The sequence below is a fragment of the Nicotiana tabacum genome, chromosome 24 (assembly GCF_000715075.1).
Source record: "Nicotiana tabacum cultivar K326 chromosome 24, ASM71507v2, whole genome shotgun sequence".
Classification (NCBI taxonomy): Eukaryota; Viridiplantae; Streptophyta; class Magnoliopsida; order Solanales; family Solanaceae; genus Nicotiana; species Nicotiana tabacum.
This window is the reverse complement of record NC_134103.1, coordinates 104,498,406-104,559,353: the sequence shown is the minus strand read 5'-3', so window position 1 is coordinate 104,559,353 and position 60,948 is coordinate 104,498,406. Positions and strand designations below refer to the sequence as shown.

Genomic DNA, 60,948 nt, shown 5'->3' with positions numbered 1-60,948 from the left:
TAGCGGTCAAATTTCGTAGGCTTGTAATTCTTGGAGAGCTAATACAAATCGAGCACTATTTCATTTTAGTGAAAGTCCTAATACTTCCCAAATTACTATTGTAGTATACGTACAACAACAACTCAGTATAATCTCACTAGTGAAGTCTGGGGAGGGTACGCAGACCTTACCCCTACCCTAGGGTAGGGAGACTATTTCCAATAAACCCTCGGCTTCCTCCCTCCAAGAACTCCCCACCTTACTCTTGGGGTGACTCGAACTCACAACCTTTTTGTTGGAAGTGGAAGGTGCTCACCACTAGAGCAATTCTAGTATACGTAGTAGTTCCTAATTTCTCCGTACAAAAAGTTTTCAATGGCAAACATATAGGAGTAACTATCAAAAATTAAATGCTATCAGACGGTTCCTTCTTTGCTATTGTGCTGATATGTTCTTCGAGGAAGTAGCTTACTGATAACATTTTGTTTTGATTTTCAAGGTCAAGTTGAATCACTTTGAAGATCAATAACATGTAGATTATTAGTCTCTTGCTTTGTTGAATGTTGATAAAGAGTGTAAAGGTAGCTCTTTCAGAAACTAAATATACCAATTTTCAAATAAAATGTAAAAAATGAGTTCGCCAAAGTTTATTAGCACCTACAAGGCTACAACTTTTAGTAGAAGAAATATAACACTACTGGTATACTTAGTAGGCGTTTGGACATGAATTCCAAAAATAAAATTCAAATTTGGAATTTCACTAAAATTTGAAATGAAGATGAAGTTGTGTTTGGTTATAATTTTTGCAACATATTTGGATTTTTTTTTCTACATATTTTGCAACTAAACACTAGCAACCTTCCCATTTTCAATTGAGATTGGAAAAATTGTAAGATTTTGATAACCAAACATTATTTTCAAAAAAAGAAAATTTAAAAAAAAGAAAATTTTTCTTATGTCCAAACGAGCTCTTACTCAATAAGACCAGATGAAGAAATGTCAAAGAAAATCAAAAATATAATCCATTACATAGAAAAAAGAAGAAGAAAAAAACTAAACAAAGTGACAATGATTCTTTAATTGAGTTTCATCCCCATCGGTATCTAAAAGAAAGACGGAGCAAAAGAACCGATATAAAAAGAATCTTTATGCAAATATCTATTTTTTTTTAAAACTTTTTTTAGCCCATATAGTTAGAATATATACTTATTATACACATATTCTATATTTACCGATTATTTTTAATTTAAACAATTAGGTAAGTGACTTTTAGATTAATTCTTCTTATAAAAAAACTGGCTTGAGCTAATTGAATAACATACTTACCCTAATGGGTCAATTGGTGATCATGAAGCTATATGGCTTAGTAAGCTATCATGAAGGCCCATGGCTTAGATGGGTGATCTCTATCACATTTTGGAGGGGTGTCCAACTAAGATGGCCAAGTTGTTGAGCATACGTCATAATTTATGATAGTAGAGGCTTGCGTCCGGCACCTACCTAATTCTAAGGTAAAACTTTTTCGGGGCGACCATTTAGTTGTTCCTATTTAACTATATCCATTTTTTAAAGAAAAAGTTTAACTGATACCTAATATTTAGGTAACTTCAAATATCGCTTTCTTCTATGCTGCTCATTCTTCTTCTTTTAAAATTGAAATTCAAATTTGAAGTGGTAATTGTAGATTGTAGTGGAGAAATCAAAACCACCATTATTGAACCTAGAGAAAGCTTGCTCGATGGTGACCTGCTGAGATCGATGAAATAGGCTTGTTGAGAGGTAGAAAAACTTTAGATTCGATTCTTAAATTGCATTGAAGAGACAGAAAAATTTCAGATTCAATTTTGAAGTTATATTGAAGAGATAGAAGAACTTCATGTCCCGATTCTGAAGTTGAATTGAGGAGAAGTGGCACTGAGGAGATATAAAAGAACTTTATATTTGATTCTGAAAACCTATATTTGCAACTTCATATGCAAATTTTGAAGTGCGTTTCGAAGTGGGTAAATTTTATACATTTTTGTGCAATGCGGATATGACTTCAATAGTAGCCCCAAAATCGGGTATATCTGCACTTACCCGATTTTAACTCTAAGATTTTAGCGGCCCAATAAGTAAAATTATCGCTGGAGAAAAATAAAAAATCGCCTGATTTACAACCGGTAATTGAAAAATAGCCACGGTTTTAAAGTAATCGAAATTTAGCCACTTTTTCATGTAAAGATAAAATTCAAATAGGAACACCCTTAAAAAACCAAAAAAAATCCAACATAATATGCTGCCGTTCGAATTTCATACATATGAGATTCCAACATAATGTGCTAAAATTTCATAATGTACTGGAGTTCCAACATCATGTGCTGAAAGTTTATATGCATGAGCTCCATAATCCAACATATTATGTTGGAATTTTTCGTGTTTCAACTAGTGTATTTTTGTCTAAATTTTATCTCTGCATAAATAGTGGCTATTTTTTAGTAAATTTGCAAATGTTGGCTATTTTCGATTATAACTACAACATTTATTGGCCCAATGAGTAATGTTATTGTTTGGGATGAAAAGTAGGCCTATTCAAAATTTTCATATATCAACTGAATTTAATTTGAGAAAACGGTGCTTTATGGCCCAATTTAAATGACATACTTTGATGTTCGTAAACAAATTTCTAAGTATCACGATATTATTAGTATGAAAATTAATTTCAAAAGAAGCAGTGAGCAAGAAGGAAGGTCGAGCCTGAACTATATTTCGGTTGAATGGATGAAATAATCACAAAAGGAAAATAAAAATATAGTTAGTTAGTTAGTTAGTTAGGTTGAATGGATGAAATAATCACAAAAGGAAAATAAAAATAAAATATAAATTAGTTATGTTTTGCCAAAGATTATATGACATGTACTGCCAAATGGTAGTGCCAGCAAAAGGAATAAGTTATTCCTTATCTTTATTGGTTACAAAATTTATAAAATAAAATAATACTTTGGAGATGTTGGAGATTGAATGTGATTTATTAATTGTAGTATTTGATCATTGAGTCGGTAATAAGGATTGGAGCTTACGTTGTTGCTTGAAAGAAGAAATTGAAGCGAGTTGATATAACCCTTTACTAAAGTGGTTTAACTTACAAAAGCACACATACAAGGTGTTTGATAAATTGCTTGAAAGGGTTAATATATACTTAATTGGAGCGAGTGAGTACATATTAACTTAGAATTGTTCTAGCTAAAGTTTAGATGAATTATTCATAATATATGTGTGTGTATTTTTAGATTTTTGTGTTACATTTATATGTCTTTTCCATGTTGAAAGTTGAAGAAAGAATCTTGAAAAATATTTTTGAATATTTATTTCCTACTTATGCCATGCTTAATACTTAAAGATACCATTATGAGTAGATACAGATTATTCCAGAAAAGATTTAGACTTGAATGGTCAAGAAAGTTGAGAAGTTAATTTAGACCCTAAAGAGGTCACACAAAAAAGTTTATTACTTTAAGGGATTATCCTCTATGAAAATGGGTCATCATCCATGCCGAGAGTCCTAACCAAGGCATTGACCTGAAACCTCTTGTGCCAAAATAGGAAGCATTCGAGCCGAGGGTCTCGTTGTTGAGAATCTGCCTAACTAGGCTAAGATATAATACATGAGCGTTGAGAACCATGAAGCGAGTGGCACCTCGCGGATTGGACCTATTCGATCAGGTTGGAATCGAACTCATACCGATCACACAATGATTAAGACAAAAATAAATCAGGATAGCTGGAACACCCTAAGCATAGGGTAAAGTATTTGTCAGATAATAAAGAAAGAAATAAAATTATTTTAGAATATTCTTAACCTATTTATCTGCAATTATTTTAGAATTGTTCATAGAAGCTTTATGCCCTCTATGCTTTTAAAATATTTTCTTGCATGCATATTTTAGAAACTATAGTTCCCTGCTTTAGTGGGGGGTCGTGGAGACTCCTTGAGTACAGTGGATAGTATTGACGTTCTCTTTTGGGAACCTGCGTTGACCTGCAGTAAAACGTAAGAATCGATTTTGCAGGCGAGCAAACTACATGTTAGGACTTCCCTCACTTTCAGTGTTATTGGTAATCTCCGCTTTTGTTCGTGGAGTATTCCTTTGTATCATCCTTACTTAGCTATTTCCTTTTTTACTTGGAGAATTAGCTAGAAAATCTCATGTCCAGAGCAGTGTGCCAGTTTATCAGTAGAGGCTTCATCGACATAGTCAGTGGGTTAAGATTCAGACATTTTGCATAATTAAAATTTTAGCATTCATCAGTTATTACGAATAAAGTTTTGGAGTTGACTTATTTTAGACATACAGATTATTAAAAAGTATTTGATTAAGGTATTGTCTTGTTGTATATAATGTTTGAAGTATAATAGTATTGATAAGCGCAGATGGTTCGCTCGGTCAATTTTAGAGATCGGGTGCCGGTCACGACCTATTTAGAAAATGGGTTGTGACACATACTTTTTTTATTAGTGTGTTCCAAAAAGAATGACACAATTCTATATTCGGAAATAATTTAACTTTAAATCTTTTATTTTACCAATTTTATCCTTAATGAGAAGCTTTTATAGACATATAAATGTCATGGCCCGCCCCACACAATGTTTGCCCCTTAAACTTTTAGGACCATATGTTCCAATAGTCTTTTTTTTTTCTTAAACTTTGTGCTAAGTGGAACTACATCATCTAAATTGAAACGGAGAAAGTAATAAATTTCGTTTCAATATGGCATTCTCTTCATTTTTGTCATATACTGCGCGCAAAGTATAAGCTAATATCCATATTTACGGAGGACACTAAAATGCGTCACCTATAAATGATTTTTGACACACTAGAAGAGAACTACTCTAAAACTTAGGCATAGAAAAAGAGCAAAATCTACTTTACCCGCTTAACCTTTAAGTGTTGAGAAACTATACCCTCTTTACATTTTGAACGGGATTCCTTTAAGAGTAAAAAATATTATACTTCACCTTTGAAAGGATAGAGAGAGAAAAAACATTATTTTAAAAAAGAATGCTCACCAAAAAAATATTGCACAAGGGGATTCCTTTTCCCGTTAAAAATGTAAAGGGGGTATAGTTTCCCAACACTTAAAGGTTAAGGGGGTAAAGTAGATTTTATTCTTTTTCTACGCCTAAGTTTTAGAGTAGTTCTCTTCTAGTGTGTCAAAAATCATTTATAGGTGACGAATTTTAGTGTCCTCCGTAAATATGGATATTAACTTATACTCTGCGCGCAGTATATGACAAAAATGAAGAGAATGCCATATTGAAACGAAATTTATTACTTCCTCCGTTTCAATTTAGATGATGTAGTTCCACTTGGCACAAAGTTTAAGGGAAAAAAAGATTATTGGAACATATGGTCCTAAAAGTTTAGGGGGCAAACATTGTGTGGGGCGGGCCATGACATTTATATGTCTATAAAAGTTTCTCATTAAGGATAAATTGGTAAAATAAAAGATTTAAAGTTAAATTGTTTTCGAATATAGAAATATGTCATTCTTTTTAGAACAGACTAATAAGAAAAGTATGTGTCACAACCCATTTTCTAAATAGGTCGTGACCGGCACCCGATCACTAAAGAAGAATGGCCTTTCTGAACCTTTTAATCTTTCTCTATATCTGCACCCTTGGTAATTGAAAACTTGAAAGATACTATTAATTCCATAATATCATGTGGACATATAATATGTATGGAGCAATTAGAATATCGACATTCAGGAACTAATACCCTTCTCTATGTTCTTGTAGGGAGAGATGTAGTACCTTAAAAGATTAGCGATTGCGGAGCATGCTGCAAAGGCAACTCGAGACGTCTACCAATCTTATTTCTTTCACTTTGTCTGAAGGTCGAAGAAGCACGGGCACTCTAAATGTACGTCTCTAGTGAATCACCAAAGGCAATGAACAAAATGGCAGGACAAAAGCTTTAACAAACTAAAATGATTATCAGTCTACTCTTTGATAATCATGTGACGAGGATGTATAGGCTGCTGGTTGAAACCATTTTGCAACTCGTGCTACTATTTATATATTGGCTTCTCTTTTCCATAATCAAATGCATTATCTGCTCAACTAGGTGATTTTAGTATCATATAGATCAAATCTAATTTTGGTTATCAATTTGGGTGTCTGTTAAGTAATTTTAGTTTATTGTTAGATATTGTCTGCAATGCCATGTCAATTCTCATCGTTCAAAAATCGTAAAATCTTGAGGATCATATATTAGCTCTTTATTTCTATGTCTATATTTCATATATTATGGTTTTATTCAGTTTAAGCATAAAATTGCATAATTAAACAATTACTCTTCAAAATAAAGCACTTTTATTATAATAATAATTATTATTATTGTTTTTGTATTAAAAAGAAATATAGTCTAATTTTTAATTTCAAAAGAAAGCCAAAAGAATGGCAGCTTCATTGTGAGTGATTGCTCCCACATCGGCAGTTTGAAGGCAAAGGGGAGCGAAAGGCTTATTATAAGAAATGGGCTGAGATCACAGAGAAACATACTTACCTGGACGGGGTCAATGGGCGATCAACAAGACTCATGGCCTAGGTTGGTGACCTCCATTGCACTTTAGGAGGGGTGCCCGCCTAAGGTCGGCCCAAGTGGTCGAGCCTACGTCATAATTTGTGGTAGTGGGGGCCTGCGTTTGCGCGGCCCCTACCCAATTCTAGCCCAATATTTTTCGGCCCATTATGTAGTAAAGCTTGTAACTTCATAAATATTATAATTATTTCGTAACTCTTCATGTTTCTGTAAATTGAGATAAGAATGCTTCATCTGCCGAGCGATTTTGACAAATAATGATTTATATCAGCTATCAATCCATCACTTCGAGCTGATAATACAAATTTTAAGAGAATTGAGGTATTATTCCGTTATATAGAGCACATACTTTTATAGTAGAAAAATGAATGAAAATTATTTTAGATATTGAATAGTAAGTAGTTTCCTCTTGGGAGTAAGGAGTACTTAATTTGACAAGCACCTTACCACACTTGAGACGTGTAGGGATTATGAGCAAACAAGTAAATACAACTCAGTAATTTGATAAAATTCTTAAATTGCAAGAAGCATGTTGAGACAGTAAAATACCTAACATCTGTCTCAAATTATTTGTCATATATTATTTTACATGTAACTTAAGAAAATATAATAATTAAGAGGTATATTTGACGATTTTACCCTTATTTATGTCTTATTGGTATTTAAATCATCATTATATTACCCTTATATTTGACTATTTTACCCTTATAAGTGTTTGTAGTTTTCAAGAATAATTACTACTAAGGATATAGGAAAAGACAATTAAGTTTGTCTTGAGCTTCTAAAATGACAAATAATTTGAAATAACTATTTTTTTAGAAATTATGACAGATAATTTGAGAAAGAGGAGAGTATATAATTAACAATAACTGGGTAGTTAGCACTTTTCTTAATTTTTTTTAAGACTTTGGCATTAATTTAATGCGGAAGAAAGTTGAACATATGAGCAGTGGTGGAACCGAAACTTAAAGGGGAATAAAAAAAATACTACATGAATTTAAACTTGTGATCTAAACCGAATTTTGAATCATCATTGTCATTTTATTAAAATCTTTCCTTATGTTAAAGAATTTTAATCATCTATATATAACCAAAAACCAATTTTGTCATATTTGTATATTATACAACAACAATAATATACCCAGTATTATCCCACACCGTGGGGTCTAGGAAGGGTAGTGTATATGCAGACCTTACCTCTATTTTGTGAGGATATAGAGACTGTTTCCAATAAACCATCGACTCTCCTATTTGTATATTATAATTTTCTGAAATAAGATTCAATTGAATCCTTGGCTCTACATAACTATGCGCCGGCATATAACGAGTTGCATTTGTTAAGTTGATGGTTGTGCGACCATAAAAATGGAATGACGAAAATATTACAGAATAAACAAGTATCTTGATTTGAAATCTAACTTAAGAAATAGAAATTACATTACAATTTATCACATGTTTTTGTAGCTTGATTTTCACACCAAGTCAAATCTCCGTATAATATCATTATTTTGTTACGATTTTTTAAGATTTTATAGTAAATGACTGTTATACACTTATAACAACATTTGACATTTAAATATTTTCTGGCCGTTATGGACGAAATAATCAAAATTTCTTTCTTTTTCCTTTTTTAATGTTACATATAAAAGATAGAAATTATTCAAATTAAAAATCTCAAAAGATATGTATATTTTATTAGTTAAATATTAAAGAAAGCTAATACATTATTAATAAATTCATAACTAAATATATAAATATTGAAACTCTAATGCACATATTCTAAAGCTACAAGAAAATTAAATTCATTTAAAATTAATGAACGAGCCATGGAAAAGATATGTACAAATCTCGAATCTTAAGCATTATACAAGATGAAAACTTTGTTTAATGGAAAAGATTATATGTGTGGATCTTCAAATATTATACATTATGCTAGATAGAATCTTTTGTGCAATGAAATAAAAATATACAAACATATCTATTAATTGAATTAAATGAAGCCTTTAATTATAATAGTATGCACTAACATAATATTTTTTGTTGCAAGTGACGCACTAAGGGCTTGTTAGTGCGAGGTATAAGGGATAATTTATCCCGAAATTAAATTTAAAATGAATTTATATCACGTTTGATTCGAATAAAATTACGGTATAACTAATCTCGGGATTAATTGTCTCGAAATTGTAGTATTATTTTTATTCCTATGTGAGAGTGGGATAACAATCCCGAGATAATAATCATGTGATAACTTGTTTCCGAATCAAACGACCTTTAAAATTTCAAAAATTTGATCAAATTAAGATCTTTAAGCTTATTTTATCGGTAATTTTTGGAATTCTATTGCTAGAAAGATATCTGTTGCTGTTACAAAATAAAAAATTAATTAAAAAAATATAGTTTTTCTAGTGAATGATTGTTTTATAAAAATAGTGTTATAGAAGGTCTCATTGTATTATTTGCATTTATATTGTTTTGTTAAAAAGGTAAAGGACGGTGGGGAAAAACAAGGATTTAAACAACTTTAAAACACCGTATTAGTCCCCTCTAAACATCTAGTTTGGGAAAGGGATTAGGAAAACAGTTTGGTTTTTAAATAGAGACCAATTGTTTTCCAACAAACTTGTTTGTTTCTGACTTGCGAAAAATTGATCTCGCTGAGGAACAGAGAAGTCAGAAGAGGCAGGACTTAGCCAAAGTGGTAAAATAGTAAAGGGAAAAAACTCGTTGTAATCGCTGCAAAAATGAACGTTGGCCCATCTGGTTTCAGTACGTCTTTATCCCTCATCAATTTCTATCTATATACACTTTATTTTGATGCATGAATTATAGGAATTGATTTCTAATTCTAATTTTCACTTTGATGTTGTAATTTTGACAATAGACAATGCGCCAGTGACAAGGGCATTAGTAATTGCGTGTACCCTCTTCACCATCATATTTGGTACCCAAGGCCGTGCAAATCAGCTGGGTTGGTCTTATCAGGTACTTTTTGCTTTCTGGGTTTCTCTTAATTTCGATCCTTTTTCGTTTTGATATTTTTTCTAGTACTGTGAATTAGGTCTTGTTTTTTTTTCTGTGTAATTTTACTGAATGGGGCTAAGTATTGAGTTGAATTAAGTTTTAGGGTTTCTAGAACTGTGAAAGAAGAATATAAAGATCGGATCTTTAGTGCATATTGACCCAAAGGTATGGCCTAGTGATCAATGAAGATTCAAATCTCAATGGAGATATAAAACACTAGGTGATTTCTTCGCAACTGTCTGAGCCTTGATGAATAAAATTACCCGCTACCTGTATTGGTGGGAGATAGCAGGCACCTCATCGAATTAGTCTAGGTGCGCGCAAACTGACCCGGACACCACCGTCATAAAAAAAACTCTCAAAAACCAGATGGAAATGAACACATCTATAGTGTACACCCAATATGTTTTACTTTGTTTTAGTGCATAACTGCAATTGGTCTTGGAGATCTCATAAATTTGTGTTTGAAATGAGAACCACGTCTGATTTGATCTTGTGTTCATGAAAGGAGTTTTCTAGGTTTGACCTTTGTCCAATTATAAGCCTAGTGGATGCTGCTGATTAGTTGTTTAAGGTGTACACATACTTTCTTTTTTTTGAGAGGGGGAGAGGGAAGGGAGGTTGAGTAATTTTGTGGTTGTTGCCGACTTTTAATGTCTAAGAGCATACAAGTGCACCCTGTTTGCTCATCAGGTCATGAATGCTTATGTTAACAACATTTCTGGTCATTTTCCATTCACCAATATTTACGTGTGAGGCCATGATGAAATAGGTTATATTCTATATTTCTCGAACTTGAGATGGGTTTGTCACTACATGAAGCTACTACGGTTTAGTCCCTGGATAAGATAAATGGCTTGTTTATGAACATATAACAATACAAACTCCTTCGCCCAACTTGATAGTAGAGGGTAGACCTTGACTAAGTACAATTAGCAGATACAACTTGCTAATTTTGAGTCCACATGTATTAGACTACGTCAATTGATCAAGCTTGAGTACAGGTTTGTCTGTGGATCTAACAAGATCACATTCAATTTTTAGTAGCCTTTTAATGTCTTTCGAGGGGTCCTTATAAAGTGGTCATACCAATGTCTTATCCACTTGAAAAGAATACATGTAACATTGATATCAAGTGGTTTTATTTGTACCATGTAAGGTGGTGTTAATGCAACCACAATTTGTTTGTGATTATGACACCGACAAGCTATGTTATCCAATAGTAATGCAGATTTTATATGGTTTCCTGATAGGGTTGCTAATCGCCTAATACTCTTTACCAATCATGCGATAGCAATACTAGATCGTATATGGTCGTATCCTATGTTACTCCAAACATACGAATCTGAAGGTATACGAGCTCTCCCAATTTCACGTAAAGACATACGTATAACTTTTTTGTAGCAGCAAAGGATATCCCACACAACAACTAATGGTTTTAGAAGCACCCAACCATCTCTGAGTTCCGGAAACTTAAGGGAAAAAGATTCTAGTATATATTTTCATTTTATAGCTCATTTCTTATGAGTTTTGGAGCTTAAGAAATATAGGATTCTCTTTTAACGAAGTACTTATTTCATCTCAGCTCATCCATTCCGAGTTTTGAAACTTTGCAGAATATAGGATTCTCTTTTCTCCTAGTTTACATTTTTGTATTATACTCCTCCCTTTTCAGTTTATGTGTCTTAGTTTGACTGGGCACATAGTTTAAGAAAGTAAGGACGGCTTTTAAATCTTATGCTCTTAAACTAAAGATGTATGTAATGTACCAAAAATGTTCTTGAATCTTGTGGTCTTAAATATGCCATGTGGAAAGTTGGAGTAAAAGAGTTACTGTCTAAGTTGCTCGGACACAGGTGCGGATCTAGAGGTCGGACCTTCGAGATGTAAATTCTAAGATTTGGTAACAAGGATCCTAGTATGGATACGGGTGCGGGGATCCGGCTAAAAATAATTCAAAAATATAAAAATATATCTAAATTATGAAAAATTTTGTGGAATACTTATGTATAGCTTGTAAAGTGTGGATTTCTTTTTTATTCTCAACTTGAAGCATTGATTTCTTAGATAGGTATGCTATTTTCTTCAAATTTACCCTAGTTTTGGTTTTGATTTCGAGAATCAAATTGTATCTCATCTCGAATTTTCCCGTCCGTCGCGGTCAAAGTACCAAAAATTGCTTGACCAAATCCGCTACGGATCCCATACCCACACCCATACTAGTGTCGTGTCGACACGGGTACGTCACCTAAACTGCCGTGTCGGAGCAACTTAGGTTACTGTATATACAAAGAGGGTTTCTTTTTATGACACTAAAACGGAAAGTAAGAGACATAAATTGAAACGGAGGGAGTAGCAGATTTGTTCTCTCTTACTGTCTTATTAGGTATAATCTCATTGTTTCAGTAGGATTTTGGGCATGCTCTTAGTGGATACCTTAAAGATTATATTAGATATGCTAATTGATGCATTTTTTTTGCTTGTGCCAGGATATTTTCCAGAAGCTTCAAATCTGGAAGCTGATCATATCTGTTTTTACCTTTTCATCTACTCCTGAACTATTATTTGGATTATATCTGCTATACTACTTCCGTGTCTTTGAGAGGCAAATCGGTTCGAACAAATATTCTGTAAGTGCTTATTGGGGTAGTAGTTTTTTTTTTTTTTTTTTGGATAAGTTATTGGGACAGTACTATCTTCAACTTCCTAAATTAGCTAATGGAAAAATAATAAAAGCTGCAGGTGTTGAATCAACTACTAGGCAAATAATAAAAGCCACAGTAGATACTGTTTTCATTGTCTTTTCTACCTGTTTTTTCTTTTTCTCTTTTACATTGTGTAGTTTATGTTTTTACCTCTTGTTCTGCAGGTTTTCCTGCTGTTCTCTTTTGTACTCTCTTTATTGCTTGCAGTTCTTGCTCTACAACTTATTAAAGGTATTGGTCATTTCTAATCATCAGATATGAATAGATAGAAAGTGTTTAGAGTTTCTTACTGGGTTATTCATCCTGATGCTTATCTAATAAACCTTCAATCATTTAAAAGAACTAATAATTGAAAGCAGTTTCAGAACAATGAGGCTAGATCATTCAAAAAGAAAAAGGTTAGGCTCCTAAACTGGTGGAAGTGGGGGATGAGATGTGGCTAATATGGGAGATAAGAAATAGTGATGTTTTGAGATTGTACAGATATGAGAAAGTACAGTAACTAAGAACATTCTTCATCCTAATTTTTTCAAATACTTATAAGGATACATCTGCACAACCAAGTAGGACGACAGCTTGGAGGGAAGGCTCTCCAGAAGCCCGTTCGCAGATTCTTCTGAGCAATTTGTTAGCCGTCTTTTGCTGCCAAAGACTCTTGACTTGCTGTCCAAGTCTCCTAATGCGTCTGCAAGGCTCTTAGCTTGTTACACTTGGCTTGCTGCCCAAATTTTCAAAGATACCGCAAATTGGAGATATCCAGAAGACAGAAAGACATAAAACACCTTTAAACATCTTTTCAAAAAATACAAAAATATTAAAAATACGCCTTTTAAACATAAAATGATGAAATACCCTTATAACACAGACGTAAATAGATAAATAGCTAAACCGAGAAAGGAACTACACTTAACAATTACAAGTGTAGAAACATTCCAAAAGCAACACGAAGTCTAAATTCAGATTCCCCTTTGTCCTTATAATATTCCCCAAACTTTCTGGCCATAATATCTGCATTAGTGAAGGGGATGTTTAGTTTGGGTATCATGATTCAGTCCCCTGAATTATCTGATTGAATTTTTCCATGTTTAGTTTTATGGTTTTCATTGTAATCATCATTTCTAGTCTGTACAACATAAGTTGCATAGTGAGCACTTGTTGCTTTTGACTATTTTTTCCTACTCTGGACTGATATATAGAAATGACAGCCTGAAGGGGTCTATATTCTTCATTCTCCTTATAGTTGTAGCTTGTGATTGCAACTCCTTCAAACAGTTATACCTGTTTTACAGTAACCATGCAGCATATTATGTAAAGATGGTAAAAAAATATGTAACAACTGTGATTATCTTCTTTTTCCTTATTTTTGCTTTTGATAAATATTCACTCTTCCCTATATTTTTCCTCTGACTGTGCTTTGAATTTCTGTAACTACATACTGCTTTGGGTAAAATATTGCTCATGGATTGGGTATCCTCTTTGAGGTAGGATGGACATGATCAATTGATCATACATATCGCATAAGATGGATGTTGCTCGACGTTATGGGCCTGACACAAAAATAATGAGATCAATCAGATGCTTGGGTGATATTATGCAGATATGTGGATAATTTTTTTTTTTTTTTTTTTTTTTTAATAATGTGGCTAAAAGTATCTTGAGATATCAAATGAGCTTGATCAAGTTGTATTAGTGACTTGATATTCATAGAGAAGCACCAGCGTAGAGTGATAGCAGAAGTTCCAAAAGTAAAAAGTATTACTGCACAAACAGGGTTAAAAAAAAAAGCTTTTGGTTATTTATAAACTGCTGAATCCCCTTGACATAAATTATAATTCTAGTGTAGTGATAAAGGGGGTTCAAAAGTTGCTTTAAGTCACAACTTTGAACTCTGACCATGCATTTACAGTATTTTTCTGAATTCTGTTGGCTTCATCATTGATTAGAGATAGTGATGAGAAGTCATATGACTCCATATGAAGAGCTGTTAACAAATCAACAAATTAATTTACAAACAAATAAAATAAGTTGGAATATTGAGCGAATATTCAATTTATGATTTGTGAGTGCTTCCTGTATTATTACTCTAGCGAGAAAGTCAGATCTGTTATTTGCTTTGTCGTATCTTATGTTGATTACTCAAATGAAAGTCAAATCAATAATGGGTAAGAGAAGCCGCTGCTAAGGGCTAACTCCAACTGTTCTTTAGTATAAAATTGGTCATCTTTTGGAAAGTGCTCATTTTGGTCAACCCTCCATCATCTCTGACTTATAATGCCACATAATATCCTACGAGGAAAAGGAATTGTGAAGCTGATATAATTAGAGTTTGGAAGCCTTGATAAAAAATTAGAGTTTGGAAGCAATCAGTATGTTTCTATTCGAAAGGTTTAGAGGCTTTGAACGATACTAGTGCTCCTTTAGATTATGTGGTTTGAGTTATCTTGTTATTAATATGGTTGATATCTGTAAAAGAACCTCCTTTTGATAATTATGTAAAAGAACCTTCTTGGAGATATCTTGCGACAAAGCACGACATTTGCTAGTACCTAGTACTTCACTAGGGAAATGTCAGATCCTTGTATACGAGGTGTTTTGAATCAAATATAGACTTATTTGGTGCAATTTTATAAGTCATGCAGCAGGCTAGTTATAGTGTGTCATCAGAACCTGCTCCAAATTTAGAGAGCTGGCTACAAATTTGGTCTTTTGAGAAGTATGATGTGCATAATAGAGAGCAACATGAAGGAGTAGAAATCGACAATAACTGCTGGAAATTGGAAATCTTAATTTTCTAGGTACCAAATCTTTGTTAAGCATTTGATTTTTAAGGGATCCTTTACCTCAAATTTGCATGAAAGAGGTGCTTGAGATGATACAACAACAACAACCCAGTATAATCCCACTAGTGGGGTCTGGGGAGGGTAATGTGTGCGCAAACCTTATACCTACCCTGGGGTAGAAAGGCTGTTTCCGATAGACCCTCGGCTCCCTCCCTCCAAGAACTCCCCACCTTGCTCTTGGGGTGACTCGAACTCACAACCTCTTGGTTGGAAGTGGAGGGTGCTCACCACGAGCAACCCCCTCTTGTCTAAACCATAATAATGTTCATTATACCTGGAAAAGATCTATTATACCTGGGCTCTGTGGAATAATTGCAGGTTGCTTGTATCGTTTGAACATTCCGAAGTGCTTGAGATGATACTATACCATAATAATCTACTTTGATATTTTTCACACCCTCTGGTGTACATCATTCCGGTCTCACTCGTAGTTTCCATTAGTATAGGTTTTTTTATGCAGTTTGCATTCTACCCTTCTTATTGCTATTCTTGAATTGGAGAAATAGGTTGTTAGCCATTGATATATTTTAATTTTTCTCTGTCAGATCCTTCCTTGAGTACACTGTCTGGGCCCTACGGACTAATATTTTCATCCTTTGTGCCATTTTATCTCGACATTCCGGTTTCTACCCGGTTCCGCATACTCAGTCTCCATTTCTCTGACAAGGCTTTCATTTATTTAGCTGGTCTCCAGGTATTTTATATTTTTATCATGACTCCTAATTACATTTTGTCCCTAGATTGAGTTTTTTTCCATCAATATCCGTTTGATATTTTGTCTTGCAGCTTCTTTTCTCATCCTGGAAAAGATCTATTATACCTGGGCTCTGTGGAATAATTGCAGGTTGCTTGTATCGTTTGAACATTTTCCGTATTAGGAGAGTGAAGGTTTGTGCTGTTCTTGTTCTTCAGAATACTCCCCCCCCCTCTCTGTCAAAGTTCCGTTTCTATTAAGAAAGCATTCTTTGTAATAGTCTTCATAGTTACATGGTATTAAGTATTTTTGTGCTTTGCATCTTTCATCTAGATTTCATGGTGTTCCTATTTTTCTTATGACTGTTGTGGTGATACTAATATTTACTAATATTGTCTCCCTTTGCTTTGCATCTTTCTTCTGGATTTCATGGTGTTCCTATTTATCCTATGATTGTTGTTGTGATACTAATATTGTCTCCCTTTTTGTCCTTTTATCTTTTTTGTTTTTTGAGCCGAGGGTCTTTCGGAAACAGCCTCTCTACTCCTTCGGAGTAGGGGTAAGGTCTGCGTACACACTATCCTCCCCAGACCCCATTAGTGGGATTTTACTGGGTTGTTGTTGTTGTTGTTGTTTAATCACTTCACTGTTGTTATATGGCTAGAGAATTTGACTTAGTCTTGCATGCACAAATATAGAATATTTAGCTAGTCAATACTATTGGCTTTTGGGGTCTTCTGTACTTAAATTCCATGCACTTGGACATTCTCCTTCTAAGTTGCTAGGAATAACCCATATTCTGACTTCTGAATGACTACAAGAAATAGGGCACTAGGCACCATATCTCACCAATTGCTCAGAGATGGATGTGTCTTATAGGCTGAATGCTATTGCTGGAAGCAAAGTTAGTCCTTCCACTTTACTTTTTGTATATGGTGGTTGAAGGTAATTGTTAGCCCAGATATCGGCATATCATAATGCAATGCAGGAAACAAGTAGATAAGCTTCATAGAAGTAAAGAACTCTGAGCACCACTGTAGAGTTGCAAAGTGATTTTATGGTTTTGAAATGACGTTCTCCTTATAATTTCTTGCTTGAGGTGCTTATGTTGGACCTTTTATTAGACATGACTTGCCGTGATTTCTTATTAAGAAGCTGACGTCCATTAATTTATTTTCTTTTAGTTCCCAGAATTTATTACATCCTTCTTCGCTCGACTTTCTTGGCCATCGATGGGTAACATGCCACCACCTTCAGCACCAGCAAGGAACTCTCCAGGAAATGTACCATCCTTTGCAGGTCGCCAGATGGAGGCAAGTATTGTTTTTGATGCCTTGGTCACATGCTTTAGTTAGTTAATAGAAAGCTGCACCTGTCTCAATATCAGGTTAGTCAAAAGAAGTTCGATTTCAGTTACTGCCTCGAAGAGCAAAAGAGCTCCTGCTTGTGAGACTGTGTCGGTCCTATAAAACGCATAATCCTCCTTGGGTTGGCTGGCTTGAAAGTAAACCAGTATTACTCCAGCTTGATGAAATATAAAGCACTTAACATCCCAAAAAAGATATCTCTTCATGGTTGTTAGAGATCGAGGTGTCCATGAGTACCAAATCCTGAAGAAAATAAGTACTATAATTTCCCAATCAATATCTCACGACCTCTCCGTGGCCATCTTTAATCTATAACATGTATCTTCTCTTCATTGCCTGCCATCAAACATAATTGAGAATACTGGAGCTTTCTGTAACATTGTCTTCAAGTGAAAGAACTTGTGTAAAGAACACCTTTTGCTTCTCCTAGTGCAGCAGCTAAAACCATGTTGTCCATAACTCTCCTTCACTTCCTATATTTTTTTTGCAGTCCTACATTAGTAAGCTTCCTCGTAACTACTATTGTGCATGTGATATGTGATATGTGTTGTTATTGTCCCTCTGGGTATCTCCCTCCCTATGTCCTAGCCATGTATGATATTAGTAGGCTTGCCTCATATTGGCATATCACAATAACAAATGTGACGATTAGCTGCTTTTCACAGAAAGAGCGCCTTAATCCCACATAATTAGCAAATGCTAATCAGATAACAAGGCATCAGGAACTAGATTGAGCTAATATCTCTCTGAAACTGGTGTAGCAACCTAATGCCCTTATTTTAGGTTTTAGGCCTAGGATATACATCTAGACCTCTTTTGACTTAATTCTCATGTTCTATGTTGACTAAGGTATGCATAGCCCTTTGCATCGTTGTAGAAGAACCAATCAGATTCTGTGGTTTGGGTATCCTGTCTGATATATGGTTGTAACTCCACATGGGTATGCTCAGTAAAATTTGTGTTTTATTAGTGACGTGTGGTAACTTTAGTCTTACACAGAGACAGCTGAACCTCCATCTCCTCAGTTCTAGGGTTCTATCTTTACTATTCTAGGTTAAAGCTTTTGACATTCTAGCAGAACTTGGCTTTGGTGAAGAGGTACTGTTTGTCTTTGCAGTTTCATTTTCGAGACATCATTTCTTTTTTGTTATAGCTATACAAAGAGGCAACCCATGACATCATATTTTTTTTTTGTGTGTGTGGATAAAACAACCTGTGACATTAAAATTTCTCTTATAAAGATTCCAATTAAGTGATAGTTCCATGTTTGATGCTTTCATTTTGAGTATCACGTAAGCAAGAAACAAGTAGTGATTAGCGAAATACAAACAAATCCCAGGGGTAATCTCCTGTTATAGCTATACAAAGAGGCAACCCGTCACATCAATTTTTTTTTTTTTTGTGTGTGTGTGGATAAAACAACCTGCGACATTAAATTTCTCATATAAAGATTCCGATTAAGTGATAGTTCCCTGTTTGATGCTTTCATTAACCACCTCATCTAGCTCCCTTTTATTCATCTGGATGATGCAAGTTTCTTTCCTGTTATAGCTTATGGACAACACATGGAAAAGCAAATTCAGAACAAATGAGTTTCTTACTCTTCAAAACAAACAAAAAAAGAAAAGAAAAAGAGAATTAATGAGTTTATTATTGCATAGTTATTCAATCCATCAAATGATGAGAGCACAATTATTGCGTAGAGTTTACTGTAAATTTACATTCTTTTGTTGTTCAAATTAGAGTATGGTGGGAGCCTAGGTGGTCAGTGAAATAGTCAATGCATGCAAATGATTTAACATTTCTTGTCAAAATTCTGAGCCTTAAAGTGTTTTGAGTGTGCATTCAGCCAAATTGTCCAGATAGCTACTGCAAGTGATTGAACTAAATGAACTGATATTTGCACTCTGGAAGCATGTTATTATGCAAATGATTTAACATTTCTTGTCAAAATTCTGAGCCTTCAAGTGTTTTGAGTGTACATTCAGCCAAAATGTCCAGATAGCTACTGCAAGTGATTGAACTAAATGAACTGATATTTGCACTCTGGAAGCATGTTATTATGTTAGAGTTTTATCAGTTAAATTTGGCTTTCACTTTTTCCACTTATGTCATTGAATTTCACATTTAATCTAGACCAGTGGAATTGAGAGGTCACCTTGTTTAAAAGATGAGTGAATTGATGGGCCATATTCATCACCAATGAGTTGATTCTTGGTGTGTTCCAATGGGAACCAACTCCAGTGACAACTTAAACTTCTTAGATCCTTTTTGAAAGATTATGCCCACGCTAATATGAATGTACTGCTTTCTCCTGCATATTTCAGAGAAATTATACTGCTCCAGTCTCGTCCACCGTAGAGCCACCAGAAGACACTATCGCGACGCTGATGTCAATGGGCTTTGATAGGAACGCGGCAAGGCAGGCACTCATCCATGCTGGAAATGATGTTAATACAGCCACAAACATCCTTCTTGAGTCGCAATCGCACTGAAATATAAATCAGATCTTCTTATAGGGGGAAAGAAGCTCCAGGTGTTAGGTTTACACCAGTTTCTAGAGGGTGTTAAAACAAAATTTGGTATTTTCTGGAAAAGTTGGATTACACTCGTCCTACGAATCTTTCAAACTGCTCTTAGTTTTGTAGTCTCCTCTGTTTCTTTAGCACTTCATGCACTTGTCTCATTCCAAAACCACCGTAGGTGATTATAATCCCAAAATCAGCATATACAGGGTTCAAATCATTTTGAGAGATTAGGTCATGTATATTTGCAGTGGACCGAGGTTTTACTGGTATTCTGGTGATTGTAAATCTGACCAAATTAGGTTGACAATAGTTTCTTGATTTTTTCAAATCCTGAAATCTCTTCCTTTTTCCTTATATATTCATCAGCTTGGTAATGGCTTATGTTTAGTCTAAAATTGATGGCAAACTCTTTACTGTTGGGCACCAATCTTTCTTAAAGGATTCCTAATTTTCCTGAATTAGGAAGTTTAATGAATTATATTTCTGTTGTAGATGTTCAAAAGTCGAATGTGTCCTGTTAATCCTTATGCCAAATGTAAATATATAATATAGTTAAACAAATCTGTTCCCCATGCTAAGATTGTCAAAAGATATTGGAATAAAAAGGGCAGCTCAGCTCTGGGATCCGGGGAAGGGACGGATTATAAGAGTGTTGTACGCAATCTTACTTTGCATTTCTGAAAGAGGTTGTTTTAACGGTTCGAACCCGTGGCCTCCTGACCATATGCCAGCAACTTTACCCGTTACGTCAAGGCAACTAACATTAGGCGGCAGATTCATCCGAAGTCCTTACTAAAAATGGTCATAATAAAAGAGGTACTTCCTTGTATTTATTGGAACAGGATGGTGACAAATACATTGATCCAATTTGTCGGATAAGAAAGAATCCCACGTGATACTGGTCCTATGTCTCTGATCAACTCCTTACAGAATTGTCCTAGTATGATTGTTTCACTTATCTAATCAATCAAAGACTAAAGATGATACATTGTAATAAATCAGTTTACATGATTTGTTTGTGAAGTTAAAACAATAACTAAACTCATACTCGAGCTGAAATTAGTTTACATGATTGGTATGCAAATACTGAAATTAGTAGCTGCAAATACTAGTTTGTTCTTCTCTCTTCTCATAAGCTGGATTGCCTTCTTAAATCTTTTGCTCCCAGATAACTTTTATTAACTCTTTCATTTTAAGTACTTTTCTCTTCAACTTCAGTTCAAAAATTTACAGAAGTTGAACATTTTGGAAGAACTAGAAGTGCAGTAAAATAATAAACATAATGAACCTTCCTTCCCTGTTAGAGATTTCCCACAAGGAGAGAAATGAGAGGACATGAATGGCACCAATATCTAACTCATTCTTTAGGACTGATATGCATAACTCCCTGCCAAATTCCCACATCTTTATTTTCCCAGCCAAATGACATTGACACTTGTGCTTGCCAATACTCATGTAGGGCTCCAACATAGCAATTGGAAACAGGGACAGAGTTAGAATATTAGGTATGGGTTCTGACAAACTTAGAAGCTTTTGCTTAGATCTTGTATTTGTATTAAAATATTTATTAGTGTAATTTAATTGTAAACCAAAAACTAGAACAAGCTATGAGTTCGGTGGTAATTTCATAATCCATACAAATCCTAGCACCGCCTCTGGTTGGAAAATGACTAACTCAATTATGAGGCCATGCATGTCTTGCTTTTAATTCCTTATGTAATTTGTCTTTTATGTATATAGTACAATCATTAATTAATGGCTATTTGAAGTAACACATTGTTTTGTTATTTCTAGTTAACTCAATGCCTAATAGTAGTTCCCCTTTTTTTTTTTTTTTTTTTTGTGGTTTATGTTTGTAATGGAAGATGTACGTAAAAGGTGCATTCTTAATTAAGTTGGCCGATTGCAACCTCTTTGAAACTAATAAAAAGCTTACGATAAAGTTACCATCTCAGTCTTTTATTACTTCTAATCTAATAATTAAATCACAACTATTCCTTATAAAACTTAAAGTTCTTCCCCTTCAGAAACAAAGAAATACTCCTTACTTAAACGAGTTGAGTCTCTTACTAGATTCAGTCTCTCTGAGTCTCATGTTCCATGTGTAGATTCTGAAAAACCTCATATAGTGTCTTACAAAATACTAACTGAACAAAAGCTAGTTTGAAAAAGAAACTCCAACCCAATGTATGTCCTTGAATTTTCTCTTTCTCTCTTGATAATCCTCTCCTTCACTTATTTTACATGGTGGAAACTTATAAATTGATGGTGGAAAAGCTCAGTGCCAACAAATTGGCCTCTCTTTGGAATGTTACCTGGCCTTATTCGAAATGCTTACCGTATCCATGAATTTATAACTGCTTTTCTTGGAGAAACTGGGGCACTTTCGAGTTCCGTGGTTCTGTGTTTACCAATCAAAACATGTTAATCACTAGTGATCCTTCAAATATCAACCATATCCTTAGTAGAAATTTCTCTAACTATCCAAAAGGTCTTGAGTTCCGTAAAATTTTCGATATATTAGGAAATGGGATCTAGATTCTGAACTATGGGAGATTCATAGGAAGACCACCATGTCCTTAATGAGTCATACCAAGTTCAAAATTTTGTTAGAAAGGAAGACGTGGGACACTATTGAAAAAGGGCTTCGACCAATTCTTGATGCTTTTGCAAAACAAGGCACACCATTTGATTTGCAAGACATTTTTCAGAGATTCACTTTTGATGCTATTACCAAGTTGTTACTTGATCATGATCCGACAAGTTTGTCCATAGGTTTACCTCATGTGCCATGCGAAAAGGCTTTCAACAACATTGTGGATGCAGTTTTGTACAGATATATCTTACCAGAAAGTTGTTGGAAATTGTAAAATTGGCCTCACATTGGTAAAGAAAAGAAGCTTGTTCAAGCATGGAAAGCTATTGATCAATTTCTATATCCTTGCATTTCAAGTGAGCAAGAGGAGTTGATGATCAAAACAGTCAAAGACGGACTTTAACTTGCTAAGTGTATATGTTAAAGCATACAATCAATGGAAGACTGTAATTTCAGGCAATGTACAAGAATGTTTGAGGGACACTTTTGTAAATTTGATGCTTGCTGGGAGAGACACTACAAGTGCAGCTATCACTTGGTTTTTTTGGCTCTTAGCTGAAAATCCCTTGGTCTAGACAAGGATTAGTGAAGAGACTCAACAACAATTGCATCTAAAAGAAGATGAAAACCTCGAGTTTTTCAACATAGAAGAAACACGAAAACTGATCTATCTAGATGGTGCTTTGTGTGAAACCCTTAGGCTATTTCCATCAGTTTCTTTGGAGCATAAAGTTCCACTTGAATTTGACATCCTCCCAAGTGGTCACCGTGTCAATCCAAACACAAGAATAATTGTGCTCTCATTCTATACAATGGGGAGAATGGAGACTATATGGGGAAAAGATTGTTTAGAATTCAAGCCAGAGAGATGGATTTCAGAGCAAGGAAGAATCAAACACAAGTCATCTTTTAAATTTCCTGCATTTAATGAGGGTCCAAGGACTTGTTTAGGGAAGAAAATGGCATTCATTCAGATGAAAATGGTGGCATCCACAATCATATACAATTATCATATCCAACTAGTGGAACCACAAACAATTTCTCCAAGTGCTTCTATTATTATTCAAATGAAACATGGTCTGAAAGTTAAGCTCGTCAAAAGGGTTCCTCTTGGTCCAAATGGAGAGACATGCTAGATTTGTCCAAATACAAGTGATCTCATCTTTTCATCTGTTCGAGCAAAGACCAAAGATCTTATGTGGTGACTTGGCGGAGTATCTTAAAAAATAAAGAAGTATTGTTAATCTATTTATGCTAGTTCCATTCGAAGTACTATTCGTGAAGTACTATTTGTGAAAAAAAGATACCGTTTCATTACATAGTCTCGTTCAATCTTTTCATATGTGGTGATATTTGACTATACATGTAATTTAAGATGTTAGCTTTGATTTATCGATTTTAGTGATAATAGACGAAAATATATAGATGATGGTTGAATAATTAATTTGATTGAGAAAATATCATTTCAAAGTTAAAGATTTTAAAGAGTTAATGAGCTCGAATTAAGTTGTGAAAATTATGCTAAAATACAATTATATTAAGTAACTTAAAGCGTTCAAAATAAAAAAGTGTAATACAACCAATTCTATATTTCTATCAACTTCCATTGCTTCCTGTATATGCATGGTTGATGTAACAATTCTTTTCTCCCACCTTCAATTCTTTTCCCTGTGACAAAGACGTCTTTATTTTTTTTCTAAACTTGTGGAGCACAAGTGTACAACTATTGTGTCACAGACAAATGGAGCATCGCTTTTACTTTTTTCTCGAGAGAATTTGAAGAATGTGGTCAGTTATTCTCCATCGTCTTGTTCATGGCAAATTTGGATATTTTATTTTATTCATAAGTTTGACCCAGTAAGCATTCTAGGCTGTCTTGTATATAAATCTGCAGCACAAGGAGGGGTGCTTTGGCCTAACCTCAAATTACAACACTGATTATCAAAACAATCAATACAAAAACTTATAGAGAGGGAGATCACGTGGACAAAAATCTAACAAATTACAACTCCCTCCCTCCATACATTAATTCAACTAACAAAAAAAATAGTTTAATGTTGTCATACCTAAACCTAATGGTAGGAAGTTGCCATCTATCTAACTGCTTAGCATTATTAGACAATTGATGGAAGGGTTGGTTGGTAGATAATGCCATCTTTAAAAATGAGGCCTAATCAGTTCAAGGGAAGGTGTTGGTGCACTTCACTTGCTTCGGAGTTGCTTATTTAGTCAGTATGATTTGTACATGTATTGATTGGTGTGGCGGGGCCCTGTCCCGACATTTATGACGTTTATGTACTCTTAGAGGCTTGTAGACAGATTTCATGTATATGAACATTTGTATGGCTTTATCGGCCTATGTTTTGAGTGTACAAATGATCATGCCGGCCTTATAGGCCCGTATGCCACGTGTATAAGTTTCTATATCATGTTCGGTCGTCCTACGTCTAGTATTCCTTTATGTTTTATTCCAGTTATCTCATGATGGCCCTTTTGGCTCATTTACCTATGATGGTGTGATAAGAAAGATATGTTACGTTGGTACTCGGTTGAGTAAGGCACCGGGTGCCTGTCACAGCCCTCCGATTTGTGTCGGGACAAAAGTGGTATCAGAGTAGTTTTGTCCTAGAGAGTCTACAAACCGTGTCTAGTAGAGTCTTGCTTATGAGTGTGTTGTGCACCACACTTATAAGAAGGAGGCTATAGGGCATTTAGGACTGTCACTCTTTCTTCTTACTCTAGATCTTGTGGTAGAGCTCAGTTGTAAGAATTCAAATTCCTAAATTCTATTTTATTCGTAATACAATAAAACCTATATCTATAAAGACTACTGGTAAGAGATTGATTGTGGATGTGGAAGAGTTGTGTCAGAGGAACTCGATTTTGCATCAAGCTTATGATGAGTAAATGCGAGGTCTTCAGTAGATCACGTGTGTACTAAGATGTGTAAGCTTCTTGATAAGGAGCCCTAAGACATGAATATCTATCCACCCATATGGTTTAAAGCAAAGAGAGAATCAGAAGGTAGATTGTAACGACCCGGCCGGTCGTTTTGAGTATTACAACCCCGTTTTCCCATTTACTTCTCAAATTGTACTTTACAGTTGTTGTGTGAATTGCCGGGGTAATTGGTTCGGGTCCATTGAGGTTTTGAAAGGAATTGGAACACTTAGTTCCAAGGTTTAAAGCTTAAGTTAAAATAGTAACTAGATATGTATTTATGGGTAAACGACCTCAGATTCTAATTTTGATGATTCCAATAGCTCCGTAAGGTGATTTTGGACTTAGGAACATGTCTGGAAAATTATTTGGAGGTCTGTAGTGGAATTAGGCTTGAAATGCCGAAAGATGAATTTTTGGGAAGTTTGACCCGGGGATTGACTTTCTGATATAAGCCGGAATCCAATTCCGGAAATTTGAATAGGTCTGTAATGTGAAATATGACTTGTGTGCAAAATTTGAGGTCAATCGGATGTGATTTGATAGGTTTCAACGTCATTTGTAGAATTTGGAAATTTGGAAATTTATTAGGCTTGAATCCGTGTGTAGTTCATATTTTTGAGGTTGTTAGGTATGATTTGAGGCCTCAAGTGAGTCTGTGTTATGTTATGGAACTTGTTGGTATGTTCAGACGGGGACCCGAGGGCCTCGAGTGAGTTTCAGATGGTTAACAGATTGATTTTTGAATTCGGAAGACTGCTGGAACTGAAGCCTTATGGTGTAATCGCACCTGCGGAAAAGTAGTCGCAGGTGCGAGCTCACAAATGCGAGCAGGGGTACGCTGAAGCGAGGTGCGCAGGTGCGGAAAATGCTTCGCAGGCGCGGAATCGCACCTGCGCGAGAAGGAGCGCAGATGCGGGCAGAGGGCTGTGAGGCATTGGTCACAGGTGCGAGGGAAACTTCCGCACCTGCGTGAGCGCATATGCGGATGGATGCGCGCAGAAGTGAAAACTGGGCAGGCGAGTGGAGTCTGCAAATGCGACATTTTGCTCGCACAAGCGGATGCGCAGATGCGCAAATTTTGTCCGCAGATGCGGAAATCGCTGGGGGTAGAACCTTAAAATTCGAGGGTTCAACATTTTCACCCATTTTCGGATTTTGGAGCTCGAGTTGGGAGATTTTGGAGAGGAAATTTTCCACACAACTTGGGGTAAGTGTTCTTAACTCCCTTGTGATTATATTTCATGAATTAATCTTCATTTTTGGTGTAAGATTATTGAATCTTCAAGAGAAATAGAAGAAAATTTCTATAATGTCACAAAATGAATTCTTCAAGTTTGAATAACAATTTGGAGTCGGATTTGAGTGAAATTAGTATGGTCGAACTTGTAATTGGATGCGTTGTCGTATTTTATGAGTTTCGTCGGATTTCGAGATGTGAGCCCCACGGGTGATTTTTGGGGCGTAATTTCGGATTTTGTGAAAAATGTTAGCATTTTGGCATGGAATTAATTCCTATAAATTGTGTGAACTGAATCAAATTAATTGTGGTAGATTCGAGTCGTTCGGGAGTTGATACGCGCATAATGGAATTTCTAGAGCATTGCTTAGCTTGCTCGACTTTGGATTCAGCTTGTTCGAGGTAAGTAACTCTTCTAATCTTGGAGTTGAGGGTATGAACCTTGAATATATGTATTTCGTGAATTGTTGGGAGGTGATGCACATGCTAGGTGACGGGCGTGTGGACGTGCACTATAGAAATTGTGACATAATTGTTTTTGTAGAATTTTATAGTTAAATAATCTTGGCATTTTCCATGCGGTTTTATGTGTTAAAGAAATTGAGCTGAAAAACATATTAAAAATCATGTTGAGGCTATGTGCCAGTATTATTGGGACCCACAGAGGTCATATTACTGTGAATTATTGTGTTAAATTGAAAATTCATACTCAGCCATATTCATTTCATTGCATATCATATCTCAGTCTCTGTTGTTATTTATTGATACATCATATCATTATTTTTGGGCTATTTTTCATGACAAGGTGAGCCTGAGAGATTGATGACTGAGTGAGGCCGATGGCCTGATTTGTGAGGATATTTATGGGATCGGGCTGCATGCCGCAACATGTTGCATATTTATGGGATCGGGCTGCACGCCGCAGCATGTTTGATATCGGCCGAGGGCCTGATTGTGAGGATGAGTGTGGATTGGGGCTGCCCGCCTGCAACATACTTTATTATTATAGCACGTGAGTTGTCCGTGCAACACGTAAGTTGTCCGTGCAGATTATAGCGCTTGGGCTGAAGGAGCCCCTCCGGAGTCTGTACACACCCCAGTGAGCGCAGGTACCTACTGAGTGCGAGTGCCGAGTGCTGAGTGACTGGGAGGTAAGAGTGATTGCGAGGTATGCCCAAGTGGCAAGAGTGATTGTAAGGTATGCCCGAGTGGCACGAGTGACTGTGAGGTTTGCCCGAGGGGCTGTTTATGATTTTTATCATTGAGTTGCATCGCATTGGCATACACAGATGACATACATGCATAGAGATGTATTTTTTCCTTATGCTGTACTGCATCACATCATTCATGATGTTTACACATTTTTGACAGATGGGCATAGTGATGCATTTGTTTTTACACGGGTTATCCGGAAGGAAAATGAAACATCTTATTTATTATTGAAAAGATTTTGGGAGAAATTATTGTTTTCAAACTATTCATATATTTGGCAACTTCGGCAAATGATTTGAGTTTTCACTGATGCATTTGAAAGGAAGAACTATTATTTTTGAAATCATGATTTGGCTGAGCATTTTATCTCTGAGTTACTTCTGGTATTATTTGCTTTATGTTGTTATGGACTGTGGTGGACTATTGGTTATGGACCCGACCTTGGTAGAAGCTCGTCACTACTTTCAACCTACAACTAGGTTTGTTACTTACTCAGTACATGGGGTCGGTTGTACTGATACTACACTTCTGCACATTGCGTGCAGACATTGACTGCTGTTGTTGTTGTGCTCGATAGTTGCGGGATTTGAAGATGTACCTGCGTTCCTGTTGTAGCTGCCTCTTATTCATGGTAGCCTTAAATTTATAAAAGCTCTGTTTATGTACTATTCAAACAAACTATGTATTTATTTTATTTCCGCTTTGTATACTCTATTCTTAGAAGCTCATGATTTGTACTACCAGTTATTGGGGAATGTATAAGATTAAGATAATTATTTACTTATATTTCTTTAATAATTGTTATTGAAATTGGATAGTTGAAAGTTGGCTTACCTAGCGGGTTGGATTAGGTGCCATCACGACTAGTTGGATTTTGGGTCGTGACATAGATACAAGTTTCAATAAGCAAAAGAATCAAGGTGAAGAAGGGTACAAGGTACCCAATTAGTGAAGATTATCAATATTTACAATTCAGGCAGAGAAATATAAGCATTTTGAGTTACCTTCAATTGTAACAGAGGTATGTACAATTGGCCACACCCATCTCAGGTATGCTCCATAGGAGCCAGCAAATATAGTTTAAGAGAAGGACGGGATATCAGGATCCAGCTAGGGTTAGAGTAACCCAAAATAGTGGATGGATTGTTAGCGTTAGCTGACATTTCCAAAGGATATTGCAAACACGACAATAATTCTCCTTGTGAGAAACCTAGATGGTGCATTCTAGAATAGTACAACTAGATATGAATACTAGAATGTTAAAACAAATTACAAAGGTAGGCACTTGAATCCTAGAAGAGAAAAATATTTACCTTAGTATGGCTCCCGTCCCTAGTAAGGAGAGAATGTTAGGCGACCCGAAGAGCTAGTAGATGGAGCAAGGGGAGTTAAAAGCAAAAGAATATTTTGTTAAAGCTTTCAGAATAAAGTGATAGACAAAAATATTAGCAGGAGAATAAGAAAAGAGTAAATGAAGCATTATGAGCATGATGTGATAAGTGAGTGATAACGAAAAATCAAAATATGACAGGATGACAGAGTCTATAGTCAAGTGAAGGAAAAGATAAGAGGTGACATGCCTTGAGACAATAAAAGAGCATAAGCCATAAAGTCATATCCCAATTTCGAAAAATGAGTTGGTGACTCCAACGTGATTATCAGAAGGAAAAGTTAGACCCCCGGAGTAATAAAAATTACTATGGGCTAGTGAATAAGATAAACTGAACATGAATTAGGGACCGAAGGATTTTATAATAGTCGGCATCGTGAGAATTTCAGGGATAGCGTTCCGACAATAATAGAATGGACAACACAAGAATAACCTTTAACGTTCATTCAGGAAAACGCTTCCCTAAAGCAAGCACTGTGAGCAGAGTTAAACTTACGAGACTAAGTGTGCCACTTACACTAGGTTTCACCCTCGTGAGTAAGAAATTTTGTTATCCTTGATATAGAAGGATTACCGCAAGGCGAGTAAGAGTCAGTGAATATGTGAAAAAACGCTAAAGATGAAGAGAAGGGGAAAATGGTGTGATATGGTATTAAGTAGGAGTTATATTGTTCAGGGAACTATGGAATAGTAAAGGAAGAATGCGATAAAAATGAGAAAGAGATGAGATTGCACTTATTCAAATCCCACAGATAGGTTACGACTCCAGAACATTACGCAAACATGATGGCAGAGAGGGACAATAAAGGTTCCCGACTAGGATGTTATTGATAAATAAGTATGAATGAATACTTAATACATAAGGAGTCAGTACGAGAGGTAAGTTAAGTCAAAGGACATATCCCAAGAGAGATTACGCGGAATATAGATATGAGAATGGACCAACGAGTAGTTAGTAGTTGATTCAGGAAGAGCCCAGTTATGGCTAGACAAGAGGATACAGACAAATCAGCAGATCGTGCAAGATAAACATAGTGAAACCCAATATGGTGAATTTAGTCTCTCAGTTATGACATTGTAATCCTTGAGAAATATTCATATAGTAGTTGGCGTAGTTAAAGGTACCGTATTGGTGTTACGGAAATAAAAGAGAGTTCCACTGAGAAGACAGTCAAAATATCAATTCACACCATACAAGTACAAGGGCGTGGAGGTAAGTAACTAAGGATAATTATAGGCGAGGAAGAACATCAAAAAATTCCGTTGAGTATACGATGTAATAAGCTCGCAGCTTTACAAGAGTCAGAGGGTCCTCCCGAAGTACTACAATGAAAGACTAGCTGAGAAAATAAGAAAGAAGGCTTCAACCTACGCATTGTAACTTGAAGAAGAAATGGTCATGTAAAAACAGTCTCACTATAACATTGTATGCACTCCATAAGAAAGTGGCACCTACCGTAGCTAATGAAGGGGAAGTAAAAAAATAATAATCCAAAAGTGACATTTGAGATCATATGAGTTATAGGAAATTCTAGTATTTGTGGGCACTAAGATAAGCCAATTATTCATGCAGCAGGTAGCAGAATGACCGGGAAAAGTAATTGCTTACGTTTAAAGAAAGCTGAGAAGGAACGAAAGGAATTATTTTATCAATGACCCAGAGTTAGTTACGTTATAAACATATTTAGGATTTTGGAGTATTATCCATACAACATATATGTTGACATTTATACAGCCGTATAAGACTTCAATATAAGTTAAAAGAAAGAATTGAGCCCGAGTCATAGACAAAGGATTGAATTATTAGAAGAGTATATCATGGATATTTCATAGCGTCTATGAAAGACTAAAGTAATAACTAATACCCTAAGCCACAGATCGGAAGATAGCTTAAGCCTACATAAAGGCTGAGAGATAAGAGGAAACTAAAGAGTTACATCAACTAAGTAAATCAGGAGTCTGATTATTGGACAATCGTGATTGAAACTATTGCAGAATCACTCTTAATATCAGAGGTACAAGAGAGATTGTACATCAGCCATATTCTATAACGACTATACGATAAATCCAGTTAGAAGAGTATCAGCCTCATAGGAAGTCAATATGAAGCTTTCATCAGATTGTATATGCACTAGAGGTGTAAGTATTATAGTAGAGCTTCAAGTTGTGGATGTGAATTATACCTATATGGAAGGGAGGTTATGAAAGAGATGAAAGATACAATGCAAGATTTTAAGGTATGTAAGGTAAAGGTAACGAAGGTACGAGATACTCACGTACAGAAGGTTGTGAATAGTCCGTACTTCAGATAGAGGGCTAGAAGCACTGGGATTCAGTATCAAGAAATGATAGTGGTGTCGTCAGTGACATATCTACCAGCCTATGGTTTCCAGGTACTGAGAGGTCTAGTTAAGAGAGTAAATAAGAGTTAGAGATAATGTGATGTCTCGCTTGAGGTTCCAGAATAACATAAGGAAATCTATGGTGCAAGCAAGTTCGAGGAGGTTGCGAGTAGTATAAATAGATATGTGTAGGTCGTAAGCTAAAGTATGGTAGAAAGACAAGGTTTTAGGAAGACAGAAGTAAGGATAAGAAAAGGCGAGTGAGAATAGGTAAGTCCTCGGGATTAAGCCCATCAAAACAAGAGATCTGATGGTTTCCTTAAGTTATAGAAAGTTCAGTATAACATGAGTGAACTCAGAAGAGTCTAAGACTAGAAGCATTTAGAAGAGATGGAATGCTGCCCTGGTAGTAGAATAAGGGTGTAATTGTGAAAGAAAAGAGGATGACATTTAGACATTTGATTGAGTAATGAGGAAGCATTAGATGACTTAGATTTATACATATAGGATAATCAAGGAGAGTAACCTGGAGTTTGGTAGCAGACCTCAGTAACAATAAACTCAAGTAAGGGTTATGGTATAATATGACCTACTTAGCTATAGTAAAGCCATAAACACCTAGAGGGACATCTTGTCATAATTATGTATATGTTCACAAAGTGAGGCCTAGAGATTGGTTAAAAACTGGATGAAAAATGAGAGAAAAGTCGCATAGGCACACATACAAGGAAAAAGTCGTATAGACTGCATGATAGAAGGTATCAATAGTTACGAGATTGGAAGAATTTCGACCACAATTCGAGGTGTGAGAAAGAGGCCTAAAGGGGGGAATGCCCTAGCCTTTGGATTTATTCACAGAACAGTTGCCGAGATGGAAAGAAGAGTATTAAAGTATTTGCAAGAGCTATAGGTTATGAGAATGATAAGGGCATCAGTCAACTTCGAGGATGAATGTTCCAAAGGGGGGAATGATGTTACACCCCATATTTTCGAACGTGAAAGTACGCCGTAAGTCAATTGATGTAAGCTCGGAAATGAGATTCTATTTGAAAGTATATAAAGTGATCTAATGATATTACATCCCGTATTTCCGTTCAACATACAAACGACTAGGTTGAAGATGAATGCACTTAAATGTAAGAAAAGAGATTTTGGACAAATTAAAATGAGATGCTTCCTTACCCGACGTGCCAGCTTCACCAACTTACTTTCCGTCCTACTTTCTTGATCTACTCGACACATGTCTAATTATTTAATGAGGATGAGACACATGTTTCAAAATGGAAAAAGGACAAACATGAATCACTTACTTGATTAAGTAGGTGACAAGTAGGTGCATCACCTACTTAGAGCTTGTGGATCAAATTAAAAGGGAATGGAAGAGGATGGATATGGGCAAGTCTTGGGGCAGCTCAAGACCCATCTTTCCAAGCCCATTAGTGGGGCCATATAAACATAGATATATCTCAATTTAACTTAAAAAATAATTCATAATCCCTCTCTCACTATTGCAACGTGAGGGAGCTCCAACATATCAACCCAAGATCTCTCTCAAAGTTATCTTAGGGTTCAAGACCAAATCCACAATTTGGTAAGGTGATTTCTCTCTTGGAAGATCAAGATCACCTAGTTATCTCTCTACTTTGTTGTTTGGGGTAAAGAGCTTATTTGAGATTGAAGTAAAGCTTAGTTGGATGAGTATTCTTGCTGCCAAGGTAAAGTTTAACTTCTCCTATGTGTATTTAAGATCATCTATGTATATCTAGTTGATTTGATAAAGGAAACACTTGAAGTAAGTTGAACTTCATGTTGAAGTATTGTAGTTGCTGGACTATTTTGGAGTTGAATTCTTGATGTTTTATGGCTGGAAATCAGTAGAAATAACTTAAGAATACTATTGCTATTGTGGCTGATGTGTTTGGAAGAAGAGAATGCTTGGAAAGTGCAAGTTAGAACTTGGTTGTTGGTTGAGATGGTGTGGACTGTTTTGTTGATGTATTATAATGAATATATATATATATATATATATATATATATATATATATATATATGTGTGTGTGTGTGTGTGTGTGTGTGTGTGTGTGTGTGTGTGTGTGTGTGTGTGTGTGTGTGTGTGTGTGTGTGTGTGTGTGTGTGTGTGTTTGAGGAAAATGAAAAGAATAAGGGGTTGTCCTGTCCAAAATTTCGTAGATGAGCTAGTCATTTGTGCTGAGTTCTAGCTTCCGCAAGCTTAATAATGGTCCCTTATTGTTTGTTGTAAATTGAAGTACTAATGGGATGAGCCGACGTCGTGTGGTTAGGTAAACAACAAAGGTATGTTAAGGTTATCCCTTCTTTTCTTTAGACACCATATGAAACAAACGAAACGAGCAAACGCGCAACTTTCACAAATGACACTATTCTTAAAAATACTAGGGGTTCCTACGTTCTTGATTCCCCATGCGTCCTATTATTCTATCGTCTTCTCATGGGTTTCAGAAAATACGTAAGTTGATAAATTTTATTTCATGATATTAACCGAAGACATATTGATCTTATGTCATCCCGAGAGATCTTATTCACTTACTTCTTATGTATTGCATTCATTTATACATGTATATTGACACATAACCAGATGGTGTTATATACGCGTATATTATATGTATATGGGGTATGGGGAAAGGTTCTGGCGTTATATATGCACCACCACCTGATTAACAGGTATACGTTGATGATTTCTCCCATAGAGGCCGTGATGATATGATGGGATACCCTTAGAGGCTTGATGATGTTATGTACTCATATACATATGCATGGTATGACATTTATACGCATATGCATGACATTATAAATGTTTCACGATTCATAGAGATATTCAGACTTACATGTTGAGTTCTTTACATCATGTTTCTTTCATGCCTTGCATACTCGGTACTTTATTTGTACTGACGTTCCTTTTGCCTGGGGACGCTGCGTTTCATGCCCGCAGGTTTCGATAGACAGGTTGACAGTCCTCTTAGTAGGCTATCAGTTCAGCGGAAGGTGTTGGTGCACTCCACTTGCTTCGGAGTTGCCTATTTGGTCAGTATGATTTGGACATGTATTGATTGGTGTGTCGGGGCCTTGTCCCGACCTTTATGACGTTTATGTACTCTTAGAGGCTTGTAGACAGATTTCATGTATATGGACACTTGTATGGCTTTATCGGCTTATGGTTTGAGTGTACAAATAATCATGTCGGCCTTATAGGCCCGTATGTCACGTGTATAAGTTTTTATATCATGTTCGGTCGTCCTATGTCTTGTATTCCCTTATGTTTTTTCCCATTCATCTCATGATGACCCTTATGGCTCATTTACCTATGATGGTGTGATAAGAAAGATATGTTACGTTGGTATTCGGTTGAGTAAGGCACCGGGTGATCGTCGCGGCCCTCCGATTTGGATCGTGACATGAACCTCTCAATCCCTTCTCACACCCACTGATCAACTCACTCCACTCACCACCACAAATTCCTCACTTAGACAACCTCGAAAACCTCGAAAATCCAATTTCACCACAATGGACATTGTCCCCTACAATCCCTGCCTTGATTCCTCTGCTCGAAGAAATGCCTTAAAGCACCCCAGCGACACTGGAACTAGAATCCTTTCTGCTGAAAACGACACTCACCTTGACCCTTCTCACAAAAACAGAAAGAAGGATTCAAGTGAAAGTCCATCGCGATATCAAGGAGATAACCATCAACTTACGAGCCTTCTTAGCGGACATTCTGGAGAAATATACTGTTCTCTTTCTCTCAGCACTCCAAGCACCACCTTCGGAGAACGAGGAGCAGATTCTCTTACAACCAGATACCGACCTGGCTATGTCACTCCCATATCATCTGTATGACAAGGAGCCACCACTACATCCTTTGATGATTCACTTGGCCATGTCTATGACTCCGGGAGGCAGCTCAACGATCTCCACTGATAATCCAATAAAAATTCTTCTATGGAATTGTCGGGGGGCAGCAAACCCAAATTTTATTCGTAATATCAAATCGATTTTAACATGGAATAACCCTTTTGTTTTAGCCTTGACAGAAACAAAGCTCTATGAACATGAAAATCTAAAGGAAGAACTTGGATTCTCTGGCCTCCTTCAAGCACGGGATGACAGCTTCTCCGGCGGCATGGTGCTACTGTGAAAAACTGACGAAGTTAATGTTGACCCACTAGTCGCCACAAATATAGAGCTCCATGCCACAGTACAGGTAAGTCCCTCTTCCCCTACTTGGAATCTTTCTGTTGTCTACGCTAGCACTAATCAAGTTAACAGATTTCAACTCTGGGAGAATTTAAAAATTTTAATACTACTTTTCCAAGACCTTGGCTTATGTGCGGTGACTTTAATGAAGTGGTCAGCCCCTTCGAAAAGTTTGGTGGCAACCCTGTTAATGATAATCAAATAGATGCCTTTTTAGACTGTATTCGCGACCTTGAAATGCATGACTTAGGCTTTACTGGTTTTAGATTCATATGGACCAATAACATAATTTTCACAACATCTCTTATTATGGAAAGATCGGATAGATTTCTGGCAAACTCTGATTGGCTCCACCTATTTCAAGATTCCTCTGTCCATCACCTTCCACGTATCCACTCGGACCATTGCCCAATTCTTTTAAACCTTGCTCGGGCAACTCGACATCCTTCGCCCTCCTTCCGCTACGAAACTATGTGGACTAATCACCCGAGCTTTGCCCTACTAGTAAACACTATTTGACATCACTCTAACACTTATCTGCCCACACTTACCCATTTCACAGATGTTCTTAAAAGTTGGAATAGTCAATGTTTCGGCAATATCTTCCACAAAAAAAGTACTTCAGGCTCATATTGCTGGTCTTCAAAAAATGGACCCCCATAAGAAATCTGACTTTCACCTTATCCTAGAAAATAACCTTATTCATAAATTTAATCTCCTTTTGAAAAATGAAGAAGACTTTTGGAAACTCAAATCTCGAGTTCAGAACCTTCATAACGGCGATGCGAATACTAAGTTTTTCTATTTTTTCACAGTTCGTCGGCGACAAAAAAACCGTATTCTTGGTCTTAATGATATAGTAGGAAACTGGACATTTGATCAATCCACTATCAACCACATCATTGTTACTCATTTTCACACACTTTACATCATTGTTCTCCTGTTAAGTCTCAAACAACAAGCTATCCATGCCCCAAATGCTCTTAAATATGATATCTCCCTACACCTATCCAAACCTCTCACTAATGCAGAGATGCATCAAGATGTTTACTCCTTCCAACCTTTAAAGGCACCTGGCCCCGATGGTTTTCACCAAATATCTTTTCAACAATTTTGGAACGATACACAAACGACTATTCAATAATTATGTACTAATGCATTTGACACTTCCTTAGTTCCTCCTCTAATAAATCAAACATATATTACATTAATTCCTAAGGTTAAAAGTCATGAACGGATCACTCAATACCGTCATATTGCCCTCTGTAACACTAGTTATAATATCATCAATAAAATTATTGTCTCACGTATTCGCCCATACCTTGATACCATTATCAGCCCCTATCAAAGTAGTTTTATCCCAGGTCGTCACACTATTGACAATGCTATTATTGTTCAAGAAGCGATTCATACATTCAAAACCAAAAAGGGCAGTCGAGGAAACATGCTTCTTAAAATTGACCTCGAAACAACTTTTGATCGCTTAGAATGGTCCTTCATTAAATATTCACCATCCAGACTCAATTTTCCTCCTCGCATCATAAATCTTATTATGAATTGTGTTACATCCTCTACTATCTCTATTCTTATAAATGGACACCCTACTCCTTTCTTTTCCCCTACACGAGGGAATCGTCAAGGAGGTCCCTTATCCCCATATCTATTTATCATTTGTATGAAAATTCTAACTCGATTTATTGATCTCTCCATCACAAACCATGAATGGACACCTATCAAGCTATCCCGCAATGGACCTCATTTATCTCATTTGTTATTTGTTGACGATTTAATTCTTTTCTCTTGAGAAACTCCACAAAACGCAACGTCAATTCATTTGGTCTTAGACTTATTTGGTACCTTGGCAGGTCAAAAAATTAACAATAACAAATCTCAAATTGTATTTTCACCAGATACTCCTCTAACGCACGCAAGACACAATTTCTGACATTTTGGATATGCGTACCTCATCCCATGTTAGTAAATACCTTGGCCTCCCAATTACTAACCTTCAACCCAAGAGTCGGGACTATAAATACATCCTTGACCGAATGAACAATCGACTTCAAGGTTGGAAAAACAAATTTCTCAATCTTGCAAGTCGCACGACTTTAATTAAATCTGTCTTGGCTTGTATACCCACGTATGCGATGCAATACACAATACTTCTTTTTAAGATTACCAACCATATTGATAAAATCCAACGTAACTTCCTTTGGGGATCCACCGCTATACACCGAAAAATTTACCTAGTAAATTGGGAGCAAGTTACTTTACAACGTGCACATGGAGGACTAGGCATTCAAAAATCCAAGGGCAAAAATTTATCCCTTATTGCTGGATTGGCTTGGCGTTTTCGTCGTAAAACCAACTCTCTTTAGCTAGAATTATCACCTCCAAGTACAAATCAACCTCTCTCCTGGCCGCTACTCCCCTTCCAAGGCCACGAGATTCATGTACCTGGAAAATTCTCCACAAAGGCCTTTCCTTTATTGTGCCAGCAATTAAGTGGCACATTGGCACCGAAACCTCTATTAACATCTGGAATGATATTTGGCTACCCAATAACTCCACGCTTCGTAGCCTTATCCATGGTCCTTTAACTCTTAATGAATAATTCCTTACACTAGATCACCTTCTATCCAATGGTAATTGGGACATCAATACCCTTTCCTTTGAAATACCTGAAGATCTCTCTTTTCCCATCCACAATACGTACTTTAATCCTACTTCTCCACGGCCTGATACATATTGTTTGCTTGCTAATTCTACAGTCTCCTTCTCCGCTAAATCAGCTTACCACCTTTGTCTTGCCACACATTATAATCTTCCTGCCAACCCGCCTGATATCAAATGGATTTGGACCCTTCATATCCCTAATAGAATTAATATTTTTCTTTGGCTACTCATTCTTAATCGGCTACCTACTGCTTCATATCTGTCATCTATTAATGTTCTTTACCACCCTCACTGCCACTCTTGTGCGAACATACCTGAATCCTTCCATCATCTTTTCTTTGAGTGCATTAATTCCCATACCATTTGGAAATTCTTTAATATTAACACTACTAACGTTATTTCCCTCACTGCTTGGCTTAGAATGCATTGTACCAACACTCACCAGTCTTTCATCTACTAAGGAATTGAAGTTCCAAAAACATTACTTACCCCTTTCATCCTTTGGCATATCTGGACCAACTGAAATCACAACCTCTTCAATAACTTGCATACACATGTCTCTGTAAAAAATATTCTCCTCCATGTGATCGAATTTTATTACCTCACTCCATCTCCAACTCCCCATCCCATTTCCACCCTCGAATATATTAAATGGCACCCGCCCACATCACCTTTTTTAAAACGTAATGTTGACGGCGCTTTTAATCCCATCACTAAGATAGGTGGTAGTGCTGGAGTATTTAGGAACAATCAATGCCAGTGGATTCGTGGTTTTTCCAAAAAAACATCCCGTGCTCATCAGCACTCGAATCAGAATTACAAGCCTTGTTGATAGGATTGAAAATTTCTCAATAGTTCCATTTATATCCACTACAGATAGAAACGGATTCTCAAGTAATGCAAAGAGTCTTGCACGCGGGGACTGATCTTTACTTACCTATTATTTTGGAATGCAGGTCATTACTAATAATGCTAGGACATCCGGAGCTTCAACATATTTATCGTGAAGCCAACACTGTAGCGGATCTACTGGCTAAGTAAGGCATGACTTTAGCTCCTTGCGCAGGCCATCAACGTTGTCATCCTCTACATTATGAAGAACCCCTCTTTATGCTTCACTTGCTTACAGTAATGACTGTTCCGAAACTTGTATAGCCAGAACAACCCCCGTGTAAAACCTCTACTACTTGTCTTTCTTAACTTTTAATAAATATATGTATTAGCAACAAACAAAAAAAAGCATAGAGCACTGTGATCCTTTTGAGTAAGGGTGAGGTTAAAAGAAAAAGAATTAACAGTAGTATTAGTCTTGCTTAGACACTTAAATTATTTTGCGTCTTCTCCATTTTACTTTAGTACTATCTTTTATTTCGTCATTTTACTTTAATATCTGCTCACCTTTAGTTCATGTACTAAAATTAGGGGTGTCAAAAGTGGTCCAAACCCATTTGACCCGCCCAGATTTTAATGGATTGGACATGAACTACTTTAATGATGGGCTAAATTTGGGCACAACCCAACTAAACCCATTTATTTTTAGAAGTCCAAATCAACCCATAATTTTATCCCAAACTGACTCATGAATAGCTATTGCCTTTTAAAACTTCTGAGGGTGTGTTTGGTACGAAGGAAAATAATATTTTCCTAGAAAATGAGTGATTTTATCACTTATTTTCCCATGTTTGGTTGGTGAGTGAAAAACTTTTTTCGAAAAATATTTTCTAGTATTTGGTTAGAGTGTCAAAAATATTTTTTAGGAAAATAATTTTCTATGCTACTCTCCTTGACCCCCTCCATCCAACTCCTCATGTTTCCTGTGCCCCCTCCCCCCAAATACCTCATTTTACTTTAAAAATTCAATTATTCTTTTAAAAATTCACAAAAAACGAAAGGAACTAATGTGCTGCTTTACTTTTTCACACAAGAACAACGTTGAAATTTGAACTTCATAACTGAAAAGAAAATACTCTTTTTCTTGTTGAAACAAAACAAAAGTACTATTTCTACTATATGAAAAGAAAGTGCTCATTTTATTGAAATGAACGAAAATATTTTTTCTACAACATGAAAAGAAAGTAGCTATTTTGTGAAAAAGAAAATACTTTCTCTACATCATAAAAAGAAAGTAGTTATTTTGTTAAAATAAAAGAAAATATTCTAAATAATATTTCTATTTAGGGTGAGGGTAGGGGTGGGGTGGGGGGTGGGGGGGTCCAGGGTTAGGGTGGGAGTTAGGGTGGTGGGAAGTTCTAATTTTACTATTTTTTTATTATTATGATCTTTCTTAGTATTAAAACATAAAGAACTATCAAATAAAGTTCTAAATCTAAATTGAAGAAAGAAATCATTAGGCATGAATTGACATTTATTCCAAAACATAAGACAACTTTTATATATGCTTGTTTGAAAGTTGAGAATATTGCAAAGATTTGGGTCAATTTAGTTGTGCTACAACCTATTGTTTAATTCATCTTGACCCAGGGTTAAGCGATGACGCATTGAATGAGTCAACACATCTTGGCTAGCTCAATACTGCCCAAATAACCCATTTGCCACCCCTATCTAAAATTATGCATAAATTATCAATACACCATCTTAGTTCTTTTTTGTTTCCCTTTAGTTTATGAAATTTAGCTTCGCAAATGACATATTCTAAAGTACATAGACAAGAAGAAACTAATATACCATAGTTAGCTTTCTGTAAGTTAAAAAAATTATTCACAAATCTTTTCCTGAACATAATTTCAGGACTAAGTGTGAGCAAATCCAAATCCTATTGAACCAAACTTCTCAAGAACTGGCATCTCCAAAGTGCACTCTGAGAAGGCAATAAATGCCCAGTCATTAATGTCCTGAAGAAGCTGTAAACATTCAGAAGAGCACAGCCATGAATTAGGACTCTTGCATCTACTACTACTCACAATCGTATATGTTCTCAGCAGGAAACAAATGTTTTGTACAATTCTCAAACATGTAAGTCCCTCGTGAAATTAACCCCAAGAGCTGACATGCTCATGCCGCAACATATCCTGAGGTCCTACAACATGTTGCTGTGGATAAAGCAATGGCTTGAGTTCAACAATTATGGTGGATACTACATGCAGTAGCATACTAGCATTATACCCAAAGCGAGTTTGTACAGTCTTATTAGAGCCTATTTAGCAATATTCTACCTAATTGCCATGACTAGAATATCACTTAAAGGTCCATCGACTCAGCGCAACCAATTGAAGTTCAAATAAGAAATTCATTTCAAAGAACATTTGATTGAGACAGTATCATTAATGAGTTTGTTCCAAGATTTAGTACCCTCCACTTTTACAAACCCATCCATCATCATTACAGTAGCATTCGTTAGGTATATTGTTCTTGTATGTCCTCCTTCTATCTTTGCAAGCCAACACAGAATTTGTGCAGTCCTCACTTGGACATGTATGCCGATGTGGGTATGTTTTACAACACAAGACGATGATATGGTACAGTGAGAGTTGGTCCAGAGGGACTTTCATGTCAAAATTGGAATGTAGTATAGACATGCCAAAGGCATTAGAGATACCTTAAGATTTAGGCAGTACCAGTTGCTCATTGCTCAAGTAATTGGCAACCACAGAACCAGAAGCAGACCGAAAAAGGTTTGCAAATAAAGTACAAAGTCTCCAGCCAATGTAAGCTTTCTGAGATCCACATTTGTCTTCACTCCTAGCCCATTAAGCATGGAAGCAACATCCACTGTGAATTGCCAAGAAAAAACTAGTGGTAAATCGACAAATATTTTGTACCATATCATGTAAGTCTTAAAGCAAACATAATGCATATATTCCACATTAACAATTCAATTAGGTGTTTTGCAAAACCTGAACTGGAATAAAAAGTTATCTACTCCAATTCACCTCACGTGGTAAATAGACAATTTAAGAATTAGGAGAATCACAGTTAAACCACCTTTCGGCTGTCTGTCAGATCAAATCATTGAGGACGGAAGTTGGGATTGCGAGGCGAAGGTAAATAGAACCTAATCCATTTTGTTTGAATCGGAAATAACATACGCCATATGATATTAGTCATTTAGACATTCTGATGTTAACACATATATAACAGAACAATAAACGCAAGATATGCAAGGATAAAATCATCCTACTGCATTACAAATGCTTTCTAGGAGAACTCGATAAACAACAAATTGTTTATTACGCTATTCGGACACACAAAAGTCATGTACCTGAGGTGTACCCATTTTCGACATACAAAACTAGTACCTTAGACAACATGCTGCATCACTTTTTTTAAAATAAGTTCAGAATTCACTTAACTAGGTAAAATTGTCTTCTCATTTTGTAGTCTATCTGTTGAACCAACTTCCACTATCTTCTGGGAATCAGGGATAGATCCCACAAACTGCATAACTATTTATAAGCTGCCACAACACTAGGACAAAAACTTCTTTTGTAACTTAAATCGCGAGGACTTCAGAAAAGAATCATTTCTCTACCTTTCGTAGAAATACTTCACTGTTGGTATACCATGTGCTCATGCCTATTTGTTAATTCTGTTATGATGTAATATATCTTTGACTAATTATCATAGATTATAAAAAAGATATTCTCGTGCGTGAAATTTAATCCCACCGACAATCTCCTCATTAACGATCCCTAACTGCCTATGGAGTGGGAGTATACCTTAGGTAGCTCATATTCCTAAATGCTTCTGATTTTCACAAGTGAATTTCACAAAAACAGTAATATCAGGATAAAAATTACAGTAGGGCATAGTAAATAATTGACATTCTGAATTCATGCGTCAATTGAATTCTTAATAATCTCAGAAAACTGGGAATAGTAAATCACTTTTCCTATGCCTTGTGTTTACCCTGGAGCATTCTTAATAATCTCAGAAGACTGGGAATCGGGTGTTACAAGCCAAAATTATGTGAATATTATCTAGTTCAAATATTATTGTTTCTTGTGCTTTCTCATTTTTTCTGCAATCTGTACTTTTTACAGTTATGTTGTGAACCTATGCAAGACTTAAACATGCTAGCTAACCCATTAGTTAAATCGGGAAGAGCAAGAGCTAGAGCTAGAGAAAGGAGTGTTGATTAACTGGATCTGGATAACTGAACCATGAGAAGAGAAAAGAAAGCCTCTTTTTGTGAGATCATGTATTGGGAAAAGAAGAGCTCAATAAGATTCATGAGAATGAACTGTTTTCTTGGTCTTTCCACATTGTTCTTTATTAGTTTCAAGTTTCAGGTCTTGTTGCTGTCGTTAACTTAACAGTCTTTTGTTTGTATCTCAGGGAATTGGCATTTTACTGTCTGGGTTGTTTGGCACTGGGAATGGATCTTCTGTATCTATGTAAGTCCAAAACAATCTTCTGCCGAGTGATAAACTCTTGTTATAATAGTTGATTAAGATGTCCTTTCCTTTGCGTATATGCAGTGAGAATGCGGGTCTTTTAGCACTGACACGTGTTGGCAGCAGAAGAGTTGTTCAGATATCTGCAGGATTTATGATTTTCTTCTCAATTCTAGGTAAATCACCTGCTTAAACATTCCCTTTGAGAAGGATCTTACTGATATATTACATTCTGAATTCATGCGTCAATTGTTCCCTGGCGTACAGTTGTACTAATTGACATATTTGAGCCCATCACACCCTTCTGTTTTCTCATTTCAGTGACATCATCACTTAAAAAACACCTATTGTTTCTCAACGGGGCAACTGTCCATGAACATAATCAGTTTAGGTAAGTTATACAATATGAATAACTACAGTGAAACACATAAATATTTGGAACTAACCATTTGTTATATCACACAAAGGAGGACCTCTTTTTTTTCGATTCCATTCCCTCTAACACAAGCGGGACAAACATTCTCCGTAGAATGTCATTTTTTACGATTCAAGTACAAAGTAATAAAAATAAAGCCAATATAATGAAACATATATATGATAAATAATATAAAACGACTCTAAACAGAGTCTTGTCTACCATTCTAGTACAAAATAAAGCCAATATAATTTTTGGCTAAAAAAGAATTCGAAGTCCAAGCAACTAATTTAGCGATGAAAGAATGTATCACGATGTGACTTCGAGAAACGTATTTTCTTTAGTCCAAGATAATTATTTGGTAAGAGCTCTAAACATACTCCAAAATTAGTAGTAATTGACATGGTGGTTTATAATCTACAATGATTAGGTCATGGCCTTCGTAAGTAAATCTGCAATACATGGATTTAAACTCCAAAATGTGTATTTTAGTTGATTCTTTATCAACAAAGATATATCTAGCATAATTATATTATATACAAATAAGGCTAAATACAGCAAAGCAAAAACTACTAATCAAAGTTCATACCATCGTTATCAACGAAATTTATAATTCTCCATCTTTACTGTCTTTTCAGCAAATAGTCTTTTCATAAATTATCTAATGCAATTCCTTCATTAATCTCCAGTAAGTTTCCAGACATGAAAATTTCTTCTAAACTGAAAATTACAGCAACTACTACCTCAAACATCGGCAATTACACAACTTTTGTTGACTCCTATGCTGTATAAATCAAGAAAGGAAGCAACTAAGATAGTTTCCCAATACCATATATCTTATCAAAATCTAATTCTTCTAAATCACCAATTTTTAGTCTGATAAACTCCTAAAAATTACCCCCTGGACTATCAATAAACTTCCTCATAAATTTAGAACAACTTATTATTGCTGATAATTAATTGTAGAATAATTTGTGAGAGTATAATTAACAGAAGCCACACTCCATAGCTCAGCCATGATAGAAGAATCTATCCTGTAACCTACTAACCCAATCCATTTTACCATAGCTGTTGTAACATTGATTGACTGAAAAAATTAGAAGCTTATAGCTTCCTAACCACCGAAATATAAATCAAGACATAAAACTTTTGGATAATTGGCATGTGACTTTGTTGAATCAATAAAATAATCATTAAATCTCCAAAACTCTTGAAAATTAAGTCAACTTCCAATATTGATAATCAGGAAAGAGCAACATGTATGTATTCATCTTCAGTTAAATATGTCTTACTCTTCAACGACGATTCTCGATGAGTATATCATTCATCTTCGTCGTCTTCAGATCGGATGCAACTTTCTGTACAGCACTGTAGTAATTCCAGTAGCCAACTCATCAGAAATAGAATAACTATGCTGAGAAGTTATTTGACTGATCCTGGAGGAGTTAGCTTTACGCAAACTTCCTAATCTGCATTTATTCAAGTTTGTATTAGTTATAAACTGTACAAACTGTACAAATCAGGAAAGACACCATCTAAGGTAGTTTACCGATACCATATATCTTATCAATATCTAATTCTTCTAAATCACCAATTTTCAGCCATATAAACTCCTGAAAAACACCCCTAGACTATCAATAAACTTCCTCATAAAATTTAGAACAACTTATTATTGCTAATAATTAATCGTAGAATAATTGGTGAGAGTATAATCAACAGAGGACGAAAAGCCACAGTCCATATTTGAGCCCCGATAGAGGAATCTATGGTATCACTTACTATCCCAATCCATTTTACCACAGCAGTTGTAGCATTGATTGATTTTTTTTTTTTAAAGTTTATAGCTTCCTAACCACCGAAATATAAATCAGTCCATTGTTGAATGCAATAAAATAATCATAAGACCTCCAAAACTCTTGGAAATTAAGTCAACTTCCAATAATGATTGCCAGGAAAGAGCAACGTTCATGTGTTCATCCTCAGTTGAATATGTCTTACTCTTCAATAACGTGACTATCTCATTCATCTTCATCATCTTCAGATCGGATGCAACTTTTTGCAATTACATGTTTATGAAGATGGAGTATTCTACCCTTCAGCTTCTAACTTTGTGTCTTGAACTAATTTTTGCGGATCACAACCAGTCCATAAATTATTAAAGCTTCCATAAAAACTAGACTAAGCAATAGCATACCTCGTATTTTTCCCTCTGCCACAAGCTGTCTCGCAATACCCTTTATAGCTTGACCCGCAGCAGTTATAATTGCAATATGACCCAATAAGCTCTCTATTGCGCAGTCATAAAGTTGTACGACCAGAGCGCTAGCAGCATGCAGTAGTGGTGTCATTTTCTTCAGAAAGGCAACACAATGGTACATCCCAGAAATTAGGATAACCCTCAATAAACATCAGGCCTTTTACCTCAATAGTGGCATTATTTTCTTCAGAAACAAAGGAATGACACTGCTTTGGCATTTGCAAATCCATGTAGAATACAAATAAATGTTTCCGTTGAGCAAACGAACACATCAACCAGATATTGCATGATAGCGAGTGTTTGGAATTGTCAGCAGCTCCAAGCATTGAACTATCCATAAAATGTCATTATTAAAACTATTTCTCAAAAAACCTTCCATAACATCTTCACTTCCCACTTTTTTACAGGAAGCCTCAATATCTTTCTTCTATCTAATTAATATTAAAACTTTACTACTTAAAGGTACTACTTAAAGGTAACTGGTTACATTTAACAAGCTTCCCAGCGGTTCCAAGTCTCATATGTCGACAGTTCCTCGTTCCAATTTTGAAATAACTCAAAAAACAGGACAAAACCCTTGATCCATTAGAAATAATTTTTTTGGCCACTGTTCTCCATCTCCGGCCTTAATGCCATATTCCTTTTGTTCCTCCTAAATTTTTGTGTTTTTATTATGTAAATCAAAATCAAAACCTCTTGAGCTTACTTTGCATTGGGCTATTTTATTTTTTTTTGATAAGGTAAATTGTATTAATCAAAAGGGAGAAAAAACTCCCGCATACAAGAAGTATACAAAAAAGTAGAGAATTTACATCAAAACATGATTCTCTACAAAAGACGCCCAATCTTCTACACAAGTAGGGGCTATATGTGTGCACCAAAAAGCGATCAAAGAGAAAAGACTATTCTTAAGATGTGAAAACGGAGAATCAATCCCCTCAAAAACTCTCATATTTCTCTCTCCCCAGACTATCCACATGAGAGCTAACGAGGCGAACTTCCACGCCTTTTGATTGCTTCTTCTACGGAAACCGGCCCAGCTATATAGCATTTCCTTTACAGTGTTTGGCATCACCCATTGAACACCAAAAAGATTCAGGATTGCCCTCCACAAACCCCAGGACACGGGGCAATGCAGCATAAGATGATCAACTTATTCCCCTGAGCTTTTACACATGTAGCACCAACTAACATGTGCAATTCCTATCTTCCGCAGATTTTCAGCTTTCAAGATCACTCCCCTCGCTGCTAGCCATGCAAAAAAGCACACCTTCGTGGGCACCTTAGGAATCCAGATCGATGAGTATGGAAAATTAGTCTCCTCTCTCACCAACATACTCTGGTAAAAGGACTTTACGGCTACATTGCTCCGACATGGCAGTTTAGGTACCGCACCCGTGTCGACACGACACTAGTATGGGTGTGGGTATGGGATCCGTACCGGATCTGGTCAAACGATTTTGGATACTTTGACCCCGACGGACGAAAAAATTCTAGGCGATATACAATTTAATTCCCGAAATCAAAACTAAAATTAGGATAAATTTGAATAAAATAGCATACCTTATCTAGGAAATCAATCCTTTTTTATCTACAACTTGAGAGTAAAAAAAAAAATTCACACTTTACAAGCTATACACAAGTATTCCCCAAAATTTATCATAATTTAGAAATATTTTTTATATTTTTATTTTTTGAATTATTTTAGCCGGATCCTTGCACCCGTATCCGTACTAGGATCCGTATCCACAAATCTTACAATTTACATCTCGAAGGATCCGACCTCTAGATCCGCACTCATGTCGGACACCTACACCCGTGTCCAAGTAACTTAGCTTTACGGTGAACAAACCATCGGCACGCAGCCCCATATCCAAGAATCGCAAGATGGATGGGGTATTTCTTGCCCGTATAGCAGTGCCAACAAATTTTGGAACTCCGCAATCTCCCAATCTTGCATGTTCCTTCTAAAAGAGAGGTCCCATACTGTCCCCCCTTCATGCTCCTTGCGAATCTGTTGGACCATCAAATCCTTGTGGTTTGGGGCTATAACCCAAAGTAGAATCAAAGAAGGCAACAATAGCTCCTTTTGGGAGGTTGTTTGGCACTTGCATCTGCAATAAGTTTCGCGGCACTACTTGTGTTGTATTCCCTGGAGCAGCATCCACATTTGAGATGTCTGCAGTTTTCAGACCAGTTTCATCTCTCTGAGGACCTTTATCTTTCTGCTCCTTATTTTCCATGATTTCAATAGCAGGAAATTCTAGTTCTAGAGTAGCCTTGCATTTTCTATCATTGTCGTATGGTTCTTCCTCTTCATCCAAAAGTAATCCTAGCAAAGTACTTAATAGGTTTAGATGCTTCTATCACCTTGGAAGTAAATTGCAAGGAACCATACTTTTGTTGATTGTATGATCCTACAGTTTTTAGCATCATTCTCCTTTTATTAAGAATAGACACAATTCCCTTTACTTGAATTCTAGCTTGTTCTATAGCATGACTTAATGTAGAAGGTCCAAACAATTTTACGGACGGCTTAATTTCCCCCCTAAGCCCTCTTATGAAACTAGATAAGAAAGAAGCTTTATTCAAAGCAGGATTTTTAACCAACATTTGAGCTCTCTGTGTTTCAAATTCCTCTAAATAATCATCAACTCTTCCCTTCTCAGTCAATTTACTAAAATTCCAAATGCATAGATATACATTTAAAGTCTCAACCTAGAAAATTTATTGGTGACCTTAAAATTTGACCGTTGCAATATAGGCACCAGAGCACTACTATGCCGAAATGAAAACTAAAGAAAGAATGATCATTCAAATTTGCCTATCCCCGTCAACAAAATAGAGCTGTTTGGTCATATTCTAAAGAAAATTTATTGGTGACCTTAAGTGCTCATATTCATAAATGTTTCAGATGATTCATGAGTGACTTTTACAAAAACACTAATATCAGAATAAAAACTTACACTAGGGCATAATATGCCTATCCCCGTCAACAAAATCTGGGCAACCCTCAAGAAATCTCGTGAGAGAGCATCGCAAAAGATAACAGAGGGACGAGGAAAACTGAGCCAAAAAAATTTGGACCATTTCTCGATTTGTGCGTGTCATCCTTGCGCGGGGCCATGCTAATCTTCTCTGTATCGTTCCAATTTTATCGGATGTCCCCGAAGGGACGAACTCCATAGTTGAGCTAGGGTTTTTATTGTGCCGTAAAGCTCTTCTCTGTTCGATGAGGGAGAACGAACTACAAGTGTAAATACCGCTTTGAGTCCTAAAGAAGGAACTGAACACCTTCATCCTATTTTAAGAACGTTTATTTCAACATCAACCCCTTATGTATCCATTCACTTGATAAAGTTCCCTCTGCACTTCTGAAGATGTCATACTTACCCTCTTTTTCATACTATTCTTTAACCCAAGATGTCGAGAGAAGTAATGATTATGCAGAAGGTTATGAAATAATATTTGATAATGGGTGGTGGCCAAGGGTGAAACTATACTAGTGGAAGTGTGATTAACTCGACTCCTTTCGTCAAAAAATTATATCGTATGTATAAGTTAAATATTATTGATTAGGGATATAGAGACATATATAGTATTAAGGTAACGTGTCACGACCCAAAATCCATAAAGGTCGTGATGGTGCCGGGCATCACTGTCAGGCAAGCCAACAATGAATACTTAAATGGGTTCTTATTTTTGTTACTTTTGAAATCATATTTTCCTTCAATTTAAATCGTAAAAGATGAAGCTTACAAAATAAATAATACTCCTTCCGTTCCAATTTATGTGAACCTGTTTGACTGAGTACGAAGTTTAAGAAAAATAAAAATTTTTGGAATTTGTGGTCCTAAACAATTCAAAAAGGGGTCCAGAGTATTTGTGTGGTTATAAAAACTTCTCATTAAGGGTAGAATTGTAAGTTTAAGTAAAATTATTTCCAAATTTAGAAAGGGGTCGTTCTTTTTGGAACGGACTAAAAAGAAAATAGGTTCACATAAACTGAAACGGAGGTAGTAATATCTTTAAAAAAAATTCCAATACAGCACAACTCATAATCATCCCAAAATCCGGTATCACAAGTGTATAAGCATCAACTAGGAATACAAAATAAAATACAATAATTGTCCGGGATATAAATTTGGACAGAAAAGAAAATACAATACTCTGAGAGAGACTCTGTTGGCTGCGGATCATCATAAAGAATGCAACTCACCTAAGTCATTGCCATAATCGCAAATTCAGCTTGTAGCTTTTTAAGGAAATTACCTCGCTCGCGAAACATACATGCGACGCGGTTACACATAGATTTCTTAAGCTGTTATAGCATTACTCAATCTTTTTCGAAATTACGAAGTTCAAACGAACCCTTTTAAATCTTACGTTCTTCAATTTCAACTCCTTTCAAAAACATTTAATAAGCAAACTCAATCTCGCTCCCTCTCAAGGCAGACAATAAACATAAATCAATAACAATATCAACAAGGCATGATGTGAGCCTAAAACTACCCGAACATAGGCATAGCTAGTAGCTACATACGGACTCTAGTCACCTCGTGCGTACGTAGCCCCCATAAATAGAAGCACACAATAATTTAGTTCACCTATGGGGTTAATTCCCTCTTACAAGGTTAGAAAGAGACTTACCTCGCTCTGAAGTTTCATAACCGACTCCCAAGCCATTCAATCAACTCAAATCAATGCCCAACGCTCCAAAACTAGTCAATAAGTAAGCAAATCCATAAATAAATACTCTAATGCTCATTATAATCCTATTTACAATAATTCTCAACTCCGTTCGAAAAGTCGATAAAATCATCCTCGGGCCAACGTGAATTTTCGAAGATAATTATTACACATAGTATTATGAACTCAAATATATGATTTATTCCCAATTCCATGCCCCAATGTCATGACAAAAATTCAAAATACCAAGTTCTAGGACTTTCTTCAAAATCTCAAATTTCTACTAGTTTTCATATCTAAATCCGTATGTAAACCTTGTATTTAACTTGCAATAGGTGGAAATCACTTACCTTGACATAGATGGTGAAGATGGAGCTCCAAAATCGGCTCCCATGGAGGAAATGAAGTGCAAATGAGCCAAAACCTCGATTTTAAAAGAACATTGCCCAAGTCTTTCCCCTTCGCGATCGCGGAAATCCACTCGCGATCGCGAAGGCCAATCAACGACTGCCTAAAAGCTTCCCTTTCGCGAACGCGATGCCCAGAACGGGATCGCATTGCTCAGCTCCCCTCCACATTCGCGATCACGAGCACCTCTATGCGATCACATAGAACAACCTTCACTAAACAGGCTAACTCCATTAACACAGCGCGTTCGCGATAGCCCTGACGCGAACGCGAATAACCTCCCGCTCGACCCTCTGCGAATGCGAACCATTATACGCGATCGCGTAGAGTAAAAATCCTACCAGTCCACTTAACCTTTCGTGATCGCGGCCCTTTCTTAGCGATCACGGAAGAGGAAACCAGATCCAGAAACCAGCAATTCCTCAAAGTTCAATATCCGTCTGAACTCGATTCGAAACACACCTGAGGCCCTCGGGACCTCAACTAATTATGCCAACACGTTCCAAAATACATTTACGAACTTAGTCGAGCCTTCAAATCACATCAAATAACATCGAAATAATGGATCGCAACTCAAATTCAAACTTTATGAACTTTAAAATTTCAACTTCTACATTCCATACCGAAACCTATAAAATCACGTCTGATTGACCTCAAATTTGCACACAAGTCACATTTGATATTACGGACCTACTCCAACTTTCGGAATCGGATTCCGACCCCGATATCAAAAAGTCCACTTCTGGTCAAACTTCTCAAAAACTTTCAAATTTCTAGCTTTAGCCAAATGACCTACGGACCTCTGAATCCACTTCCGAACGCGCTCCCGATACCAGAATCACCATACGGAGCTATTCCCAGACTCAGAATCCCAAACGGACCTTGATAACGTTGAAATGCACTTCAACCCAAATTTATGAAATTCTTCCAAAATGCCAACTTCCACAATAGGCGCCGAAACGCTCCCGGGTCATCCAAAACCTGATCCGGACATACGCCCAAGTCCGAATTCATCATACAAACCTGTTGGAATCTTCAAATCCCGATTCTGAGGTCGTTTACTCAAAAATCCAAGCTTAGTCAATTCTTCCAACTTAAAGCTTCCGTAATGAGAATTTTCTTTTCAAATCAACTTTGAACTTTCGAAATTTCAATTCCGACCACGCGTACCAGTCATAATACGTGAAGTGAAGTTGCTCATGGCCTCAAACTGCTGAACGACGCGCTAGAGCTCAAAATAACTGTTCGGGTCGTTACACTCTTTCCCACTTAAACATATGTTCGTCCTCGAACGTGCTAAGAACTGCTCTGGGGTTGTCCGAAATCACTGTTTAATACCTCGTGCACTTACCCGTGCTGCCACAACTCAGTTGAGCACACTAGCTCGAGCCAGTATGAAGATTGTCCCTTTTTACTTAGCCAAATAAGCCTTAGAGTCCAATTCCAACATCTACAATTCTCTGCCAGGCATGTTCCCATCATACGAACACCGTATCAATCACTACACGATGCACCGATACATGATTGCATACCTTTGCTGAATTCACACTATGCACTGCATAACTCACATGACTATAATAACATCATCTGATAACAATAGCCAAAATTCCACGAATCTGATGTTCACAATACACCTCATGACATATATAAGTCTTGTTCCAACTCTTGCAATACCGCCACGACGGAAGAGATGTGTAGAAATTCATAACCAACTGCAGAGTCAACAAATCATTGAATCTCTCCCTTTGACTAGAATAATCACCCAATTATGAACCAAATAATGGTATTTGCTCTTTAATATACTTCATATAATCCGATCGCACTGATCCCAGATCCAAAAATATCGTCTCACCCAGTATAAGCTGCTCAGGCAACAAGCCACTCCAGACATGACCAAAAGTCTCATATGATGCCGCAATGTGCCTATAAGCTACAAACTCGAACGTGATACATAAGGGGAAAAAATCTCTGGAAGGGACTAATCAACCCACACAACTAATTAGACAACCAAAAAGGTGTTATGAACCTTCCCTAGAAAATGGAAAACAAAACACACCAAAATAGATATAGGGGACTGTAATCAACATCCCACTGTTGCGGCGTGCAACCCAATCCAAACAACATACCCGAATATCGGCCACAAGAACGCTAAGTCCATAATACCATCCCTGGGGAGACAGATAGCGCCATACGCTACAAAACTCAAGCACAACTAAGGTGCGATATATGATTTGAATCTCGAGAGCCATCCTGCTCACATAACACCACCGCTATGCGGAACCTCAACACATAAGAAATTTACCAAGCTGTTTCACAACTCACACGTCACAATATAGTATTACATGAAAAAGCCTACGACAAAATGACATCAACGCCCGAATACTCCTCCATAAGGAGCGCTATGCTGAAATGAACACATCCGGCCTGATATAGAGCCAATATTCATATTTAAATCCATCCACAGACCTCAAGCCGATTCTGATCGCACCGTACTAGGCTAATAACCTTTCAAGGATCCATAATAACCCTTTTTTTCCCATAACACAAAAGAACAACCATCATAACCGGAACAAACTTCCACAGTCCACAACCAAGTGAACCGAGCACCTTTCAGGCATAAATTCTCGAATCAACGATATTACCACAATCTTCATACTTGGTTTCAATCTTCACTCAATCAAGTGACTACATGCCACTCTTACACAATCTTTCTGTGGGACATGCTCCCACGACCTTCCGCACCAGGTAACAAGTCTGCACATCCATACCACCGGTCACACTAATGTTGTAAAGCATATCAAGAATCCGCAATCAGTATGCAAAGCCTCTTACACAGGACACTGATCTCAGGTGACGCTGGAGACAATACCAGCTTATTCTAAACATCTAAATTCCTTTTCCTACTCATCCGAGCTCGTGACATCCTTGCCAATACCGAACTGCAACCTCAATCCCTAATCTTTCAAATTTCATGTCACTCACCGCACCTATCTTAACAATACGCGAGGACCCAAGAATTGCATCATAGCTCCTAAACCACTAATAGGATACACACTTCACTTTGTAGAAACCTTTCACTTTACTCGTTTCAGGAGAATCATTGCAATACATGACTGAATTCTGATAATCGTAGAACACACAAATCCTCAAGTAGTGGTCTAAACCACCATAACCCTTCCGGGATCCGCCTACACATAATATGCCATAATACTCGAATGCATCCAAATACAATCAATTACGACGGCCGTCAAGCCTAGCACATCCTGCCATAAATCACATGCATAATCTAATCACGCTGGAGGAACTGATCACTGCCACCATCATGCCAATTCAACCATGGCTAACCGATCCGATTTTTTCTAACTTATCCTTAACTTGTCTTAGAAATAATCATAACTCCAGTCAACATATAACGAACTCAATCCGCATTCATCCTGAGTGGCCTTGAATCACGAGACCATGTTGTTTCAAATCCCACGAACCATCTCATAACCTCCTTGTGCGCATATTCGCATCTTCAACTGGTACACCCATTCTGATAATTCCTCTATGAGTCTGAAGTTATTTTCTCTCATTCCTCCAATACTACACCGCAGACCGAAGGTAACATAGAACACTCCAAGCCCCTTTTCATGATCTGCAAAAGCTCGATACTCAACCATACTACTAGCTCGAAATCCTTAGGCACCGCACTCTGATTTGTTTTTTGAACCCACTAGAATCATTGCTACGAGTCACCCACTCCGACCTGGTCCCGAATATAATCAAATCCAAGGCTCTGCTAGCATATGAACACTCTCTCAATAAGCACCCGACTGAATCGCTTTCCTTGTACATCACATCTACACGAAACATAAACTATGAGTCTTCCCCAAAGCCTGAACATGAATCGATAAGGCCAATTATAGCACACATTCCTCAAATTCTTTGCCCAAATCACCACTGATGACCCTCTTCCTTAGTCATAATGTCCCACCAATATGCTGATAACCAGAAATCTCACAATTAGCCGACCATGCAATCCAACTGTAGGTGGTGGGACTCTCTCACTTAGCTTAAAGCTACCATTGCATAACTCTAGAACCTGCCAAGATTCCTTCTTCATCGTTGACATGATCTTGCACAATCAACCCACCAAATTCCTCGAAACCTTTCTGTTAAACTCTTCATAGCCAATCTGAGTCACTAGCCACATACACATATTCGACCTCTTGCCGGATAACCAGTAAAAATCTTTCGTGACAGCCCCATCAACACCACGCAACCGCTAACCTGCTCATAGGAGATAACCCACCTGTGGAAATTCCATGTCGACATCATCCAATGCCGCTGCACTAGGTACAATAACTACGAAATCAGTAACCCATCCTGAACCCGTGCTCATTCACCAGTTGTACAGGTCCGTTCACTCCTCATGGACATCAACTAAAGGTGCGACAATACATTCCAATCCAAAGTCATGTTGTATCCTTCTTCATATCAAGCAACTCCCTCCTATCACACTCAATCTTCCTCAATATAGCAACCAATATTCTAAATTAAGTCTGTAGACCTAGTCACGGTCCACCATGAATCCCAAATCACTCTAAACTTTCTCAAAGCGTGTAGTCATCCTACCACAAAACCTATATGCTACCCTGCCCCAAAGGCGAATCAAAGAAAATCATAACACCGGCGAACTTAACACATTCAATCAAGGACGACGACATCACACCTCAGATGGAGATTCCATTACACTAGAAAATACCAAGCCCCGTTACTCTATCAACCCGAATCTGGACATTCATAGGCCAATTGCTTTTCCTCCGCCGAGATAAGATACTTAATCTCGGAACCATGCACTAAGTAAACCTTATTCCAAGTCATTCACTGCCCCGACACATAGGCAGCATCCTACCATCACATTAATTTTGTGCGACAACAACCCCTGAGCATCATAGCAACCTGTGCACAACCTCAAAGCTCTCAGAAGTACAGTTACTGAGCTGAAATGACAGAACATCCTTCCGCAAGGCGACGACAATAGCCCAAACAACTATGAAGGGAGAAACATTTCGCACCACATCTGCAGTTCCATAAAAATTCCTTAATTCCCGATTTGTAACCAGCGCTTCACGTCGCACAAGATTGAATGGGAAGGAAATGAAGGCATACGCCTCAAAGGAATTAAATCGCACGATGAGGAATCAAGAAGGGAAGTGCTCCTAACAGCGCTGTAGCCTCTCGAAGATAAGTACATATGTCTCCGTACCGAACCGCAAGACTTTACTAGACGTACTCATGACTCGTGAGACCTAAGTAAACCTAGTGTTCTGATACCATGTTGTCACGACCCAAAATCCATAAAGGTCGTGATGGCGCCGGACACCACTGTCAGGCAAGCCAACAATGAATACTTAAATGGGTTCTCATTTTTGTTACTTTTGAAATCATATTTTCCTTCAATTTAAATCATAAAAGATGAAGCTTACAAAATAAATAATAATAATAATAATATCTTTAAAAACAATTCCAATATAGCACAACTCATAATCATCCCAAAATCCGGTATCACAAGTGCATGAGCATCAACTAGGAAGATAAAATAAAATACAATAACTGTCCGGGATATAAATTTGGACAGAAAATAAAATACAATACTCTGAGGGAGACTCCGTTGGCTGCAGATCGTCATAAAGAATGCAGCTCACCTAAGTCCCTGCCATAATCGTGCCTCCTCGCCCACAAGGCCGCTAAACATATGTGTACCTGCACAAAAATGTGCAGCAAGTATAGCATGAGTACGTAAATTAACGCGTACCCAGTAAGTATCCCGCCTAACCCCGAAGAAGTAGTGACGAGGGGTCGACTTCGAAACTTACTAGTGGTCCAATTATATCAGGTACAATAAAGAAGTGAATAAATATAAGACAGAGTAAATATATGAAACAAACAAGTATAACATACGTGGTACAATTTTTCTCTTTACAATTTACTCAAGCTCTCAACTGGCAAGTTCCCTCCGTAATCGGAGCATATATATATAGATATAGTGGATTTTATCAAAGAGGTTGTCATAATCCAAATCAGGGAAAAATCCTAAGATACACTGGCTTCTTGCCAAACGTTACGTACGATTCCATGAGGATAATATATATATATAGGAAATGCTGAGGCGTACGACCCGATCCAATATAAAAGTAAACTGTGCACTGCCGAGGGTCAAACGACGCGAACCATAGATGCATCTATTAACTTGCCGAGATAAACGGCTCGCTCCCATGAGAGTGTAGTATATAAATTCTGCCGAGGCAAATAACCTGATCCCATAAGAGTGGTAAAAGAAAATACCCCGCTCACGAATCATACGTGCGATGCGGTCAAATATAAATTTAATGAATCTCCTCGCTCGCGGATCATACTTGCGATGCGGTCAAATATAAATTTAATATTAAAATCATATCTCTTTCTTGATTCTTTTTAAAATAAGGGAAATTCAGCTCGTAGCTTTTTAAGGAAATTACCCCGCTCACAAAACATACATGCGACACGGTTACACATAGATTTCTTAAGCTGTTATAGCATTACTCAATCCTTTTAGAAATTATGAAGTTCAAACGAACCCTTTTAAATCTTACGTTCTTCAATTTAAACTCCTTTAAAAAACATAAAATAAGCAAACTCAATATCGCTCCCTCTCAAGGCAGACAATAAACATAAATCAATAACAATATCAACAAGGCATGATGTGAGCCTAAAACTACCCGGACATAGGCATAACTAGTAGTTACGTACGGACTCTCGTCACCTCGTGCGTATGTAGCCCCCACAAATAGAAGCACATAATAATTTAGTTCACCTATGGGGTTAATTCCCTCTTACAAGGTTAGAAAGGAGACTTACCTCGCTCTGAAGTTTCATAACCGGCTCCCAAGCCATTCAATCAACTCAAATCGATGTCCAACACTCCAAAGCTAGTCAATAAGCAAGCAAATCCATAAATATATACTCTAATACTCATTATAATCCTATTAACAATAATTTCCAACTCCTTTCGAAAAGTCGATAAAATTACCCTCGGGCCCACGTGCCCGGATTCCGGAAATTTTCGAAGATAATTATTACCCATAGTCTTATGAACTCAAATATATAATTTATTCCCAATTCCATGCCCAAATTTCGTGGCAAAAATCCAAAATACCAAGTTCTAGGTCTTTCTTCAAAATCTTAAATTTTTACTAGTTTTCATATCTAAATCCGTATATAAACCTTGTATTTAACTTGCAATAGGTGGGAATCACTTACCTTGACATATATGATGAATATGAAGCTCCAAAATCGCTCCAATACCGGCTCCCATGGAGGAAATGAAGTGCAAATGAGCGAAAACCTCGATTTTAAAAGAATACTGCCCAGGTCTTTCCCCTTCGCGATCGCGGAAATCCACTTGCGATCGCGAAGGCCAATCAACAGCTGCTTAAAAGCTTCCCTTTCGCGAACGCGATGCCAAGGATGCGATCGCATTGCTTAGCCCCCCTCCACTTTCGCGTCCGCGAACACCTCTAGGCGATCGCATAGAACAACCTTCACCAAACGGGCCAGCCCCATTAACACAGCACGTTCACGATAGCCCCGACGCGAACGCGAATAACCTCCCGCTCGACCCTCCGCGAACGCGAACCATTATACGCGATCGCGTAGAGTAAAAATCCCACCAGTCCACTTAACCTTTCGCGATCGCGGCCCTTTCTTAGCGATCGCGGAAGAGGAAACCAGATCCAGAAACCAGCAATTCCTCAAAGTCCAATATCCGTCCGAACTCGATCCGAGACACAACCGAGGCCCTCGGTACCTCAACCAATTATGCCAACACATTCCAAAACACATTACGAACTTAGTCGAGCCTTCAAATGACATCAAATAACATCGAAATAATGGATCGTAATTCAATTCAAACTTTATGAACTTTAAAATTTCAACTTTTACATTCGATACCGAAACCTACCAAATCACGTCCGATTGACCTCAAATTTTGCATACAAATCACATTTGACATTACGGACCTACCCCAACTTTCGGAATCAGATTCCGACCCCGATATCAAAAAGTCCACTTCCGGTCAAACTTCTCAAAAATCTTCAAATTTCTAGCTTTAGCCAAATGACTCCAAAATGACCTACAGACCTCCGAATCCACTTCCGGATGCGCTCCCAATACCAGAATCATCATACGGAGCTATTTCCAGACTCGGAATCCCAATCGGACATTGATAACATTGAAATGCACTTCAACCCAAATTTATGAAATTCTTCCAAAATGCCAACTTTCACAATAGGCGCCGAAACGCTCCCGGGTCATCCAAAACCCGATCCGGACATACGCCCAAGTCCGAATTCATAATACAAACCTATTGGAACCTTCAAATCCCAATTCCGAGGTCGTTTACTCAAAAATCCAAGCTTAGTCAATTCTTCCAACTTAAATTTATGTGTAAAAATCTATTAAATTACAATAAATAGTAGATATAAACTCATACTTTTAAAAATATAATGAGTTCAATGCTAAAAATCTTAAAGGTTAAAATCATAAAATTTCAATTCTGAATTCGCCGCTATAGAAAATCCTTGACACAAATGAGAAAGCTAGTTCAGTAGTGAAGGATGTTCAATATAATTTCAATGTTAAGGGTTTGAGTCTTCCAATTTACCATGGCTAAATACCTACATAGCATTTTAAACTTTTGAATATAGGCACTTTACCTCGAAAAATGTGTTTCTTTTGAACACCTATGCCGACAAAGCCAAGAGCATGAAATACACCTCCTATTGATGTGTCAAGTGTACCAGTTATTAAATAACATATAGTATATTTTGAAAGAAAAGGAATTGATAAGTATAACTAAAAAATATTTTTAAAAAAATACCACAAAGGAAAGAAAGGAAAAAAAAAGGAAGACAAACCCCGCCTCCACCCCTAGACTATCTCCTCCCTTTCCCCAACCTTGGATTGTCTCCTTCTTTTTTGGTGCCGAAGGTCATTATCTCTTCCCATGAAAGCCCCTAATGCTCATTACTTTATTGCTCTTTTGCTTGTTCCATATTTAAAATTAATTTTTACTCTAATCCTTTATCTGTTAAAGACAAAAAATTCATCATACTATTAGTTCTTGAGCTTTATTCTCTTTTTTTTTAAGCTCTGCGCTTGATTTAATTTATAGAGATAATTAACTAAGGATTTTAAACCACCAGTAAGAGTATAACGTAGTAACAAAAAATCAAGTTTACCATCATCGAAAAATGACGCAGAAAAAATTTGAGAGGCGTTAAACAACTGAAATAGAGCTTTGATTGGGATAGTCTTCTGATGCCCGACCAAATAAGAATGAAAACAATTCATTAGCTGAGATAAAATATTTGGATGTTCGTCCACCACTTGGGCTTCTACTTTTAAATTTAAGATCAGATTAGGGGCGCAAATGTGCCGTTGGACTGAGATTACGCTG

General features: G+C 36.8%; 1 protein-coding gene, 1 long non-coding RNA gene, 2 other non-coding genes and 1 pseudogene across 8 annotated transcripts; 3 read left to right on the top strand and 2 right to left on the bottom strand.

Moving 5' to 3' along the window:
- The first annotated feature begins 6,519 nt into the window (after positions 1–6,519).
- LOC142178654 (U1 spliceosomal RNA) lies at positions 6,520–6,681 on the top strand. The gene has a single exon (XR_012706924.1). It is a non-coding gene; the product is annotated as a U1 spliceosomal RNA (small nuclear RNA).
- Positions 6,682–9,095: 2,414 nt separating this feature from the next.
- Positions 9,096–20,113, top strand: LOC107793712 (rhomboid-like protein 20). 2 transcript variants are annotated; one of them, XM_016616116.2, is made up of 8 exons: positions 9,100–9,329; positions 9,445–9,545; positions 12,074–12,214; positions 12,454–12,520; positions 15,675–15,823; positions 15,916–16,017; positions 17,008–17,136; positions 19,518–20,113. In XM_016616116.2, exons 1-8 carry the CDS (start codon positions 9,305–9,307, stop codon positions 19,683–19,685), a joined length of 882 nt encoding a protein of 293 aa, XP_016471602.2. In that variant the 5' UTR covers positions 9,100–9,304; the 3' UTR covers positions 19,686–20,113. The 2 variants fall into 2 exon arrangements, with proteins under 2 accessions (XP_016471603.2, XP_016471602.2); XM_016616117.2 differs by lacking the exon at positions 12,074–12,214 and having other exon boundaries at positions 9,096–9,329.
- Positions 20,114–21,667: 1,554 nt separating this feature from the next.
- LOC107793711 (alkane hydroxylase MAH1-like) lies at positions 21,668–23,631 on the top strand (annotated as a pseudogene).
- A 17,308-nt stretch (positions 23,632–40,939) lies between these two features.
- On the bottom strand, positions 40,940–49,804 carry LOC107793713 (uncharacterized). 4 transcript variants are annotated; one of them, XR_001649780.2, is made up of 5 exons: positions 49,337–49,802; positions 46,308–46,700; positions 45,406–45,582; positions 41,901–42,073; positions 40,940–41,205 (listed from the first exon to the last, which is right to left on the bottom strand). It is a non-coding gene; the product is annotated as an uncharacterized LOC107793713 (long non-coding RNA). The 4 variants fall into 4 exon arrangements; XR_001649781.2 differs by lacking the exon at positions 40,940–41,205 and having other exon boundaries at positions 41,572–42,073; positions 46,308–46,435; positions 46,535–46,700; positions 49,337–49,804; XR_001649779.2 differs by lacking the exon at positions 40,940–41,205 and having other exon boundaries at positions 41,572–42,073; positions 49,337–49,804.
- LOC142178754 (U6 spliceosomal RNA) lies at positions 49,446–49,547 on the bottom strand. Its single transcript, XR_012707008.1, has one exon. It is a non-coding gene; the product is annotated as a U6 spliceosomal RNA (small nuclear RNA).
- Positions 49,805–60,948: the final 11,144 nt, after the last annotated feature.

What these genes read in the sequence shown, in the direction of transcription:
- LOC107793712 (XM_016616116.2), top strand. Translation starts at nt 9,305, where the DNA reads ATGAACGTTGGCCCATCTGGTTTCA. An exon ending in TGCTCTACAACTTATTAAAG is followed by an intron (nt 12,521 to 15,674) that starts GTATTGGTCATT and finishes TTTCTCTGTCAG; the next exon opens with ATCCTTCCTTGAGTACACTG. An exon ending in TTGCAGGTCGCCAGATGGAG is followed by an intron (nt 17,137 to 19,517) that starts GCAAGTATTGTT and finishes TGCATATTTCAG; the next exon opens with AGAAATTATACTGCTCCAGT.